Here is a 72089-nt window from a genome sequence, read left to right as displayed (position 1 = left end):
AATGGTTTTAGAAACAAATGTTGTTCCCAAGAAGTCGATAATGTAGAAAAAAAAAAACAAGGACTTGCAGAGTAGAGTAGAGGATGGGTGTGGCTAACCTGAAAGATATGGAACCTTGAGCGGATCAAGAGCTTGGTATTGAATTTGAAGTACCAAATTTCACATGCAGAGTATAAGTGCTACACGTTAAAAAGAGAACAAAATATAAGATGTATCGTGTTTGCTTGTAAGAGGTTGGTATCGAAACTCAAACTTAACAAAAAGCGAAATACAAAATGAAATACTCATCCAATTTTGAGGATCCAAAAGATGTAAGCTGCTTGTAATAATGGAGCAATAGAAGAAACCATGCATAGAGTATTATACTAACTCAACCAATTTTGCTTAGGATGAATTAATTATTAAAATAAGACTTTCAATTGCAAATATATGATTTTAATAAAAACGACCACCAGCCTTATCGAGATTCACATTATTAGGCGTTGACTTCAGATCGCACGTCAACTTATTCGGTGGAGTTGTGGAGGTTGAGCCGTAGAGGTGGCACATCTATTCCGGTTTTACTAGCTATATATCTTTCGCAATAGGTCGAGTCATTTTGATTTCGGGTTAATTTTAAGTGATTTGTTATCGGGTTATTTCAGATTTGGGTCATAGCGGATTGAGTCACTTTGGATCGGATCATTTTGGTATATGAGTTATTCTGTCTCGGTTTACTTTCGGGTTAATGTTGTACATTGTATTTAGTAAGAAACACTATTTTGCAAAATTAATTATTTACTCTTTAATAGGGATTGTTGTATCAAATGAACCTTTATTTTGATGTATATTGTCTCTGTTCCGTTGAGTTCTTTACGTTTACTTTTTGCACAAATGTTAAATAAAGTGCAAATAAGTGGACTATCTAATCTTTTCATACGTTGGATTACCAAATTAAGAACTTGAGTGTCACAATCACGAAAGAGGAATAATAATAGAGAAAATTTAAGTCATTTAGTAGATTAAAGGATGTTCATATAAGGAAAGGTAAACAATGAAATGGAACGACCCAAAACGGAATACAAAAAAAACTCAATTGAACGTATGAAGTATAATATTTATTTTCGCAGTACGATTTTTACTCATTACAATACTTAAGTTAAGGAGTATGGTTTTACTGGCTACAAGCACAAGTCAAGCCTTTGGTTTTCGATTTCCGAGTCCTTTCCTGGTTTTTGATAAAATATTCGCTTGGAACATGTTTTGCAAGTCGTCTCAATGTTTTAACCAATTCTGTTATGGTAGTGTTTCCGTGGCTCTTTGTGAACACAATCGGATTGTCAATGACCATCAACTATGCTTTGATGGTTGGTTTAGACTTTGTTTTCATATTTTGTGCAGAGCAGACCCTCAGTTCCTTCCTTTTTTGAAGCTTATTTGGGGTTTTATCGCCTCGCCTTTAACCAAGTGTGGGTTCGGAACTCGTACATGTGTTCTAACAATCCATCTTACATGTAAATTTGCACATAACCTTATTTGGTTATGCTTGCTTTTTACTTTTATAAAATTAGCATCTTCTGACATATTAAAGTCACTTGTGTATCGCTTTGTCTTAATTAATTTTCATGAATATTGCCTTTTGGAATGTTAGGGGTACCAAAAGAAAGAATTTTGCTGAAGAACTTAATTTCTTTTGCTCGTCAAATGGAATTAAAATCCTAGCAATATGTGACACAAAATCGAGATCTAAGCCCGAACCTTTTCTTTTAGCTAGCCTTGGGTTTAATAATTGCGATTTTATTCCTAGCGCTGGATTATCCGGTGGTATTTGGTTATTTTGGAAAGAGTCTATTTCCATGACTTTTTCTTTCAATGTCACTTTTAAGTCGAAAAGATTTATTACTTGTGAAGTGTGCGACTTAACGAAGAATCTTGTTTTTTGCCTTATTTTTGTTTATGCTCCGGCTCAACCGTCTGAAAAGTCGGAATTTTGGAATGAATTGCAGAATTTTGTCCTTAATCTTGATTTACCTTTTTTATTACTAGGAGATCTTAACGAGATTAAGAGTCCTAGTGAAAAAGAAGGGGGTGCAACGGTAACGAATGCGCGTTGTATGAGATTAAATAATTTTTTTAAGTAATACAAATTGTATAGATCTCCCCTTTTCCGGTAATTTTTTTACTTGGAGAAAAAAGAAAAGTGGTTCTGAAAATATTTTTGAAATACTTGATAGAGCCTTAGCGTCTCCTAATTGGATTAGTAGATATCCAAACTTGCAGTTTGTGCATCATGCTTTCACTAGCTCCGACCATTGTCCTATCTCTGTGAAGTTTCATGACCAAGTTCAGAAGAAAGCCCCTCCTTTTCGATTTGAACTCATGTGGACCCTCCGGAATGATTTGATAAAATGGTCAAAAGTTGTTGGCAATATCGGTTTGGGGATCTTATATGTTCTGTCTCTCCCAAAAATGCAAATTGCTAAAACAAAAGGCTAAGAAATGGAACCGGTCTACTTTTGGAAATGTCTTTAGACAACTTTCAATTGCTGAAAAAAAATTAGAAAATATACAAAATCAACTTGGCACATCTCATATTACCAATTTAGAAGTCGCGCAATTGAGATGGTTGAAAAAGCGCGATGCACTCCTTGACTATAAACGTGTTTTATCGGCAACAAAAAGCTCGTATAAACAAAGCAAATTTTGGAGATAATAATACCAAGTTTTTTCAAACTCATGCCACGATTAGACGTAGTAGAAATGGTATTAAACAGTTTATAAATAAGAATGGTGCTTGTATTATTGATCAAAACCTTATTAAGCAAGAAATATCCGATGAGTTTAAACTTAGGTTTGCGAAAAATCATCTTTGTAATTTCGACAAGAATGAGGATTTTAAGTCTGTTTGTGGATTAATTACGAGGCATTTAAGATATGATTTCTTACAGGTAATATTAGTAGGGAAGAGGTTCAACAAACTGTGTTTAGTTTAGCATGAGATAAATGCCTGTGTCCCGATGGATTTCTGCAGAGTTTTTTCAAAAATACGGGATTTTGTAGGAAATTCCGTCACTAAAGCAGATTTTAGCATTTTTTCATTTCGAGAAATTACTAAAAGAAATAAATCATACTTTCGTAGCTTTGATTCCTAAAATTGAAAATCCTCAAAGCGCAAACCATTTTCGTCCGATTAGTCTTTGTTCAACAATTTATAAAATTATTGCGAAAATCTTGACTAATCGTCTTCGAAGTGTCTTGCATAAGATTATACATCCGTTTCAAGGTGCTTTTACACCTAATCGCTTCATTCAAGATAATATTCTTTTAGCACATGAGATTTTCAACTCGTTTAAACGTAAAAAAGGCAAAGGAGGTTGGATTGCAATCAAACTTGATATGGAGAAAGCATATGACAGACTAGAATGGAATTTTATCGAGGAAACTTTTAAACAAATGGGTTTTAATGCTAAGTGGATTTCATGGATTATGGCATGTATAAACACCGTTTCTTACTCAGTGTTAGTAAATGGAACACCGGGAGATGTTTTTAGACCTACTCGAGGTATTCGACAAGGAGACCCACTTTCGCCATATATTTTTATTATGTGCGCCGAGATTTTAGCAAGATCTCTACAAAAAAATAGTGATGTTAGCTCTAGTGATATTGGTATTAGAATTGGATCCGGAGTGGAGAAAATTCCTTTTCTCACTTTTGCGGATGACACTATCATTTTCGCTAAAGCCTCTAACCAGAGTTGTAGAACTATTAAGTCTATTTTAGATAAATTTTGCACGATTTCCGGACAATTTGTTAATTTTGACAAATCCACTTTTCAATGCACTAGAAATATTGAGCGTTCTCTTCGTGAATCCTTTAGAGGCATTCTTCATATGAACGAGGAAGCTCATTTGGGTAAATATTTAGGATGTCCTATAATTGATAGCAGAGTGACTAAAAATACTTTTGAAAACATTATTCAATCTTCTTGCACTCAATTATCGAAATGGAAAGCGAATTCTCTATCTCAAGCAGGTAGACTAGTTCTTGTCAATGCTAATTTAGCCGCGAAGGGAACTTTTCAGATGCAAAGCTTCCTCCTTCCTTCATCGATCCATAATAGATTAGATAAAATTAATAGAGACTTTCTTTGGAATAAGAATCCTTCCCAGCGTTCTCCTAACTTGGTTGGTTGGCATAAAGTTTGTTTACCAAAGTCGGTTGGTGGTTTAGGAATTAAATCTTCTGAAGCAGCTAATAAAGCTCTTCAAATGAAACTTTTATGGAAAATTCTTATGGATAAGGAAAGTATATGGGTCAAAGTGGTATCGAAAAAATACTTGAGAAATTGTTTACTCTTTGATCATAAGCCTAATGCAGCCTCTTCTTGGCAATGGCGTAAACTAATGAGTCTTCGGACTCTATTTAGAAAAGGACTGAGATGGCAGGTAGGTAATGGTAGCAACATTAAGTTTTGGTCTGATAATTGGGTTTTTTCACACCCACTTACAAGTAGTATGGTTGATGATGATAGTAACCGTGATCTTAATCTTTTGGTTAAAGATTTCATAACCTCAGACAAGCAATGGGATGTTTGTAAATTATCCAGTTTAGTGAATAATGATATTGTTAATCAGATTACCAACATTCATGTGCCACATAATGATATTCCAGATACCCTCGTTTGGGGGTTGTCCGTAGATGGAAATTTCTCTACCAAAACAGCAACTTGGTTAGCGCAAGGTTTGTTCGATCAAGCTCTTGACAAATGCGAATTTCAGTGGATTTGGAAATTGAATATTCCTCCTAAATTGAAATTTTTTCTTTGGAAAGCCTGTGTTGACGGCCTTCCAACAAAAAGTAGACTTCTCAAGAGTCATATTGATGTCCCACCTCATTGCGTTCTGTGCAACAATCCTATTGAAAACAAAGATCATTTCTTTTACGAATGTCCCTTGATTGGGTCTGTCATCCAAGACCTGGACATTATTAGTTTCAACGAGTTTTTGTCAAATTATGGTACTATTACAAGTCAAAGTTTTCTAACGAAACTTAATTATCTCAAGGATTTAATTCCAAAAGATGACTTTATAAAGATTATTTTTATTTGGTGGAATGCATGGTTCCATAGAAATGATATCATCTTTAATAATGTTAATTTATGTATCAACAAACTTATTACTTTATGTATTAATAGCACTAAGACATGGAATGTGACTAGATTTAAGGATCTCAACAATCCCGAGGTAGAAGAGTCAGCTAGAAACAATTCCAGTAAGGAAGAGATTTGGTGGGAAAAACCTACAAACGGTTTTCTAAAGCTAAATTTTGATGGATCGAGAATAGAAGGTAATAAAGCTGCTTTAGGATATTCTATAAGAGATCACAATGGTAAAGTCGTTTTGTTGGGAGCAAAAATGTGCGGATCCAACAGTATCCTTGTTGCGGAAGCACTTGCTTTAAAAGAAGGTATTTTAGCAGCTAAATACTTAGGAATCTCAAAGTTGATTGTGGAGGGTGATAACTTATGTGTTATTAACTCGATTCGAGGTACTTGGCAAATTCCGTGGGAAATTTCTAGTATTATCAAGGATGTGAAATTAGACCTTCATTTTTTCGATGAAGTGATAATTAAACATTGCTTTCGTGAAGCCAACAAGGTTGCTGACTTCATGGCTTCTGTTGGACATTCATGTCCAACTCTTTCGAGGTGGTTTGATAGCCGGTGGCTTCAACTTACCTCCCTCATTCGAAAGGATGAGATAGGTTGGTCCTACCCTAGAGGATCAACCTAGTTTTCTTACCTAATCAAAAAAAAAAAAAAAAAAAATGGTTTGTACGTGGATCAAACTCCAAGTGAACAAAGGAAAAAGCCATAAACAAATTCAAGACCAGGAACAGAAGCTGAAGCTACATACGGAGAACTCATACAACGGAAACTCTATTCTATCTCGGATTCCCTTTTCCAAATTCTATCTACTTCAATAATTTCCCCTATACAAAATCTATCCCAAAACTTCCCAAAGTTAATCCCGTATAATGCCAAGATAAGTATAAATACCCGATTCCTTCGTCAGAAAGCGGGGGGAAGAAGCAAGTATACGCAGAATAAACCCCAAATCCGGCGACGGGAATCGACGATGATGTAATTCAAGATGGAGCAGTCCAACGGGTGGAGCGGCTCCGACCCGGAGGAAGATAGGAGGCCTGACTTGCGGAGGCGTTGCAACCGAAACAAGGGACGGTTTTCTGTACTCAATTTATTAGTTCTCATCTTAATTACTAGTTAATTTCAGTTTGTTGCTGTGGATTTTGGAACCTTGTTGAACTAATCTTTCAGTTATTAATCGTTAATTTCGTCTTAAGCTATATTCGTTTTATGGTATTCTCATTATACTCGTTTTAATCGTGGATGGTACAAACCGATTGCTAGTTGATTAATTTGGCGCGACGTTAGATTAATTAACCGAGTAGCGACTAGTTTATTTTAGGACTGCAATGATGTCACTAGACTAAACTGGGAGTATAATTAGATGTGTTAATTGCTTGAGTATTGACAACACTTAGGTAATTAATATGGTTAATGAGGTCTTTCTAATTCTTAACGCGGCTAGTCAGTTTGCGGAACCTTGAAACTTGCGTGTAATTGGTTAGTTAGTATTGGTAGTCGAGCGGCTCGCTACCGATTAAAAGTAAGGAAAGATAGGGAGTTTTTAGCGGCTAAATTCTCTACAATTAACCTATTGTTAAACTGAATATTTGCTAGACGATCGACATGTAACTGGAATATTATGAGCTTAATTGAGTTGCTTGTTTCACCTACTAGAATAGAATGGTTAGTGTTAGGTTGCTTAAAATCACAAATGAAACCCCCCCTTAATCGTACATAATGTCAATAGCCGTAAATATGTAAATAAATGGTATATATGTAAGTTAGTGAATAAAAGTACTATATAGTTAATTAGTTTTTCCAGTCTCTCCGTGGGATCGACCCTACTTATCCTTTACTACGTTGTTATTTTTGAGGTTAAGATAGGTTTATAAATTACTAATTTGTATACGCTTAACGACACGTATCAACTTGCGACCCCCGAATCCTACCGGGGTGACAACCAGTGGCTCCTGTTCATCGGGACGCGACGGTTCGCCCCCCGGGGTTGAGGTACTAGGCGGAGCATCAGCAGCAGACATGGTGGCAACAAATACTTAACAAATAAAAGTTGGGGAAGAATTTGTTTGTTTACCTTGAAAGAAAGTGTTACGCCAAGTAACGCTTCGAAAATTAGGAAGAGAAAACGCTTCGAAAACTAGAGAGAGGAAAATTTTTTTTTAAGAAAAAGAAGTTTGCAGGTCAAAATGAGGGGCATAATGCTCTATTTATAGAGCAAAGCCCATTCAGTGGACCAATCAGAGCAAAGCTCATGAAGCGTCCAGCAATCAGCACCGGGCCACGTGTCAAGCATGCAGCCACAGAATGTCAATCGACATACAGTGACCAATCTTCTTCGACACGCTCCTTGGTATCTACTTGCCAACGGCCAGCTGATCAACCAAGCTTGGCAGCACCGGCCGAGGGAAATCAAAAGCACACGGCACTCCCAACCTTGGTCCCGGCCAGCGCCATTTTCTTTTCCACATTCGATGTCCATTACACAACAATGTGGAGGGGGGATATGGTACGGCCTGAACAGGACCAAGCCGAGGAAGAAGTTCGACATGCGCAAAATACGCTCAACACGCATCGAAGGTCCATACCACGGCATAGACTACGCTGGGGGCAAATTGATGGGGCATATTCTGCACCCGCTGACCGAGTCAACATATTGACCAAGGTCAAAGCCAAAAGACAACAAGTCAAAGGAAAAACAGCCTAACCGACAAAGCCTGTCGGCCTGTCACTTGGGTCTCGGCTCGGCACCTAGCCGGCCGAGAGGCATATCCGCGTACTCACATCCAGTCCCCTCGGCATGGAGTCAACCAGGCCTGCCGGCCTGTCATGGGTCCCTCGGCCGAGGGTAAGACAGTCTTTCCACCTGCTATGCCACTTGGCCACTTGGCCACTACATGACAAAAGGTGAAAGTCTATAAATACTCCACATCTCTCATTGAGAAACAAACCCGAATAATCTGGTATAAACTCCCTTATCTCTCAACAATATACTTTGCCAAGTTAAACATACAACTTATCCCTCTAAGTTTACTGACTTGAGCGTCGGAGTGAGTACGTTAGGCCCCAAGCCGAGCCCTCAGTTTGTTCATCTTTACAGGAAAGAGTAAAAGGAAGAGACGAGCAACGACATCATTCTACAAGCTCAAGTGGTCACAATCCTGCTCCGGAATTACACCCGGAACAGCTACCATTAAACAAGAACTAGGACTCCTCTATTTTCACAAGTCACTGACAGATGATGATCCGTTATCATATCTGCAATATTATGCCCCGAGAGCTATGCGCGTCTTTAGTCAAATAACATGCACCAGCTTCAACGGAGAAAGTTACATTTCAACGTTGGCGGAGGATATAAAGGATTATATAACTTGGTGCCGGGATATTAGGTATAGCAGACCCCTGAAGCTAATCTTGCATGACCCATGTGGACCCGAGCATGAAACTCTTGTCTGCATCACTGCTGATCTGCATTACCTTCTGTTTAGACTAGTGGATGATCTTCCTTCCCAGATGGTATCGGACATTAAAAGCATTGTAGATAAAATGAATGATATTCAATTTGCACTTGGTTATACATGGATTAAAATATTTGTGGAGAGTGGCTTATCCTATGCCATTGCAAGAGATATATATACCTTGGCTGATGAGGTGAGTCATATAATTTCGGGTCTCAACACACATGATAGTGTACTTAATAATCAACAGAAGATTGCTCATATTAGAGATGTTGCCTGGAAGATATACATGAAATACAATCTAACTCCGCGTTGTATTGACGACTTCGTCAGATATGCCAGGCTAATATTGGCGGAGGTCGTGTTAAGTAATACTCCAGCTACCAGATATGTAAGGGAGCTCAGCGTACTCCACACATTTATCAAGGACACTGGAAATATGTTGCAAGTAAGTATAGAGCTCCGAGATAAGTATAACCAAATTCAATTAATCTTCTGTAATGCTTGGATGCAACTCTGGTCACTCTACTTAAGAAACCAGACGGGTAGAAAGGAATTTATTACTCTTTCTCTTGACATCTTCAAAGATATTACTGCAGTGATGCCACAACCGGGTGACCTATTACTGGACTGGATCGAATATTTTGTCCAGATGCCTAAAGCTAATGAGATTTTGCATGATCTTCGCGGATCTCTTGTCACAGCAGAAGATGACAACCTATTCGTAAAGTTTGTTAACTCCCTTGAGAAAAATCTAGTAAAAACTCTCAGGACCGAGGGAGTGGGTGATGTGGTTGAAGATGTTGAGGTCATTGAAGCAGCACACAATTATATCTTATTTTTGGAACTTAAAAATGATGGTCGCTCTGCTTTGAAGGAAGGAGTCGAGGGCTTCAATGCATCGCTCAGACACGCTTATGAGGAACATTTGCCAAGCATGGAGCAGTCCATGTCTGAGTTAGAGTTCTTTGATATGCTATTGAATCTGACAGAGTGCAAGGAAAGTGATACTTGTAATTCAGATCAAATTGGAGTACTCCATGATGATTTATCTACTTGCTTTTCTTTTCTTCAACCTTATACAATGAGGCACGAAAATCCGGAGGAAGTTAAGCAGCTATGGACTCAGATTATGAAATTGGGTCGTAAAGTTGACAATATGATAGACACATTCGAGGAGCTTCCTTCATGGTATAACAAATTACGAGTTTTTTATGTCTCAGAAGAGGTTAAGCTTATTAAAGAACATTTGTCGAAAATTTCCAGCACGAATATATCCATGACTGAAGTTCAGGGCTCAGATATACATGCTGAAAACCAAATGGGAAAAGGCCACGCGACATATCATTCCCAAGATGAAGTCAATTTCGATGAGGAAGATAGACTAAGGGAGCAACTTACCACAGGGTCACGGAGTTTGGAGAAAATATCGATAGTTGGTATGCCTGGTTTAGGCAAGACAACCTTAGCCATGAGTCTATATAAAGATTGTGCCAAGTCTTTCCATGCTCATGCTTGGTGTTATGTTGGGCAAGACTTTCAAAGAAAAGAGCTTCTCCAAAATATAGTAGGTCAGATTAGTGAACGACCTAGCAGTGAAATCAATGCCATGAAGGACGAAGGTTTAGCTACACTCTTGAAGCAGTGTCTACGTCAAAAAAGGAACTATCTCATAGTCTTAGATGATGTATGGGATGTTGCTGCTTGGGATGCTCTTTGCAAAAGTTTTCCAACCTGCGACAATGGAAGTAAAAATACTGATAACAAGCAGGTCCAACATCGTCGGAGAGAAAATTTGTGGTGATGGAACTGTTATAAAACTCAACCTCCTAAGTGTAGACAAAAGCTGGCATCTATTGCAGAAGAAAGTGTTTGGGGCGAGGATTTATCCTAAAAGATTATGTGACGTCGGAAAAGGAATCGCAGAGAAATGTAGAGGGCTGCCACTTTCAATTGTTATGATAGCTGGAGTTCTTAAAAATAAAAGTGAGACGGAAGATGGTTGGAAGGAAATTGAAAGGAGCCTGGATAATCACCTCTTAAATGCTGGTTCTAGTACCGTAGAACTAAGTTACAGACATCTATCAGTTCGCGTGAAACAATGCTTTCTATATTGCGGAACATTCTCTAAAGGTTCAGAAATCCCTAGGTCTAAACTGATACGACTATGGCTTGCAGAAAGATTTGTAGAGACTTCCTATGAGCAGGAAAGCTTGGAAAGCGCTGCAGAGAAGTACTTGTGCGACCTAGTGGAAAGAAGTTTACTAATGGTTGCAAAAAGAGGGTCTGATCATCGAATTCAAGCCTGCAGGATCCACGATTTGCTGCTAGATTTTTGCGTACAAAAAGCAAAATCGGAGAAGTTTGTGATTACAATGGAGAGGTATGAGCTAGTTATTCTCCTGCTTTCATAACTTTACATAATTTCATGCCTATGGCAAAATGAAAAGAAGTCGTACTACTCACAAAGCATAGCAGCGAAGAATACTTGTGTTAACTCTCTCATACATGTACTTTATACTGTTTATCCTCTTCCACTGCTTATGTGTTTTACATTCCAGGTGGGACGATCCTGCAAGTAGTCAAAAAATTGGCCGCTTATGCGCAACTAGCGATCAGTTAGTGAAATTAGAATTTGAGGGATCAACACATCTAAAACCACGCTCTTTGATTTGCTCTCCAACATTTGGACGATGGAACCCCTCGTTTGTGTTTCAGAATTTCAAATCACTTACTTTACTGGACTTGGAAAGACTTGGTATAGATGATTGCTCTTGTGCGAGTGTAGGAGAACTGACATTGTTAAGGTACTTGTCCATACGAGGTTGGATGAAAAGCCTCCCATCATCAATTAGTCGTCTCTTGAACCTTGAAACGCTCATTGTGAGAGGAGCCCGCGGTGAAGTTGAGGTTCCTCACACGATTTTCAGCCTGAGCAAATTAAGAGATCTCCTGGTGAATAAACGTGCAAGAATTGGTGTGCACCCGAGTAACGACAACTCTTTAAGTAGTCTTCAAAACTTCTCTACCCCAGTTCTTTCAGGGAGTACTGCTGATCAGATAATTGTAAGGTTACCAAATCTTCGAAAGCTAAGATGCATAGTATTAGGAGAGCCATTCGACTGGTCTATTCTTGATCGCCTTTGTTACCTTGTATCTTTGAGAGTTTTTTTATCAAAGCTGGGATCCATTTTATGGACAGCTTCGATTTCCCTCGAACCTGTACAAACTGACACTTTCTGGATTTAAGTTACCCTGGTTGGACATAGAAAAGATTGCTGTTATGCTGCCTCGGCTTGAGATCCTCAAGTTACTGTTGAGAGCCTTTGAAGGGGAACAATGGAAAACAACCGCGACCTTCGAAAACCTGAAATACTTGAGAATGGAGGGTCTTAATATTAAAGAATGGGAAGCATCAGATGATAACTTTCCTAAGCTAGAGCGATTAGTTGTCCGCCGATGCAAGTCGCTTCATAAAATTCCAGAAGAATTCGGAAACATGATATATCTAATGGGAATTGAAGCACACTGGTGTGATACCTTTCTCGTGAAATCAATTCTCAAGATCAAGAGGAAGTAGATTGATGATGGGAACATGAAGTTCGAGGCTATAATATATCTCCCTGTGCTCGACCTTAGCGATGATGAAGAACTCAGTGAGTAGGTAACTCCCTGATACCCGTTTTCTGAAGGAATCATTAATACTAAAGAAACAAACATTACAATCAAACTGATGAGTTGGAGGATTCCAAGCAGAAACTTGGTGCGATTCTGGTTTACGAGTATTTTATATTGCTGTATGTTTCCCATTGCTATCTGTAATTTCCCCCCTTATTATTGTATGACTTCAGTGTTGCGCTTTCACGTGACTGCTTCATGTCAACAGATTTTCAAATTATTTTCGGATTGAATTATGTTTTTATACTGTAAACTTCGACCATTGTTTTACGCAATATACATTAGTGTACTCCACTCCAACGATACTATCTGTCCATCTTGCACCGCCGTTATCACCCAACGAAACCCGCCGCCTGATCATCACACTATCAGGAAGAACTGTCGAACATCCACAAATCTCCAATCGTGAGTTTAAACTGAGGGCGCTCATCCACATTAACAAAGGCAGCTATCAGGCATCCGAGACATGAATGTAATCCATAGTGTATGAATTAGGGGAGTAACAATAGTAGCAATGAGCTAGATATATAGCATCAACACGGACACATACACGACCTAGACAATTACACGTGACACGTTATCCCATGAAATTTAGGACACGGAACACGTTATTTAAATTTAATAAAATATATATTTTGTAATTATAGTTAACGTACCATTTTATTTTTAAAAATGTATTTGATATTAAATTTAAATAATGCGGAGTAGAAGGTAAAATTTGACTATGACTATTACCTATTTTCATTTCCCACTCAAACTCGTCTTCTAATCAATCTCTTTCAGTCTTTTGACATCCCATTCCTCGTTTATACGTATCCCTCACATTTAAGCGTGTCCGCGTGTGTCTGATGAGTGTTGGTGTCCAACATGGTGTCAGGCACGGGACAACTTGTAATACTCCGTATTTATGAGTCTTTGGGTACTCTATCGAGTAGGCCTTACTCTGTCGAGTAAGGGTAAGTTGCGTTTTAGAAAAGTTTCTGACCTGTTGGGTACTCGATCGAGTAACTAGGATACTCGATCGAGTAAGGGGGTACTCGATCGAGTAGCCGGTTTCACGGGGAGTTTTCTCGGGTTTTGTTAATTATGCGATTAAGATATATAACCTTCCGTCATTGTTTCTAAATCACTTTTGCAAAACCTAATTTACTGTTTAAGAGAGAAAGCAAGCAAGTTCACCATCTTAATCGCATTGTTAGCAATTCCTGGAGTTTGGGAGGTCGGTTCTCATCGTTGGTTATACCGTTGAGTTCCTTGCGTCGAGGGTAAGATCTATGTACCCTTTTTATTGTCTTTCCTTTATTTTGGTTAAACCCTAATATAGGGATTTGGGGGTTTTTGAGTAGTATGTGATTTGGTAGCATTTATGTGTTGTATGATAGGAGGAGGGTTCATAGAGGAAGCTTTTTGATACAGCAGTAGAGACCGTCTGACAGTGTGCTTTCCAGGTAGGATTTCCTACTCAGTATTAGTCCCATAATGGGATGGTTGTTGATGTGTTGAGATTGATTGTTTGATATAGTAATTGTATTGTGATTGTGATTGTTATCGTTGTCTATGGTTCTCGAGGCGTGTCCTCGGCTGAGTGGGGTCACTTGCGGGAGTGGCTTCACGCCCTAGTTTCGCCTTCTGTGGAACCCGCCACAGAAGGGATGTGCACATTAATGGACAGGGTTATCGCTCACTATGTGGAGCGGGGATTTGGTGGGTACGGCTGCGGTCCCCCTGGCAGGGCTCGGGTCCATGGACGATCGGTGATTGAGATGATTGAGGCGGCGCGATGTGTGTGTGTGTGATGATTAAGTGTCTGTTTATCTTATTGTTAATATATATTGAGTTGTGTGATTAGTACTGACCCCGGTGTTGTTTTGTAAACCTGCGGTGATTCATTCGGGGATGGTGAGCAGATATTGAGCAGGTATGAGATGAGTACTGGGATAGCTGGGATTGCCACGATATGATGATAGGAGTCTTCCGCTGTAGCTTATTAGTTTATTTACATTTCAGTTAGAACAGTCAGTTTGAGAACATGTATTACACTTTTGGTTTGGTTTTGAGAATTGTAACTCTTCGCTAAGTATTTATATTTAAACGTTGTTTCTTCATTGTTTATTTGATTATCATTGCCTCGGGTAACCGAGATGGTAATGTCTTCATACCTGAGTGGTCCTGGTAAGGCACTTGGAGTATGGGGGTGTTACAAATGGTATCAGAGCGACAATCCTGAAACCTGTAACCAATGAACCTAATGAACATAGGGAGTCAATTAAAATGAACCCAGGGTAAAAGTTGTAGGAGCTAATGCAAAGGCTTGGGAGATGTCCTAAAGTCGCGAACTTGCCGTACAATTTTGAACCGGTCACATGGGGGGTGTATGTCATGGTCGTATGTGTTGTTTGGTTAGCTTGTGTAAGAATGTGATGAAGTGTGTGTAATTGTTGGATGTTTGAAGTAGAAAGTTGAGAATGTGAAAGGAAGGTTAATGATATATGTAGACTTGTTGTTGGAGTGATAACATGTTGGATGTTTACAAGGTGGCATTTAATAACATGATATAATGATCTCGTAGATCGTACGAAAAGATGCATAGCATTATATGCTTAGTTATGACATAATATGTGGTTTTATAAAGTTTTTAGCATGTTAGCATATGATATAGCATGCGGGTAGCGTTTCTGAGTTAGCATGACTCGATCGAGTGGGACTGACTTGATCGGGTGGATTTTTGACGATTTTGAGTCCAGAATCGTGTTTTTGGGCACTCGATCGAGTACCTCGGGCACTCGATCGAGTAGGGGGTAGCTACTCGGTCGAGTATGTTAGAGATCAGAAGGTCTGTTAGGGGTCTGATGTTGGGGCACTCGATCGAGTATGGTGGGCACTCGATCGAGTAGCCCGTTACTCGATCGAGTATGTTTGGGAACTCGATTGAGTAGGGGTCTGGGCAGCGTGTTTTCTTGTTTTGAGGTTTTGGCGCGTATGTTTATATCCACCCCTTTTTCTATGATAGTTTCAAGATGTCGCCCAAGAAGACTGCTTTGTATGCGAGAGCTGAGCTTATGAACATATATGACATCGTTAAGATGTTGGAGCATCAGGATGCTCTCACTGAGGCTTTAAAGACTGTGGGGAAAGATAAAGATAAGGATAAGGAGAAGGAGGTTGATCATTCTAAAATCAGCCTCTATATAGCGAGGTTTAACCCGAAAGAGTATAAGGGAGTTAGGGAGCCTAACCTTCTTGATAGTTGGCTTAGAGAGATGGAGAACATATTAGATTTGGTTCACTGTCCTGATGAGATGAGGGTGGAATAGGCTGCGTTCTATCTGAGGGAGGCAGCTGGCAAGTGGTGGGATACAGTGAAAGTGAGTGCTAAGGAGATATATACAAACCAAGGTTTACCTGTTATACCTTGGGAGGAGTTTCGTAGGGCTGTGAGAAAGGAGTTCGTACCGGAGCATGTGAGGAGTAAGTTGAGAGAGGAGTTTGACAGTTTTAAGATGACCGCTGAGATGTCTATGGCCGAGTACTACAGGCAGTTCAATGAGAAGTCTAGGTATGCTGAGGATATGGGTTTGAGTGAGGAGAATCTGGCATCGAGGTTTGAGAGGGGGTTGACCCCTAAGATTATGGATAAGTTACCCGTGGGGATCCTTACTGATGTTAAGGAAGCTTATGAGAGGGCCAGGGGAGAGCCGAGAGGTTGGTGGAGATGGCTCGGGAGAGGTCGGGTGGTGAGAAAAGGAAGTCGAGAGCGAGGGTGGTGGCCGGTCTAATCACAAGAAAGGCAACCACAATCGTCTAAGGGGTTTTCTTCGGGTCGGGTTCGATCTTTGGGGCTTCCTTTGGGCGTGGCCGTGGAAGTGTTAGTGGTAGTTAGGGAGTGACCTGCTATAGCTGTGGTGGTGTAGGCCACAAGAGACATGAGTGCACAAGTGCACCGGGATCTTTCCAGAGACCTGCGCAGAGCTACGCGAGCAACAGACCGGTGTAGACACCTCGTTTCTGCACCCCTCGCAAACCACCCAGTGATGATTGGGCCGCATGTTTGATTCGCGGAACGATTAGTGACAGTTCGTAAGATTATCGTCAAGTGATTGCTCAAATATAAATGTCAACCTCTTAGTTGTCATCTACGTGCCGATACGGTCGTTTTGGCAGTAATTAGAGTACATTCGGAGTCCGGGTCAAAAACCGTCTCCATTTTCTGGATACTGTTAAATCCCGAGTCGGAATGTTCTGGAATGTTCCGGATATTTCTATTCCATATTCATCAAATTTTATCTTTTGGCAAATAATATCCCGTAATATTTAAAAGATAATCGAATAAATCCGTCCTACCATAACTTAAACGCGGAGATTCTTTCTTAGCGGAGGAAACCTCCCGGGAACAGACGCAAACAGTGTCTGCGCCTCTTCCAAGAGACGCAGTGGGCGCCGCGCCTCTTCCCAGGCCCTTCTTTGCATGATTTACGTATCTCTTTTTATATCTTTCCGAGATTCACTTCCAAAGAGTCTCCGAAACCCTATTCCTTCACGTGATTAGTATAAATAGGAGCCTTCGTTCCTCATATTTCTCACGCGAGTGTCCGCCCTTCTCTTCTCCCTTTGCATTCTAGACTTCGTTCTTACTAATTGGCGCCTACGTGCTTGGACTTCCGACCACGTAAGCTCGGATCTTCCGGGTACCAGCCTCTCCGTTGCATGACCGACCAATTTGACCAACTACACTTAATCAACTTTAATTAATCAATCGTTTTCCTCTTACGAGGGCACTCTTTCCTTGCATTCGCGTCGAGCATTCACTAATCGATCTTCTTAGTTCTTCTCGTTCCGTCAACATGTAAGTCTGAGGGTGTATAATTCCTTTTGTTTATTGCATTTAATTACTGTATAACAATTGTAAGGTTTATGTCGAAAGCACCTCATTAAAACCGATTTCTAAAAACCGTCCTTAAAACCTGTTTTGCGGATTTCGATGAGACAGACGATCGAGAAAAGACGCAAAGAATCGCTGCGCCTCTTCAAAGGAGCGCAGCACTGCTGCGCCTCTTTGTGAGGTTGCCGCATTCTCGCTTCTTTTCTTCTTCCTCCGTCCTCTCGCAATTCGTATCAAATTTATTTGTTTTGTTTGTTAAATCTGTTAATTCTCCGTCATAAAATCATAATAATTAGCATGTATATTGTATCATATATTTCATCATTCATTCACATGTTTAATTCATCTAATCTGACTTAAATCCCAAGTAATTCATATTTGCGGGTTTTCGTCACTAATATTCAATTCGAGTTCTAGGGATTCAATTCGTTCATGTTGAGTTTTTCGGGATTCATTGTTGATATATTTTTCATCATGTTCATTGTTAATCCGCCATCAATTCATCATGTTTAGTTAATTATTCGCTTGTTTGGTTCGTTCATTAACATCGACCCTTCACATGTTTAATCTGTCTTTGTCTCCGTTTCATCCATGTTTATTGTTTTTATGACTCAATCATATGTTAAATAATCTGTAAATCACTTTCATCCGAATAAATAATTAAATCAATCCATTAAATTCACCAATTAACGTTAACAATTGCAGTTCCGCTTCACGATCGAGTTCGTCCTTGGGAATGACGCAAAGAATCGCTGCGCCTCTTCCAAAGGGCGCGATGCTCATTGCGCTGTTCCAGACGACTTCGTCGTCCCCGAACTCCTTTTTCGCCTTGACCTAGATTAATTAGTTTACGTATCAATTAAGTAATATTCGTAATATCGCTAATTCCTGTTCGTTAATTTGTTATTTTATTCTTTTGTTCCTTTTTATCAAATTATCCGTTTTAAAGGTATTTTCGACATAAACCGCCTAATCCAATGTAATTAATGTAATTTCCATTATTGTAATTTATTTTATTTATTTCATTGTTTTGTATGCTTCCACATGTAATTCAATATTAAATCCTACTTCGACCCTAATTGTTTGCTAATTAATTGTTAACCGACTTAGCTAATTTCACATGTTAGGGTTAATCTATTGGATGTTGCATTGCATGCATATAGCCGACGATATATCAAGTACGAATAATTTCCCTAATCATTAGTAGAGGCCGCTATCGAGGCGGGCGGGATTAGGTGTTCGATCAAAAGAGCTTCCTAATACGTACCCTCACCCCTTACTCCAGATCTCGGTGAGCACCCGTGTTCATTGGCATCCGCGAGAGTCATTCTAGACATAGAATGCTAAGGGTAACGATTGCTTAGTGTTCATGTCACTACTTTGTGTCTTGACATGACACGAGGTACTCGAACGGTTCCAATTTCCCATAAAAATTGGTGGCGACTCCATACAAAATGCAAACGCTTGTTTTCGAGCCCCTTCACTCCCAAGCGCCCCCGTGGGCGGCCCGCTGTCCACAGTTTGGCGACTCATTGGGATTATACACTTACGTGTAGCTAGGGTGAAACTTGAACAAGGTTAGGGAATAAATTTGTGCAAGACAATTGTCGGTTTTCATAACTCGGTCTTCCTAGACCGTTTAATTCGGCCTTCCTAGGCCCAACCCAACCTATTCGACCAATCGTCCCGTCTAAACGGTCCTAATTCTTATTTGGGCCTAAGGATGGATAGCGGTTGACGTCATCCATACCATGGTGCTTACTCTTGTTTGTATCAAGGGCCTTCACTACTTGAGGAAATGGACTAGGAATCGGCCTTACTCTTGTTTGGCACGAGCCTCTCCACGGACTTCGGGTTTGATGGTTCGGTATGGCAACCCACCCTTTAAACCAAAACCCTTCTAAAAGCACTCAAAGATCCCGTTATAATGCTTGTATAAATGTGTAAAACTCTACATGATCACCATCTCTAAACAAAACTATGACAAATTTTCAAAAATCAAAACCCAATTTCAAATCAAGAATTTCGAAATAAAGGCCTTCAATTAGCGCAAAATCCGGTCAAAACTCTGTCCGTTTGTCGTGTCAAAATTCGGGCCACAAGCCCATTTCAAAACCTCACTTCGAGTCCACTCCTACAACTACACTACAGTTGGCTAGGACACACATTTTCAAAGACCTTGTCTTTCTTCAAAACTCACTCAACACAAGTGGCACACACCCACTTCACGAGTCAAAACTTTTCCTCTTTTAGCAAGTGTGATAGAATGGTCGATTGTGTTTTGATTCGTCGCCGATCTCTTACTCAGTTTTCAAGATGCCTGGGTCAAGTGATGATACGAACCTCCAGCAAATTCAAGAAAGTAATGATCGAATCCTAGCCGCGCTAGCCCAAATGCAAGTTACCCAAAACCAAACCTATGACCGCCTCGAGCTCATCGAAGGCCGTATCTTTGACGTAGAGGGAAGGTTGCCTCCCATTAAAGGTGAAGTACTACAATTTTCCGATGACGAGTCTAAGGATGAGAATCCTCTCATGGGGACGACCGCCTTGGTGAGAAAAGGCTCCAATACCTAGAGGAGCAATTGATGTACCTTAAAGGAGATGACATTTACAGGGAGAACAATCGTAAGTATGAAGCCGTCAATTCCAAATTGCCCACTAACTTTAGCATGACGGATATCCCTAAATTCAAGGGACATGAGAACCCTTTGAACCATATCCGTGCCTTCAAGGATTACATGTCTATCAAAGGCATCAAACCCGAGATGTTCTTAAGGATCTTTCCTTCATCTCTCGACACCATCCCAAAGCAATGGTTCTACACTTTAGATCACAAAAAGGTCGCTACTTGGGAGGACGCCGCGATCGAATTCTCAAAACAATACGCGGATAATGCCGAGATCCAAGTCAATATGCGCACTCTAGAGGTTCTTACCCAGAATGACAAAGAAGGATTCACCGACTTTCTAAGTAGGTGGAGGAAGACTAGTACTCAACTAGTAGAACGCCCGGATGAGGCCACTCTTGTGGAGAAATTCGTGGACAATCTCAAGCCCATATATGCCAACCATTTGAGATATCAAAACATCAAGACTTTCAAAGACTTAACCGTGTTAGGGACACGAATTGAAGATGACATCCGCAAAGGACTCTTGTCCAAAACGGTAGGTCGAGGATATCAAGGGTCCACAAGTCGTTCATACGGCTCTACTAGCAAGACCGACGAAGTTAACCTTCTCGAACCATCCAAGAAAACTAGCCCACCAAGGAAGTTCACAAACCTTGGGGATACATACTCCAATGCTCTAAAAAGGCTAGTGAAGCAAGGCAAACTCCAACCCATTGGACCTACTCCCGAGCCCGAAAGGAAGTCCAAATTCTGGGACGAAAATTCCTACTGTGAATACCATAGGGGTAAGGGGCACGACACCGAAAAATGATACAAGTTGAAACACGTGCTTCAAGATATGATCGAAGATGGTCGACTTCCAATTCCACCAGGAGGTAAGCCTAATAACACTCAGAATCCTCTTGGAGTTCTAGTGATTACAAGTGATGAATCTACCTTAGATTGCTCACATCTCATTTCTCCCGCCGAGGATGAAATCCATGCAATTGAGAAAGAAAGACCCTACTCTACCATCTCCCCTACCATTTCCGACTTCATCGCCTGGGCAAGGAGTGTAGATAGACAAGTGTGGGAATTAGAAAGCATGGTAATGATCTTGCGCGATCCCAATGCAACACCTAAAGAACGCGTACCATTGATCTTCTCTCAAAATGCTACTATGCAAGAAGTCATCACCATGGTCGATAAACTAGTCGATCAAATCATACAACTAGAAAGTGACATCATGAGGATGAGGGAACTAGCCGCGATCAATGGAGTTTGGGCCGATGACGATGAAGACGAATATCTCATTGAAAACTCTTTAGTCAAAGAAATAGTCCAAAATGGCGAAAACCAAGATGTGGATCACCTAACTCGCTCGGGTCGTCCATACCAAAGCACTACTCAAAACGGCCCCACCAATGTCATCACACCAAATGACAACGAAGATGACCCTACTGATCATTTGCTCAAGCAATTACAAAAAACCAAGGCTGATCTTTCGGTCTGGCAACTAGTGGCAAGCTCATTTCCACACCGCCAAGCTTTACTGCAAGCTTTGGCCAAATTGAATGGGGCACATAACTCTACTCCTGAAGATGTAGTCAACTTGGTCTTCCAAGAATCCCCGAAACTAAGTAATCCCATTACTTTTTCGGATGAAGACTTGCCACCTTTTGGCGCCAAATCACACAACCTTGCTCTATACATCACCGTCATCTGTCTAAAGAAGAATGTGCCAATGACCTTGGTAGATGATGGCTCGCCATAAACGTCATACCCCTCAAAACGGCACACAAACTAGGCATGAGAGAGTCGGACTGGACTCCTACAAATCAAGGTGTACGTGCATATGACGGTACACGACGAAAAGTGGTAGGACTTGCTAACCTGACCATAGCAACGGGACCAATCGAACGAAAGGTTAACTTCCAAATAGTGGACATCGAAGCTTCATTCAACATACTTCTGGGAAGGCCTTGGATTCATGCTTCTAAAGCAGTAACATCCACCCTTCATCAAAAGATCAAGATCCCACTAAATGGCAAAGTTGTGACAATCACTTCGTCACCCATTAAGGCCATAATCGAGAAGCAATCAAATAATCAAGTCCTTGCGGATCCCATATACGAACATGGGGGCTTCCAAAGTGTAAATGTCATAGAAAGTGAGTTGGCACCCTTATACTATAATCCCTACTCCAACTTGGTGGTCAACCACATTCTCAAAAACCAGGGATACTTCCCTGGAATGCCTTTGAACCCAGTTCGGAAAAACACCTTCGCGCCATACAAGAAAAGCAACTCATCGAGAATACCACTTGGACTAGGATACAAACCCACAACAGAAGAAGTTCTCGAAATGCTCGCCCAAGTCCAAAACCGCAAGTATGTAGGAGTCCAAATGAGGCCATATCTCCCTACCTTGAATGGATACTTCGTTCAAGAAGGAAGTTCGGAACTCTTTCATGGATTTCCCGAACCTTGGCATTACCTCGAGAAGAAGTTAGCCGGAATCGAGATCTTTCACGATTGCTACTTCATCCCTCCAGAAACGGTTCCTACCGTCAAAACCCGTCAAGCACCTTGCTTAGACGAACAAGTCGTTAGCCTCCTGTTTGGAGAGGACCGATTTGTTAGGGCCGCGCAGGATGAGATCATTACTACGATACTTCAAGACGATCGCTTCAACCCCACCGCATTGATCACAGAAATCGACACCAAGCAGCAGAAAGGGTGGAGAAAATCAATCAAATGGACCAACAGTCAAGGAAGACTCTTCAAGCTCACCACTGGAGAAGGAGAGATGTTCAAAGAAGAACCAGAAGACGACGAATTCGAATCAGAGTCGGAGTCGGAGTCAGAGTCAGAGTCTAGAGGAGTCATTAGAGAGTCTACTCCCCGTCGTCATCCCCACTCCCCTCGTTTCTCCTAGCTTATTTTCGAGTAGTCACGGTAGTTCGGGAAATGCCCCACAATTCGTCCCTTTGCCGCCACTATCCTTGGATCAGTTGGCTTCTTTGTTTCAACTTTACTCAAATCTTAATATGAATAAATCAGGTTCTGCTTACTCTTTGCGTTATCTTGAGTGCAATTCTGTTTATGATGATACTGAGGATGACCAAGACCCAGACTTGACCGAAATACCTCCCTACGTAGCCAAAGAAATACTACAGGAAGGGGAAGGGGGACCTGTAATTGAGGACACCGAACCCATCAACGTGGGAACTGAACTAGAACCCAAAGAACTTAGGATAGGGACTACCTTGAGCTCAACCGAAAGAACCGATTTCATAGATCTCCTAAATGAATTCAAAGACGTTTTCGCTTGGTCCTACAAAGACATGCCAGGGATCGACAGGGATATCGCCGAACATAGAATTCCGATTAAGCCAGGTTTCAAACCTATGAAATGAAGCTTGACGAATGAGAACAGAGTGGGCTCTAAAGATTAAGGAAGAAGTTGACAAACAATTCAAAGCCGGGTTCATCAAAGTTTCCGAGTATTCTGACCGGGTAGCTAACATAGTACCCGTACCCAAAAAGGATGGGAGAATCCGAGTTTGTGTTGACTTTAAGGATTTGAACAAAGCAAGCCCAAAAGACGACTTCCCTCTACCTCACATCGACATATTGGTAGACAATACTGCAGACCATGCATTACTATCCTTCATGGATGGATATGCGGGTTACAACCAAATCAAAATGGCCATGGAAGACATGCATAAAACCGCGTTCGTCACCCAATGGGGAACCTATTGCTATACAGTAATGCCGTTCGGATTGATCAACGCCGGAGCTACATACCAACGCACCGCGACTACACTTCTACATGACATGATGCATAAAGAAGTCGAGGTATATGTAGACGACATGATTGTCAAATCCAAGGAAAGAGAGGGACATATTGCGAACCTTCGCAAGTTCTTCGCAAGGCTACGGAAGTACAATATGAGACTCAACCCTCAAAAGTGCACATTCGGGGTGACATCTGGCAAACTCCTAGGGTACGTCGTTAGCCAACGAGGCATAGAAATAGATCCTTCCAAAATCAAAGCTCTGATCGAAATGCCACAACCTCAAACAGAAAAAGAAGTCAGAGGATTCCTGGGAAAAGTGCAATACATAAGTCGATTCATATCGAAACTTACGATGATTTGCGAGCCTATCTTCAAGAAGCTCAAGAAAACAGATCACACCATGTGGGACGACGACTGTCAAAAGGCATTCGACAGAATCAAGGAGATATTGGCTAAACCACCGGTGCTCATGCCACCACAACGAGATCAACCTCTTGGTTTATATCTCAAGAATCGAAATCGCCATGGGTGCTATGCTAGCTCAAATCGTAGGAAGTGAAGAAAGAGCTATTTACTATCTAAGTAAGAAGTTCTTGGAATATGAGTGCAAATATTCACAACTCGAAAAGACATGCCTCGCTCTTGTGTGGGCAACAAAGAAGCTACGTCATTACATGCTTAGCTACTCTGTCAAGATATTCTCCAAAATGGATCCAGTCAAATACCTCTTCGAGAAAACCGTTCTCAACGGACGTCTGGCAAGATGGACCATGATGCTCTCCGAATTTGACCTCAAATACGTGCCACTGAAAGTAATAAAGGGTCGCGCCGTCGCCGAATTCTTCGCAGAAAATCCCATCAACGACGCACAAACCATAGATACTTGGTCATTTCCCGACGAGGATATACTTCAAACTGATGTAGACTCTTGGGATCTATACTTTGATGGAGCATCAAACCTAAGAGGATTTGGGATAGGAGTGTTGCTCATTTCTCCTGAAGGTGAGCATACACCGATTCTTTGTCATCAAACTCGACTTCGAGGTGACAAACAACGCTGCAGAGTATGAAGCTTGTCTCATTGGACTACAAGCGGCGATTAGCTTAGGTATCAAAAACCTACGAGTGCATGGGGATTCGTCACTGATCATCAACCAAATTACGGGATCCTGGAAAATCCGAAGTGAAAGCCTTGCACCCTATCAGGCCAGGATAGACCAAGTGGCTCAATTCTTTGATCATGTAACCTACTTACACCTACCTCGAGAGGAAAATCAATTTGCAGACGCTCTTGCGAAACTTGCATCTTTGATAAACATGCCAGATTACATGATGGAAATGCCTTTGTGTATTGAACGACGGTCGGAGCCGGCGTATGTCCATCGGGATTACCGATGAAGAAGAAATCGCACAAGAACCCCGGTTCCAAGCAATCCTAAACTTCAAGCTTAACGGTACCTATCCGCCAGAAATGGACAAAAGGGGACAACGAGCTATACGCCTACTAGCTTCCCAATACATCCTAATGCAAGGAGAATTGTACAAAAGAACACCTCTTGGTGTAGTCCTACGTTGCCTTGATCATTCACAGGCACGAAAAGTAATGGAAGAAGTCCACGACGGAGAATGCGGTCCTCACATGAGTGGACCTATGATGGCAAAGAAAATCACACGTCTAGGGTACTATTGGACCACAATGGAATCCGATTGCATCAAATATGTGAGGCATTGCCACAACTGTCAAATCTTCGGGAACGTACAACACGTCCCTCCTTCGTTGCTCTATACAATGACATCTCCTTGGCCATTCTCCGCATGGGGAATTGATATAATTGGGAAAATAACCCCACCGAACAGGAGGTCACTGTTTTATCCTAGTAGCAATTGACTACTTCACCAAGTGGGTAGAAGCGGCTTCTTACACCGCTCTTACAGCTAAAAATGTGGCAAAGTTCATACAAAACAACATCATCTGTCGGTATGGTTGCCCGCATGAGATCATCAGCGATAATGGGTCCCACTTCCAAGCCGAAACCGAACAATTGCTAGCCAAGTACAAGATCAAGCATCATCACTCCTCGCCCTATCGACCGCAGACTAACGGCGCGGTAGAGGCGGCTAACAAAAATGTCGTCACGATCCTCAAGAAAATGACCGACAATTATAGAGATTGGCCAAGCAAAATACCCTTCGCTTTGTGGGGGTATCGTACATCATCGGCCAGACGCCCACCGGGGCTACTCCTTTCTATTTGACCTACGGCATGGAAGCCGTACAACCAATTGAGCTAGAAATACCATCCTTGCGTATTCTACTAGAAAGTCAAATCCCTAAGCCGATTGGAAAAGGGATAGATACGAAGAACTCATCCTCTTGGATGAACGTAGGCTACGTGCCTTACATAATGTCCAAACATATCAAGCACGTATCAAACGAGCTTTCAACAAAAGAGTTAGGCCAAGAAACATCAAAGAAGGAGATTTAGTTCTCAAATCGGTTAGAGCTCTTTTACCCGTCGACCCGAGGGGGAAATTCAAACCTAATTGGGCCGGACCATATCTAGTCAAATCCATACTCCTGTGGGGTGCGGTTAGAATCACGGACTGGATGGAAATGAGTTTTCAAACCCCACAAATCTCGACCAACTGAAACGGTACTATGCCTAGGATAGAACGTAAACGCGCCTCGCGTAAACCCACGTGTCGCTCTTGTGGCACTAAATAAACGGCCCCTGGCCTATTTGAATGTCACTATGCTCTTGCATCTTGGCAAACTTGTCATCCTCATATCATCAAACAAACTGAATTCGCACCTCCAGAGTAAGCAAAGCTCATGCTTGTTTTCTATGTTCATTACAAGCTCTTGCTTCGAACAATTATTCTTTTACATTTACTCGAACTACGCGCAAGGGTTTGATTTCGCTTTCTTTAAGTGAATACGTAGGCAATCCTTCACCGGATTCAACCCGCCATTATATATAAAATAAATGTAAATAGAAGGACATTTGCATCGCATCTGAAATTCGACAAGAATAATTAAAGAAAATGCCAACGGTTTCATAACCATTTAACCTCTTTTATTTCATTCAATTTCTAAATATAATAGTACGACAAATAATAAAAATAGATAGGCTAGGATTCTAAAAATCCCTCCTTTTTATTACAACAATAATAATAATAATCAAATAATAATAACTAAGACTTGGGCTATTCCTCCATCTTTCCCTTGCCCTTGTCGTTCTTGTCATATTTCTTGTCACGACCTCGAGCCGGACGCTCTTGCACCACTTCGGACCTAATCACCAACGGTCTTTCTCGAGGCCCCGACTCTCCCGTTCTTGTCAACCACCATCTCTCGGCGGGAGTAGTCTTTGATTTCTTGAAGGATGAATGACTTGAAAGCGGCTTCTTCTTCTCCTTCGGTCGATGTTTCTCTTTCTCTTTCTCTCCTCGCGCACCTTGTAATCAACGGGCTCGCGCTTCCTCAGTCTTTCGCGCTCTTCCGAAGTTGCAGCCTTCCTCCACCTCAGATAAGAGTCCGACACCCACAAGGCATTGGCGGAGAAACTCAGGAACCACATGTTTCTCTGGGCCCATTTCATAGCCCACTCTCTTCGGCTCTCGGTAGTCAACGCCATAGCAGTCTGCGGGACGGTGTCAAGCCTAGGGATCATCTGCTTCAACCCAACTTGCCTCATCAATCTCTCAGGAAGATGCACACCATAAACTCCAATCCAGGGATGCGCACGGACCTAGTGGGATCTAAAGAAGACACCCCAAAGGATGACGGACTTGAGGTGCCACCACGGTACAACCCACCCGATCAAAGGGCCGTCATCGGTCTTTAGCTTGTTCTTCCAATAGTCGCAGACCGGGTGAAGTCCACCATGTACAAACCGTGTCCTCATCGAAATCATACGGGCATGATAGGAAAGTGCATGAACTGGGGGCTCAAGCAATCGGAGCCGTTCCATGAGCCAAACCTACCAAGACAGGTATTAGACACCAAAAAAAAAAAAAAAAAAAAAAAAAAAAAAAAAAAAAAAAAAAAAAAAAAAAAAAAAAAAAAAAAAAAAAAAAAAAAAAAAAAAAAAAAAAAAAAAAAAAAAAAAAAAAAAAAGGTGTCTTTTACCTGTAGGATAACGGGACTTCCCAAGAACGGCAGATCGCGGTTGGATTTCCTATTATCCAAACCCAAAATGATCTCCCCTAAGCACATGCACAAGCCGGGCTCTCGCGCCTCCATTTGCTCAATAAGGCTCAAAAGGCGAGGATCACCTCTCAAGTCCTCATCAACATGTCCCGGAAAGACATACACATGCAACAAAATGAAGCCAAATGCTCTCCTTCTAGCAACATAAGAGACAGTAGGGTCGGCCCTGTTGATGAATCGGTCTATAAAATCCAACATCCGCACGCCTTTCGGGGTAACAAGACGATCTACCTCGAGTCTAGTCAGTCCAAGCAAATCTCTGAACTTACTCTTATACCCTTGAGCAGTAGAAGGGATGGCGGGTAAGTGTTCGGGGTCCCACCCGCCAATAGCGACAATTTCCTCCAGGAAAAGGACAAATATCACCTCCTGGAAAGGCGAATACATGATGATTTGGATCCCAATAATCAAGGCAAGCATCTAAGAACGGTTTCACTACCTTGATGAGTTTCAAACTCAATAAAGACCCAAGATTATAAGCACCCATGTCGTGCTTTTCCGTGTTCGAAAACTCATTAGTCCATTCCTTCAAGCGAACCTCCAAAGTATTCATGATGATAATTTTCTCTTGAAAATTTATTTTAGGAGTTTTAGGAGAAGCGACGAAGAAAAGACGGAAGAATTATATGATTCAAAGCTTCGGCGACGCTTCTATTTATACTAATTTGCTGTTTCCAAAATACGTCAGAACAAACCCATCTGGGAACAGCGCGGCGCTCGCGCCTCTTCAAAGGGACGCGGCTCATGCCGCGCCTCTTCCCCATGCTCACTAATGTGATTTCGCGTTTGGATCTTTCCTAATTCTATAACACGCGTGATTTCCTATTCCTATGGGATTTTATTTTGGTAAACTACGGAAGTTTACCATGTTTTGGAATTTCCTAATTTCGCGGGCACGCATTTCGAGGCGACATTGACATTTTCGCCATTTTATCACATTTGTGTATTTAATTGTCCATTTAATTCTTTTTATTATTCAAACATTTATATATTTATTTCATTTTCTTAATTTCTTTTTCTACATTTTCTAACTTATAAATTTCTATTTTTCTTTTTTTTTCGGGGGTAACCCTCCCTACCGTCCGGTCATTTCCGGTCATTTCCGGCAAAATTTTTGCATTTTTGCGTTTCTTTTGAGTCTCATTGTGCGCTAATTAAAGGCCTTATGTGTATATAAAATGTATGAATCGCGTGATTTTCCATGTAAATTTCGGCAACGTAACGGCATAAACCGTTATCTACCAAAACCTGTTCAAAGAACTAACCTGCAGGTACAAACAAACAACCCAGCAGCAAAGGCACTCAGGCCATCATATGTACAACAAAAAGCAAATATACAAGCAAACTGGGGGCTCGCGCCCCGAACAAGTCCAGATGCACAAGCAAACTGGGGGCTTGCGCCCCGACCAAATCAAAAATCCAAGAAAGCTGGGGGCTCGCGCCCCGAACCAAGTCCGAAAATGTTTCAAAATCAAAATGTACAAATCTACAAAACTACACAAGCTACTGCTGGACACCCTCCAACTCAGCAACTCTCGCCATCAGAGCGGCGATCTCGGCATCCCGAAACTCGAGCTCCCTCGACAAGCGAGCCGTCTCCTCCCGAGCCTGGGCCAACTCTCGTCCTGACTCGCTGTCACCCTGCAAACAGCAACGAATTGGCTCATGTCAATCAACTCAATTGGAAAACCAAAAAAATCAAAAGAAGAAGATCGAAAAATGGGTATAAAGGTTCATACCTGACGACCTCGACCGCCGACGAGTGCCTCAATGGCCGTAGCTCGTAGCCGGTTGGCCACCCTCCATAGTGCCACGAACCGAGATGGCGCGACCTGCATTTCAAAAGGAAACTCTCAGCAAATTAAACAAATTCAGTCAAACGTGTTCTTACACGAAAACCATGCAAAATGGGAGCTCACCCTCCGAATCGATGTCGCGATCATCTAGGCCAAGATCCGTCACGCGCCTACGTCAAAATCACGCAGCTCGGAGATCGTCGTCCTCCCAGTAGCGTCAGTGTACTCGAGGGTCTCGGGGTACTCTGGGGGCTCGATGCCCGCCGCCTCAACCTCCTGAAAAGACAAATAGCTCTCATCAATCGACGATCTTTCGTCGCAAGTCTCGAAAATCAAATCAACAAGAAAACAAACGATACTCACCACTACCGGCCAATAGGCCAACCTCCCGTAAAGGAACGCTGAGTAATCCTCCTCAGGGAGAAGAAGGTCGTCGCCACCGACACCGGCCAAGTCCGCCTCCCTCTCAGCCTCGGAGGGCTCCCTGAACATCGTCCTAGGAGGATCGACGGGAACCGTCAACGCACCCCGAAAGCACTGACGAGCTAACCGCTCGCCCAGATACCATACAGGACCCATCGACGTCCACAACAGCAGCCGACTCGAGCTCCTAGGACGAAGGGTCTCAGCAACAAAGGGAGGCGCTCCAGCGTACTCCGCCCAAGGTCTGGGCACCCACTGTGACAATATGAAGGCAAAGGTCATTCCTATGCTCAATTGAAAACAAAATATGAGAAGATGTGAATGAATACAAATGGGATACTCACGCTGCTCAGCTGAAGGGCGTTCACGTCCCGCCGGTAGACGTTGTGAGAAGAACGCTTGCTCTTCGTCCGGCACATGACCCAATCCCTCACCACGGGATAGGCCCTCTCCAACGGCTCCGTCCTCTTGGGCGCGAGGCCCGGAAAGTAGGAGTACACCCACGCCTGTAAAGCAAAATGGTCAATGACGATCTTTGATAAAAGAAAGGAATTTACGTTGATCCAAAGGAAGGTTCATACCTCCAACAGTAGCCCAGGTCCGACAGCGCCAGGAGAAGTCCCCTTCTCCATCAACTCCGGACGAACCATGGCCCTCATAAAGCGGAGGAGGACCGCAAAACCAGCAGTGACCCAATCCCAACTCCCTAAGGAACTCAGGTCAGAAAGAAAGGGGAGAAGCTTCGTCGTGACCTCTCACCCTTGTCTCCGAGGTAAATCGAAGACAAGAACCACCAAAGCCACGACGAGCCCTCCGCTCGGCTGTACAAGGAGGAGGGGCCGTCTCCCTCCCATCGATCACCACCGATACCGGGGTCTTCCCCGCAAAGTAATCTCGAACATAGGTACTGGGTACCAAACCCGCACGCAACAGACCTTCGGCGACAAGTTCCCGGCCGATCAACCTCCTCGCCTCGGCCGAGTCCGCCCTCATGCCGCCGGTCCGGCCACACCATCTCCTCGGTCCCGCACGGCGGACGTAAATCATGCCGTATTCCTCCAAGGTGACTCCCACCTCACCAAAAGGCAGGTGAAATGTGGAAGTCGTATCCCATAATCGATCCAAGAAAGCGCGGACCAGGCTAAGGTTGGCCCGCAACTTCCTCTTCACGATATCCCTCCAAACTCGAACCGGAGGACCAAACGCTCCGCGCTCGATCATGGCCCTCTCCTCCTCCGATGACCGCTCGTAATGCTCCATCGCCGTCGTATACCCCGAGAACGACCGGATGTTCCCGGCCTCCTATTAAAATTTGAAACAAAGCTATCTTTAGTTTTGGAATAAGTTTGGAAGAGATTTGAACAAAAATGGAAAAGGATAGGTAATGAGTTAGGGAATTCCTATTTACCAAGCTCTTCACCGTCCTGTAGGACAAGTGACCCTCTGCAGCCCACACAAGGTGCCTACTCTCCCAGGTCTCAGCCCACGCAGAGCACCTCTCAAGCTGGCGACCCCCTCGTCCGAGGTGGGCCCGTCTCGGAATCTCCTCCGTCGTCCAGCCTCCTCCTCGGGGACCTCCTCTGCAGCAGACCATCACCGCGGCGGTGAAGGCCTCGCTCTAAAGCCTCCTCAACAACAGCGGCGTCTACGTCCATAGGATCTCTCCCGGAAGTAGAAGCATCGTCACCGTGAAGAAGGCAAATCCGGCCGCGTCACATGACGACAAGCCCTTGTTAAGTAGTTTTCGAGCCTTCAAGGCCCGGAAATCGCCCCTTTCTGCCATCCTTGGCCATATTCCCACCAAATCAATCACTCATGTGATGGATAGGGTCAAGTCAAGTCAAAGTCAAAACCTAGTTCCGAGTTCGGGTCGAAAATTCGGCAGCATTTCGCTATAATGGCGATTATGCCCTAAAAGGTGTCCTGCAAAAGTTGTCACAAACCAAACTTCCGAGATGACAGGAAGTTTACCCATCATCCAAGGGTCCCTACTATCAAATTTCATCACAAATGGGCAATCCTAAGGCCATTTTCGAAGCAATTTTCGATCTAGCTGTGAAACCGTCTCAAAATTCGCTCAAGGGCTCAAAACTTGATGAAAATTCGAAGTAAATACATGGTTATGTTCCTAACATTGCCTACTACTCGTTTCTAGTATCAATTTGGCATGAAAAATTCATTTGGGGGAAAAGCCCCAAATTTTCGATCAATTGGGTCGAAAACCCTAATGTTCGCGGCTCAAAATTCGACAAATATGGAAGATTAATGCAAGATTAAAGCACATACCTCGATTAGTCATATTTTAAGCAAGCTTTTGAATCCAACCTTGATAGAAATGGTGAAGATTTGAGAGAGAAATTGAAGGATTTGTGTTTCGAAATAATGAAATAAAACCTTTTCGATTTCGCGTTTTTACGCGGAATTTGAATTGGGAAGAACGACGCGGCAGCGCCGCGCTCTTCCAAGAGACGCAGCTCTTGCTGCGCCTCTTCCTTTGTTTCCCTCCTGATGGATTTTCAAAAATCCGTTATGAGTTCGTTACTCGTGGGCCCATCTTTGGTGCGCCTCTTCCTCGATGACATGTTATCACTTTGGTCCGTTTCGACGATTTCCTTTCGTTCCGGCCCGCATTTTATCCAAAGGCGACAATATTTCGCAGATTGTCCGAGTTCATTTTATCCCGCACAAGCAAAGATTTCGCAAGATATTGCTCAACCATTTTGGCGCAAAGTAGTATTTTGCGATCGCTCGCTCGAGACTTTCTTTCATGACGATTCAGATGTTCCTAGTCGTCAAATCATTTTATCCGGCGCAGTAGTATTTTGCAGTACTGCTCATTCGAAGTTTCCCCTACGACGATCAAGATGTTCCTCGTCGTCGATATGTCCCCAACAAGAGTTCGCTTGAGACCGACGCAAGCAGATTCAACTTCCAAATTTCGCCAGAATTCGCTCGAGACCGACGCAAGCGGATTCCCCCAGCAGTTTCTACCGACGTCCTGCTGTTTTCAATATCTCTTATTTCCCGCGAAGTTCGATTAAGTCTCAGGTATGGTCTCTTCTTATGGCTGGCGAGCCTCCTTACGTAGTCTAATGGACTTTAAACGACCCTCCCCGATAGTCGACAGACTCTAAAATGTTCCCGACGACAGGTCCTTGGCTCAGACCCCTTGAGCCGCCTCGCGTCGCCATAGTCGTCAGGTTGTAATCTTCGATTGACCTGATGGCTATACTTTGACTTTCGCCTTGTCCAAGCCTCAGTCAAAGTGGGGGCTCTGTAGACACCTCGTTTCGCACCCTCGCAAACCACCCAAAGTGATGATTGGGCCGCATGTTTGATTCGCGGAACGATTAGTGACAGTTCGTAAGATTATCGTCAAGTGATTGCTCAAATATAAATGTCAACCTCTTAGTTGTCATCTACGTGCCGATACGGTCGTTTTGGCAGTAATTAGAGTACATTCGGAGTCCGGGTCAAAAACCGTCTCCATTTTCTGATAGCTGTTAAATCCCGAGTCGGAATGTTCTGGAATGTTCCGGATATTTCTATTCCATATTCATCAAATTTTATCTTTTGGCAAATAATATCCCGTAATATTTAAAAGATAATCGAATAAATCCGTCCTACCATAACTTAAACGCGGAGATTCTTTCTTAGCGGGAGGAAACCTCTCGGGGAAACGACGCAGCAGTGCTGCGCGCCTCTTCCAAGAGACGCAGTGGCTGCTGCGCCTCTTCCCAGGCCCTTCTTTGCATGATTTACGTATCTCTTTTTATATCTTTCCGAGATTCACTTCCAAAGAGTCTCCGAAACCCTATTCCTTCACGTGATTAGTATAAATAGGAGCCTTCGTTCCTCATATTTCTCACGCGAGTGTCCGCCCTTCTCTTCTCCCTTTGCATTCTAGACTTCGTTCTTACTAATTGGCGCCTACGTGCTTGGACTTCCGACCACGTAAGCTCGGATCTTTCCGGGTACCAGCCTCTCCGTTGCATGACCGACCAATTTGACCAACTACACTTAATCAACTTTAATTAATCAATCGTTTTCCTCTTACGAGGGCACTCTTTCCTTGCATTCGCGTCGAGCATTCACTAATCGATCTTCTTAGTTCTTCTCGTTCCGTCAACATGTAAGTCTGAGGGTGTATAATTCCTTTTGTTTATTGCATTTAATTCTCGTATAACAATTGTAAGGTTTATGTCGAAAGCACCTCATTAAAACCGATTTCTAAAAACCGTCCTTAAAACCTGTTTTGCGGATTTCAGTGAGACAGACGATCGAGAAAAGACGCAGCAAGAATCGCTGCGCCTCTTCAAAGGAGCGCAGCACACTGCGCCTCTTTGTGAGGTTGCCGCAGATTCTCGCTTCTTTTCTTCTTCCTCCGTCCTCTGCAATTCGTATCAAATTTATTTGTTTTGTTTGTTCGTCTGTTAATTCTCCGTCATAAAATCATAATAATTAGCATGTATATTGTATCATATATTTCATCATTCATTCACATGTTTAATTCATCTAATCGGACTTAAATCCCAAGTAATTCATATTTGCGGGTTTTCGTCACTAATATTCAATTCGAGTTCTAGGGATTCAATTCGTTCATGTTGAGTTTCTGGGATTCATTGTTGATATATTTTTCATCATGTTCATTGTTAATCCGCCATCAATTCATCATGTTTAGTTAATTATTCGCTTGTTTGGTTCGTTCATTAACATCGACCCTTCACATGTTTAATCTGTCTTTGTCTCCGTTTCATCCATGTTTATTGTTTTTATGACTCAATCATATGTTAAATAATCTGTAAATCACTTTCATCCGAATAAATAATTAAATCAATCCATTAAATTCACCAATTAACGTTAACAATTGCGATTCCGCTTCACGATCGAGTTCGTCCTTGGAGAAGACGCAAAGAATCGCCGCGCCTCTTCCAAAGGGCGCGATTACTCGCTGCGCTGTTCGGACGACTTCGTCCCCGAACTCCTTTTCGCCTTGACCTAGATTAATTAGTTTACGTATCAATTAACTAATATTCGTAATATCGCTAATTCTTGTTCGTTAATTTGTTATTTTATTCTTTTGTTCCTTTTTATCAAATTATCCGTTTTAAAGGTATTTTCGACATAAACCGCCTAATCCAATGTAATTAATGTAATTTCCATTATTGTAATTTATTTTATTTATTTCATTGTTTTGTATGCTTCCACATGTAATTCAATATTAAATCCTACTTCGACCCTAATTGTTTGCTAATTAATTGTTAACCGACTTAGCTAATTTCACATGTTAGGGTTAATCTATTGGATGTTGCATTGCATGCATATAGCCGACGATATATCAAGTACGAATAATTTCCCTAATCATTAGTAGAGGCCGCTATCGAGGCGGGCGGGATTAGGTGTTCGATCAAAAGAGCTTCCTAATACGTACCCTCACCCCTTACTCCAGATCTCCGTGAGCACCCGTGTTCATTGGCATCCGCGAGAGTCATTCTAGACATAGAATGCTAAGGGTAACGATTGCTTAGTGTTCATGTCACTACTTTGTGTCTTGACATGACACGAGGTACTCGAACGGTTCCAATTTCCCATAAAAATTGGTGGCGACTCCATACAAAATGCAAACGCTTGTTTTCGAGCCCCTTCACTCCCAAGCGCCCCCGTGGGCGGCCCGCTGTCCACAACCGGCAGGGTCATGGCCAAACCGGGGAAGTCAGAGTTACCAGAGTGGAGGCAACCGCAACGGCGGTAATTCTTATCAGAAACCACCAACGAACAACAACAACAATCAAGGGTCGGGTGCTAAGCCGACCACATCAGCTAGTACTGTCCAGGGAGGTGGACAGAAGACCAGTGGAAAGTTATTCATGATGGAGAAGAAAGCAGCAGAGGAGTATGCTCACGTTATCACCGGTACTTTCCTTGTTAATGGTATTCCTACCTTTGTTTTGTTTGATTCGGGGGCTTCTCAGTCGTTTGTGTCTTCAAGTCATGTTAAGCGGTTGGGTTTGAGGGTATATGAGTCTGTTAGTGAGCAAGTTTTTATACCTTCGGGTGAGTCTGTATCATGTGGAAGGTTGTTTAGAGATGTATCTATGATACTTGGGCAAGTTGATCTACCTGTAGACTTGCTAGAGTTTCCTTTTGACGGTTTTGAGATGATAGTCGGGATGGATTGGTTAGGAAAGTATAAAGCTAAGATAGACTGTCATCAAAAGAAAGTGTCTTTAAGAGGTCCTAAGGGTGTTAGTGTGTCTTATCGTGGGTTTCTAGTCAAACCCAAAGTTAAGTTGATTGCAGTTGTCACCTTGAAGTCTTATCTGAGGAAGGGATGTCCTTTGATCTTGTGCCATGTAAGAGATGACCGGATAGAGAGTCCGACAGTTGATGAGATACCGGTGGTGGGAGAGTTTGTAGATGTTTTTCCAGAGGAGATTCTGGGGTTGCCACCGAAGAGGGAGATAGATTTCACCGTTGAGTTGAAACCAGGGACGGGGCCAATCTCTAAGGCACCGTATCGTATGGATGCTAAGGAGATGGAGGAGCTTAGGAAGCAGTTGGATGATTTGATAGAGAAGGGATACATTAGACCTAGTGTATCGCCGTGGGGAGCACCAGTTCTTTTTGTGAAGAAGAAAGATGGGAGTCTGAGGTTGTGCATAGATTACAGGGAGCTGAACCGAGTGACGGTGAAGAACAAGTATCCTTTGCCAAGGATAGATGACCTATTTGATCAGTTGAGTGGTGCATCAGTCTTTTCTAAGATTGATTTGAGGTCGGGGTACCATCAGGTGAAGATTAGAGAGGTGGACATACCAAAGACAGCTTTCACGTCGAGGTATGGCCATTATGAGTATGTGGTGATGCCATTTGGGTTGTCTAATGCGCCGGCAGTGTTTATGGATTTGATGAATAGAATCTTCAGACAATTCTTGGACCAGTTTGTAGTGGTATTTATCGACGATATCTTAGTCTATTTTAAGACTAAGGAGGAGCATGAGGAGCATCTGAGAATCGTGTTGCAAACGTTGAGGGAGCATGAGTTGTATGCTAAGCTGTCCAAGTGTGAGTTCTGGTTAGAGAAAGTTGCTTTTGGGGCATGTGATCTCTAAGGAGGGAGTGGTGTGGATCCGCGAAGATTGAGGCGGTGACAAAGTGGGAAGCACCAAAGAATGTTCTTTGAGATCGGGAGTTTTCGGGTCTATTTGGATACTACGGACGGTTCGTGAAAGATTTCTCCAAGATTGCTAGACCTATGACAGCGTTGATGAGGAAAGAGAACAGGTTTCGTTGGGATGAGAGTTGTGAGACGGCGTTCCAAACATTAAAGGAGCGTTTGACCACGACTCCTGTCTTAGCATTACTCGAAGGGAGCGAGAACTTTGAGGTTTATACGAGATGCCTCAAAGAATGGGTTGGGATGTGTGTTGATGCAGAACGGTAAAGTGATTGCCTATGCTTCTAGGCAATTGAAGCCTTATGAGGAGAACTACCCTACTCATGATCCGGAGTTGGGTGCGGTGGTGTTTACTCTCAAGATTTGGAGACATTACCTTTATGGAGCAATCTTTAAGGTATTTTCCGATCACAAGAGTCTCAAGTACATTTTCACTCAAAAGGAGTTGAACATGAGACGGAGGAGGTGGATGAAACGATTGGCGATTATGACATGGAAATCATCTACCATGAAGGGAAGGCCAATGTAGTTATCGATGCTTTGAGTAGGAAGAGTGTACATTCTCGTGTACAGCTCTATCTTTGATGAGGCTGAGAGATGAGGTAGCGAGGTTTGGGATACATATGATGCAGAAAGGAGATGCCATGGGTGATATGACATTGCAGCTTGAGTTTTATGATGACATTCGAGGTAAACAGGCGTTGGATCCTAAGATAGTTGAGTGGAGAGCTGGAGTGGAGAAAGGGACAGTGTCCCGATTTTCTATTCATACAGATGGTAGTTTGAGGTTCGATGGTAGGTGGTGTGTTCCTAATGATGAGGAGTTGAAAAAGACAATCATGACATAGGCGCATTGTACACCATACTCAGTACATCCGGGTGGTGACAAACTATACAAGGATTTGAAGAAAACGTTTTGGTGGCCTGGGATGAAGAAAGAGACAGCTGAGTTTGTGTCCCGTTGTTTGACATGCCAAAGAGTTAAAGGGGAACAGCGACGACCACAAGGTAAGATTCAGCCTTTAGAGGTACCTGAGTGGAAGTGGGAATCTATTTACATGGATTTCATTGTGGGTTTGCCAAAGACTCAACAAGGTAACAACATGATTTGGGTAATAGTGGATCGACTGACCAAGTCAGCTCACTTTGTTCCAATGAAAGATACATGGACTAAGGCACAATTGGCTATGTCCTATCGAAAAAACGTGCTTAAGTTACATGGAGTCCCTAAGGACATCGTGTCTGACAGAGATGCGAGATTTATATCAAGGTTTTGGAAGGAGTTGCAGGAATCGTTGGGAACAACTTTGAAGATGAGTACAGCATTTCATCCTGCGACAGACGGACAGACTGAGAGAACAATCAAGACTCTTGAGGATATGTTGCGAGCTTGTGTGATGGACTTTGGTGGTAGCTGGGAACAGAGGTTGGACTTGATAGAATTTTCTTATAATAACAGCTATTACACTAGTATTGGTATGGCACCGTTTGAGGCTTTGTATGGGAGGAGATGTAGGAGTCCAATCTGTTGGGACGATAGTGCTGAGGCAGTGGTTTTAGGACCAGAGATGGTGCATGAGATGGTGGAACAGATTAAGATGATCAGGGAACGGATGAGAGCAGCTCAAGATAGGCAAAAGAGTTATGCAGATCTACATCGCAGGGACATAGAGTTTCAAGTGGGGGACAAGGTTCTTTTGAAAGTGTCTCCTATGCGTGGGGTTATGAGATTTGGGAAGAAAGGCAAGCTAAGTCAGAAGTTTATCGGGCCTTATGAGATCTTAGAGCGAGTTGGGGAAGTTGCATATCGTCTAGCTTTACCAGCTGCGCTAGAGAGAGTGCATAATGTGTTTCATGTATCGCAGCTGCGGAAGTACGTGAGTGACCCGTCACATGTGTTAGAGGCAGAGAACTTAGAGCTAGATGAGTCCTTATCATATCTTGAGGTGCCTAAGCAGATTCTTGGTCGAAAGGTTAGGAAGACTAGGAGTGGTGAGACAGTTTTGCTTAAGATCCTTTGGTCTAACCACGAGACCGAGGAAGCTACATGGGAGCCAGAGGAAGCTATGAAAGAGCGTTACCCTTTCCTTTTTGATCAGGTATGTATGGTTACGGGGACGTAACCTAGTTTCTTTTAGGGGGGTAGGAGATGATCGCGAGAAGTTTTTAAGAGTTTTATACCCCTTTTTGTATGTTGTGTCGGCATGTTTGTCGGGATGAGTTGGGTTAGTAACATATTTTATGTTGAATTTTGTTTTGGTTGTTGAGTCGGGAGTGTTATGGGAATACCTTTGTTTAGTAGTGGTTTGAACTTCGGGGACGAAGTTCTTTTTAAGGAGGGAAGACTGTAATACTCCGTATTTATGAGTCTTCGGGTACTCTATCGAGTAGGCCTTACTCTGTCGAGTAAGGGTAAGTTGCGTTTTAGAAAAGTTTCTGACCTGTTGGGTACTCGATCGAGTAACTAGGATACTCGATCGAGTAAGGGGGTACTCGATCGAGTAGCCGGTTTCACGGGGAGTTTTCTCGGGTTTTGTTAATTATGCGATTAAGATATATAACCTTCCGTCATTTTTTCTAAATCACTTTTGCAAAACCTAATTTACTGTTTAAGAGAGAAAGCAAGCAAGTTCACCATCTTAATCGCATTGTTAGCAATTCCTGGAGTTTGGGAGGTCGGTTCTCATCGTTGGTTATACCGTTGAGTTCCTTGCGTCGAGGGTAAGATCTCTGTACCCTTTTTATTGTCTTTCCTTTATTTTGGTTAAACCCTAATATAGGGATTTGGGGGTTTTTGAGTAGTATGTGATTTGGTAGCATTTATGTGTTGTATGATAGGAGGAGGGTTCATAGAGGAAGCTTTTGATACGGTGAGCAGAGAGACCGTCGACAAAGTGTGCTTTCCAGGTAGGATTTCCTACTCAGTATTAGTCCCATAATGGGATGGTTGTTGATGTGTTGAGATTGATTGTTTGATATAGTAATTGTATTGTGATTGTGATTGTGATCGTTGTCTATGGTTCTCGAGGCGTGTCCTCGGCTGAGTGGGGTCACTTGCGGGAGTGGCTTCACGCCCTAGTTTCGCCTTCTGTGGAACCCGCCACAGAAGGGATGTGCACATTAATGAACAGGGTTATCGCTCACTATGTGGAGCGGGGATTTGGTGGGTACGGTGCGGTCCCCCATCGCGTAATGGTCCGGTGGACGGTCGGTGATTGAGATGATTGAACCGGCGTGTGTGTGTGTGATAGTTAAGTCATGTCTGTTTATCTTATTGTTAATATATATTGAGTTGTGTGATTAGTACTGACCCCGATGTTGTTTTGTAAACCTGCGGTGATCCATTCGGGGATGGTGAGCAGATATTGAGCAGGTATGAGATGAGTACTGGGATAGCTGGGATTGCCACGACATGATGATAGGAGTCTTCCGCTGTAGCTTATTAGTTTATTTACATTTCAGTTAGAACAGTCAGTTTGAGAACATGTATTACACTTTTGGTTTGGTTTTGAGAATTGTAACTCTTCGCTAAGTATTTATATTTAAACGTTGTTTCTTCATTGTTTATTTGATTATCATTGCCTCGGGTAACCGAGATGGTAATGTCTTCATACCTGAGTGGTCCTGGTAAGGCACTTGGAGTATGGGGGTGTTACACAACTGGTTAAGAGAATTGTCCGTGCTACCTAGACAATGAGTTAGAGTGTTGAATGTGTCTTATAATTTGATAGATTTTATCTTAATCATAATTTTAAGAATGACATACAAAATGTATTATAATTAGACAACTCAATTCAACTCCAATTAGTCTTGCTGAAGACGGGTCGGGGCAAGTGACGGATAATGCCACTCACAAAACGGATAGGGGGGACAAGGTTGGGGCACCCCCATGTGCTTCCCACTCTCCTCTATTTGGGTCATTTGTGAGGGAAAATGGTATCCGTCACTCCAAAGTGACGGATACGTGCCGTCACAAATGAGATTTTGTGATTCAACTCTATGTTATACAAAAACAATTCTATATTATACAGAAAAAAAAATCAAAAGGTAAACTTAGATAGTCCGGTGGGGCGGGATACCAAAACTATTTCATAGTATTTGTGTACTAGTCTAGATCTAGCGCAATGAATTCACAGTAAAGGTTCATTTGATACAACAATCCCTCTTAATAAGTCGTAAATAATTAATTTTGTAAAATAGTGTTTCTTAGTTAAAATAGTACTAAATAAAGTAATCCTAAAAGTAAATTGGGACAAAATGACTCCTAGTAAAACAGTAGGTCTCATGAGAGACCGTCTCTCACTAATTTAGTGGGAGACATAATAAGAAAAAAACAAAATTCAGTGGGTCTCTCACCCTGTCATGTGAGAGGTCTCTCAATAACGCTATTAAGAGCAGAGGCGTAGCTACCTAGTAGCATGGGGTAGCACCCGCTACCCCAAATCCCGAAAATTTGACTAAGAAGATGAAATTTTGCTACCCCGTATATATCGCTGATATGTGTCAAAGGATAAATAAATAATACGTTTCTAAGGTAACATCAAATTGTACATGGTCTAGTGATAAAGTATAAGTACATCTCTCAGGAGAGTTGGGTTCGACTCCTACAATAAGTAATTTTTTTACAGGTGTTGAGTTGTATATGTACCCACATTATCTTTTCACCTAAATAATATCTCTCCTAATATCCTATATATTCTCTAATTCCGAACTCCATTTTCCTCGAAAGCTCGTTTGGGCTCGTTTATAGTTTTTTTTTTGTATAATCTTTATATTGTAATATTATTATTATTTCAAATTATATTTTATTTAGATATTTATATAAGTGTTATAATATAATAATTTTTAATATTTTATAATTTTATTTGTTTTTCAAAAATACTTATATTTAATTAGATTTAAAAGGTGAGAAAGTGAAAATATATAATGATAAAACGAGCTCGAGCTTTTCCCGGGCCGAGTTCGAGTTTCAATTTTTTAGGCTCGACGAGCCCAAGCTTGAGCCAAAAAATGCTTAATGAAAGGTCTTAACTATCTAGGATTTGAGGCACTGTCATTTCCGTCAACAACCATATCAATTATCGCGAAAACATTTTTTTCGGATTTACAAATTGAAAGTGTAGTTCTTAATGACAAAAAAAAAACAAATTGTTTATAAAAAAAATCTATGTTGCTATTGTGCTCACGGCTTCACGCTACTTTCGCTACCCCAAATTTTCAATCCTGGCTTCGCCCCTGATTAAGAGACCGTCTCTCCAAAATTTTTGTGAAAAAAAATAACCCGATCTAATGTAATGCAATAAATACCGTAAACCGGAATAGATGAGAGTCATACATACCTACCAAAATCATGTGCGATGTAATGTTATAACGTGGGATCTGAAGTCAACACCTAATAATAATGTGAATCTCGAGTAAGGCAGGTCGTAATTGTTAAATCCCATATATTTGCAATTGAAAGTCTTATTTTAATTAATAATTAATTAATCCTCAGCAAATTAAAAGTTGGATGACTATAATACTCCTAAATGGGTTACTCCTATTGCTCCATTATTACAAGCAGCTTACATCTTTTGGATCCTCATTCCTCAAGGTTAGTCTTCTGGTATTTCATTCATTCATATTGTATTTCACTTTTACAAACATTGATACATTATCTCATATTTTGTTCTATTTTTAATGTGTAGGACTTATTGTACTCTGCAGGTGAAATTTGGTACTTCAAATTGGATACCAAACTCTTGATCAGCTCAAGGCTCCGATTCTTTCTCAGGTTAGCCTCATCCATCCTCTACTCTCTAGTCTCTACAAATTCTTGTTTCATCCACCAAAAGTTAGTATAATGTTTCTAAGTTAAGCAAGTGACTAAACTAATCTATCTTCCCGACCATCAAATTTCAATTGTGTGTTTTATCATAGTTTCCTTCTACCAATAATGGATGGGGTTTTGATGGGAGGTCGCCGGTAACAAGTTAGAGAGCTTAGGGGGTACATAGATCTATTTAATGGGTCAGGCGAGCGGGTTATGAGTTGACTAGTTTCGGGTTCCTCAGATCAAATACTCATTTTACTTTCCGTATGCAGTGTCTTAATATTTAAACGTGAAAATTGCAACTTACCACCTAGTATATACCGTATTTTACAAACTACCACCTAATATTTCGTTTATTATAAATAACCACCTACATTACACGGTATACATCCGAAGTCCCACCATATATCATTCTCGACCATCATTTAATTTAATTCCCGACTCATTAAGTGAATAAATTATGGAATGACCAAAACACACTTACTTTTATTATTCACTCTAAAAGACTCCCTGCAAACAAAATCAAACTCTTCACCCAAAAAATACAATCAAAATCAATTTGTATTTGAAGAATCAATATCAAACAATTATTCATCAATCTTAAACAAATCTCAAAGATAAACTAGTATCCAATTTACTTAGAATTGTTCCTCCACCACTAGGAAACTCCCACCTATCTTCAAAACCACTATATCAAACAATCCAATTTACTTAGAATTGGACTAAAGTTATACAAAAATGAACCAAAGTTATACAAAAATAGACCAAAGTTATACAAAAAAAGACTAAAGTTATACAAAAATTGGACTAAAGTTATACAAAAAATTGGACTAAAGTTATACAAAAAATGAACCAAAGTTATACAAAAATGAACCAAAGTTATACAAAAATGGACCAGAGTTATACAAAAATGCACCAGAGTTATACAAAAATGTACCAGAGTTATACAAAAATGAACCAAAGTTATACAAAAATGAACCAAAGTTATACAAAAATAGACCAAAGTTATACAAAAAAAGACTTAAGTTATACAAAAAATTGGACTAAAGTTATACAAAAAATGAACCAAAGTTATACAAAAATGAACCAAAGTTATACAAAAATGAACCAAAGTTATACAAAAATCGACCAGAGTTATACAAAAATGCACCAAAGTTATACAAAAATTGGACTAAAGTTATACAAAAAATTGGATAACTTTGGTGCATTTTTGTATAACTCTGGTGCATTTTTGTATAACTCTGGTCGATTTTTGTATAACTTTGGTTCATTTTTGTATAACTTTGGTTCATTTTTGTATAACTTTGGTTCATTTTTTGTATAACTTTAGTCTATTTTTGTATAACTTTGGTTCATTTTTGTATAACTTTGGTTCATTTTTGTATAACTCTGGTCGATTTTTGTATAACTTTGGTCCATATTTGTATAATTAACTTTGGTTCATTTTTGTATAACTTTAGTCCATTATTGTATGACTTTAGTCCAATTTTTGTATAACTTTAGTCTTTTTTTGTATAACTTTGGTCTATTTTTGTATAACTTCAGTCCTTTTTTGTATAACTGTAGTCCATATTTGAATAACTTTTGTCCTTATTTGTATAACTTCAATCATTTTTTGTATAATTGTAGTCCAAATTTGTATAACTTTAGTCCAAATTTGTATAACTTTAGTCCAAAATTGTATAACTTTAGTCCAAAATTGTATAACTTTAGTCCTTATTTGTATAACTTCAGTCCAAATAAATATGAAAAATAAAAAACGACAATTCTAAAACCAATAGGTATTTAAAATAATATGAAAAATTTAAAACAAATCTAAAAATCTAAAAACTAGATCTAAATAAATAACAACATAATAAGTAAATAACAAAAAAAAAAAAAAAAAAAAAAAACCAACAACCCAACCCAACCCGAAATCTGAAATAAACCAAATAACAATAAAAAAAAAACCAAATAACAAAACCAAATTTAAATATCGTGTGTATAACTCTAATGCACGCAGTGTATAACTTTAATAGACAAGATGTATAACTTTAGTTCAAAATTTGTGTAACTTCAATTTATACAATGTATAACTTTTAGACATTAACAGTATAACTCTATTTTCATTATTGTATAACTTTAGCCCAAAATTTGAAATTTAAAAAAAAAAACTTGAAAAATAACAAATAAGAAATTCAAAACAACAAAGACCAAAAATTAAGGAAATACAATACAATACAATAACAATAATTGAAATAAAAAAACGTCAGTGAACAATAACAACCAAATAACAATAACCAAATATCTAAAAATTTAAATATCGAGTGTATAACTTTAAGGCACGCAGTGTATAACTTTAATAGACAAGATGTATAACTTTAGTCCAAAAAATCAAATAACAATAACAAAACCAAATAACAATAACAAAATAAAAAAAATAACAAAAACAAAGATATGAAGAATGAAGCTATACAAAAATAACAATAACAACCAAAATTACAAAAATAACCAAATAAAAAAATGAAGAACAAAAAAATGAAGAACAAAAAAGAAAAAAGAAAAAGTGAATCTGAAAAAGTGAATGGTGAGGCGTGATGGTAAGCAAAAACCAAATAACAACAAACAAATAACAAAAACAAATAAGAACAAAGAACAAATAACAAAAAAAAAAAGTGAATCTGAAAAATGAAGAACAAGAAAATGAAGAACAGTGGTGGTGGCGGAATGAGGGTGAGGCGTGAATGGTGAGGCGTGATGGTGGCTGCGGGGTTTTTGTCGTGGGTTTTAGTGGTGGTGGCGGAATGAGGGTGAGGCGTGAATGGTGGCGGCGGGGTTGTTGTCGTGGGTTTTTGTCGTGGTTTTGTCGTGGGATGGTGGTGGTGTGATGCGGTGGAGGTAGGCGGCAGTGGTGGTGGCGGAATAATGAGGGAATAAGGACGGGGGAGTAGGAGGGTGGCGGTTGTGGTTCGTGGTAAAGGAGGGTGGCAGGTGTGGTCGGGTGGAGGTAGGCGGCAGTGTGGTGGCGGTTGTGGTTCGTGGCAGGTGTGGTCGGGGTGTGGTGGTGGTAAGGGAGGGTGTGGTCGGGTGTGGTGGTTCGTGGAGGTAGGCGGCAGTGTGGTTTTTCATGGTTTTTTTTTTTGTTTTTGTTTGTTTGATTTTGTTTGGTTTTGTTTTGTGAGGGAAAAAAAGAGAGATAATAAGGGAATGAGAGAAGTGAGAGAGAAGAATAATGAGGAAGTGAGTAGGGAGATTAGAAAGTGGAAGGAGTTATACAAAATTAGGCGGAGTTATACACAATTAGGGAAGGAGATTAGGGAGGGAGAATTGTGACCCTTCAATGAGATGTAATCTCATCCCTCCATCCCTTCCATCCAAGGGCTCTTATAAGGACTTAGGGACTCAATAGATGTAAGGACCTTAGAAGAACCACTCTCTCTCTCTCTCTCTCTATATATATATATATATATATATATATATATATAGAGAGAGAGAGAGAGTAAAGATCAAGTAAGTCCATGCTCTAAGTGTGAGTCCATAAGTCCTCATCCAAGCCATTGGATGAGGAAGATGGGTGGTGGAGATCAAAGCACAAAAAGGTGATTAATTAGCTAAATAAACACTCTCTCTCACTACCTTAACTAATCCACCCTAATTATCACTAATTCCACTATATATAATTTATCATCACACCCATTTATCTCTCATCTCACACAATTCAGTCACCTTCTCTATCAAAAACCCAATAAAATTAAAAACCCAATAAATTCAAAACCTACAAATTCAAAAAAAATTCCTCCTCTTTTCCTCACCAACCCACCTCCTCCACCAACCACCACCACCGACACTCCCTCCTGCCGCCTACCGTCCTCCGTCCGTCCCTCCTTTTGTCCCTCATTTCTCTTTTTTTTTTTCAGATTGCACTCACGACCCACGCCCCCACCTCACACCAAAACCACCGCACACCCACCATCCACCACACGACTGCCTCCCTCCTCTTCAACCCGACACCACTGTCACATCTCCTCTCCAACTCCACACCTTCGCCATAACCGACTGCCTCCCTCCTCTCTAACCCGACACCAACTCGGAACCACTGCCACATCTCCTCTCCAACTCGACACCACCGCCGCACCACTCTCGACCGTGCATTTAAGCTGCCACATCTCGTTTATTCTTTTTATTTTATTTTTATTTTTCAGATTTGTTGTTTGTGTGTCTTTTTGTATTTTGTTTTTTGTTTTGGGTTTTGTTTTTTTGCTTCTTTTGCATATTTTTTTTTAAAGTTTTGATGATGGTGATGTAAAATGGTCTGTTGTGTTTTGTATTGTTTTTTTTTTCTTTTCCTTTTTTTCTTTTTTTTTTTTAAAAAAGTTTTGATGGTGATGATGTAAAATGGTCCATAATGTTGTGTTTTGTATTGCTTTATTATTGTTTTGTCGATAAATTGTAAATTTTTTGTTTTTAGTTTTTTTTTTTAAGTTTTAGATCTGATTGTTGTGTTTTTTTATCTCTATTAAAGTTACATTTTTCTTAATTAAAGTTATAATTTTCTCGATTAAAGTTACATTTTCCCCTATTTATTAAAGTTACACTTTATCTTGTTAAAGTTACATGTTTCTCTATTAAAGTTACACTTATTAAAATTACAGTTTTCTCTATTAAAATTACACTTTTTTCCATTAAAATTACACTTTTTTCTGTTAAAATTACACTTTTCTCCATTAAAATTACACTTTTTTCTGTTAAAATTACACTTTTTTTTAGTTAAAATTACAGTTTTCTCCATTAAAATTATACTTTTTTCTGTTAAAATTACACTTTTTTCTGTTAAAATTACACTTTTTTTCTGTTAAAATTACATTTTTTTCTATTATAATTATACTTTTTTCTGTTAAAATTACACTTTTTTCTGTTAAAGTTACACTTATCTCTATTAAGGATACTCTCTCAAGGACTAAAGTTATACTCCCAATGGACTAAAGCTAGACTATCAAAGGACTAAAGTTATACCCTCAATGGATTAAAGTTACACAATGAATATGGACTAGAGATTTATACTCTCAATGGACTAAAATTACCATTTAATGACCTAAAATTACACTTTAGTTGACTAAAGTTACACTTCAAATTACAAATTAATAGACTAAAGTTACACTTCTGGACTAATATTACAATTTAATGGACTAAAATTGCACTTTAATGGACTAAAGTTACACTTTTAAAAGACTAAAGTTACACTTATAAATCACTCAATTTAAAATGAGTTGTGTTAAAATTTGAAAAAAAAAATGTCTCAAAAAATTGACGTAAATATGCTTCAAAATTTCAAATTTGTCGTAAAACACAAAATTTGTCGTAAAGTTGCTTCAAAATTTGAAATTTCAAAATAATATCCGTCAAAACCGCTTTCTTTTGTTAAAATTACACTTTTTTTTTGTTAGAATTACACTTTTAAAATAGTAAAAGTGTCATAAATTTTGTATAAACTTTCTCTCAAAAAATTTTTTTTGTAAAAACTTGAAAATATAAGAAGGCCAAAATAATGTTAATTGGGTAGAATAATCAATTAGTGAATGTATAATTAAAGCTGGAGAGAGAAAGTTGATTAATTAGTGTATAGGAAACTAATTAGTGTTAAGTGTTTTGTTGCTTTCAATCTCAACCATCCTTAGTGGAAGATCTAAGGGATGTAGAGAGGACTTAGGGACTCAAATATTTAGGTGGACTTATAAAAACTTGACCCTCTCTCTCTCTCTCTCTCTCTCTCTCTCTCTCTCTCTCTCTCTATATATATATATATATATATATATATATATATATATATATATATATATATATATATATATATATATATATATAATTATGATCAAATGAGTCCACCTTCTTTAGGTGAGTCCATGAGCCCTAATTCTAGCCATTAGATTATAACAAAATCAAGGGGTAAGATTAAATCTCAAAATAGGAGGCCTATATAAAACACAACAAAACCCTAAATTTTTCATTTCATTGCCTCACAAACACATTTCTCACTTCTCTCTCTTTATCCCCACTTTCTCTCTCCAACTCCACAGCCACCAACCTACACCATTTCTGCCGCCACCCTCCACCACTACACCCCCGCACCTCCTCTCCCGTCCGTTAATTTTTTTTGCTTCAGATCTCCTGCCTTCCTCCGCTGCCGCCTCCGTCGTCCTCTTCTCTGCCACCGTCCGTTAATTTTTTTTTTGCTTCACTTTTTCTGCCGCCTCTATCGTCCTCTTCTCTTCCCTTTCTTCTTCTTATTTTCCTTGCTTCACCCTTCGTCTTTTTCTGCCGCCTTCTTCTCCTTATATATTTTTTTTTAAAGATTTGGTTGGCGTTTGGTGGTGATTGTTGATGGTGTCGTAGTGAGTATGTGGTTGGGGGCGGTTGGTGGCTGCCGCCTCTCTCCTTTCTCCTTTTCTTTTTCTTTTTTCTTTTTCAGATCTATGGTGGTTGTTGTTGGTGGTGGGTCATTTGTGGGATGGTGGTGGTGATGTCGTTGCCTTCACACTTTTTTTTTTTTTTTTTTTTTTTTTTTTTTTTTTTAGATCTGGTGGTTTTTTTTTTTCCCGATCTGGTGGGGCGTGGTGGTGGTCGTGCAGGGGGACGTCGTGGTGGTTGGTGGTGGAGATGGTTTTTGTTATTAGTTGGCGGCGGCTTAAGACTAAAGTTACACCGATACGGATTAAAGTTGCACCTTTAAAGTATTAAAGTTACGGTGACATCGATTAAAATTTCACTCAAATTTATATATCAAAAATCACTATATTAAAATAAAGTTACATCGTCAAGAGATAAAGTTACACTCGTAAGGACATAAAGTTTCATAAACTAGGACTAAAGTTGAAGTAACCATTAAAATTACATTATCAGATAAATGCAAATTCTTATATAAAATGGCCTAAAAAATTAAAGTTGTAATTTTTAACATTAAAGTTTCACTTTTAAAACATTAAAGTTACGTTTTATAAATTAGCGAAATTAAATAAATATTAGATAAATTCAAATTATTATATCAAAATGGTATAAAAAAAATTAAAGTTTCAATTTTAGCATTAAAGTTTTACTCGTAATACATTAAAGTTATAATTATAAATCAGTAAAATTAAATAAATATTAGTCACAATTATATTATTACATAAATTTAAGTTTTTATATTAAAATTGGTTTAAAAAAATTAAAATTTCACTTTAAAGCATTAAAGTTTTACTCGTATATCATTAAAGTTACAACAAAGATCAGCTAAATTAACTAAATATTTGTCACAATTTACATTATTTCATAAATTCAATTTTTTATATTAAAAATAGCCTAAAATAAATTAAAGTTATACTTTTAAGCATTAAAGTTTTACTTGTAAAACATTAAAGTTTTATTCAAAAATACATAAATTCAAATTTTTACTTAAAAAATGACTTTAAAAAATTAAAGTTACAATCATAGAGAATTAAAGTTACATTCACATATTAAAGTTTCTCTTATAAAACATTAAAGTTTCAATCTAAAAATTACTTAGAAGTTGCAAATCTCAACCATCCATCTAAGAAGATCTAATGGCTTAGAATAGGACTTAGGGACTCACCATTTTAGGTGGACTCATTTGAACTTGACTCTATATATATATATATATATATATATATATATATATATATATATATATATATATATATATATATAGAATTAGGATCAAATGAGTCCACCTCCTTTAGGTGAGTCCATGAGTCCTAATCTTAGCCTTTAGATTAAAACAAAATCTATGGTCAAGATTAAATCTGAAAATAAAAATTCCATATAAAAGCTAACAAACCCTACTTTCATTCATTTTCGCCTCCCTCACTCCCACTTCTCTCTCTAAATCTCTAAATCCCTCTTCTCTCCTCTTCCTCCTCCCACCCCGACACCACTCTCGCCGCCACCCTTCCCGTTGCCGCCACCACGGTAAGCCCGAAATCGTGCAGACCCTCATCCCTCTGCCGCCACCATCTCCTTCCTCCCACTCCCACCACAAGACCACCACCACAACACCACCAATACCAGCCGCCCTTCTCGGGTCCTACTGCCGCCCTCGGCCACCCCCGACGACCACCTGTTACTCCCCTTCTCTCTGTTTCTCCCTCCTCGGCCAACCCGTCGCCGCCTCTCCCTTCTCATTTTTTTTTCTTTTTTTGTTTTTCAGATCTGAGCATATGGAGTGGTGGTTCGTGTGGGGGGTTAGTGTTGGTGATGTCGTGGGGCGGTGGGTCATGGGTAAGGGTTATGGTGGTGGATAAAGTTGGTGGTAAGGGTTATGGTGGTGGAATTTGTCATGGGTAAGGGTTTTTTTAAGATTATAACCCGACGCCGCCTCTCCCTTCTACCACCTATTCGTTTTTTTTTTTTTTTTTTTTCAGATTTGTCATGGGTAAGGGTTATGGTGGTGGATAAAGTTGGTGGGTCGTTGGTGGCGGTTGGTGAGGTGCCGCCTCCTCTCCTTTATTATTCTTTTTTTTTTTTTTTTTTTGTGCTCATTTGTTTTCAGATCCAACATGGGTGGTGTTGTTGGGGAGATTGGTTGTCGTGGTGGGTTAGGACGGTAGTGAGTGTTGGTGGTGGTCAGTTGTAGGTGAAGCAGTTGTTGGCTAAAGTTTTAATTGATACACACTAAAATTTATTAACGTTTCAAAAATGACTCGCATTAAAGTGACTTGCATTAAAGTTTCGTCTCACAAGCATTAAAGTTTCGTCTCACAAGCATTAAAGTTTCAATCGTGTACCAGTAAAGTTTCAATCGTGTACCAGTAAAGTTTAATTCGTATATCATTAAAGTTTCATTTATATGGACTAAAGTTACGTTTTTATGGACTAAAGTTGCGCTCCTATGGACTAAAAGTTACGCTGATATGGGACTATTATATTTGTTAAGGACTTCAATTTCATAAATTCAAATTATTATAAAGTTATAATCTTAAAAACAAATAAAGTTTCAAAAACTATGACTAAAGTTGCCAGTGTAAAACATTAAAGTTTTATCCATAAAATTAGAATATTTTTAAAGAATTTAAAATTAGAAATTGTTTAAAAATATTAAAGTTTCAACTTTTTAGCATTAAAGTTTTACTCGTAAAACATTAAAGTTACATTTATAAATCTGTAAAATTAAATAAATTTAAATTTTTATATAAAAAATTGACTAAATAAATTAAAGTTTCAATTTTTAGCATTAAAGTTTCACTCTTAAAACATTAAAGTTACATTTATAAATCTGTAAAATTAAATAAATTTAAATTTCTATATAAAAAATTGGCTAAAAAAATTAAAGTTTCAATTTTTAGTATTAAAGTTTTACTCGTAAAACATTAAAGTTATTTTTATAAATCAGTAAAATTAAATAATTTCAATTTTTTATATTAAAAATTGTTTAAAAAAATTAAAGTTTAAATTTTTAGCATTAAAGTTTCATTCATAAAACAATAAAATTATACTCAAAAATCAATTTTATAAATTTAAAATAAAAAATGGTAACATAAATTTTAATTTTTATATATAAAATGACCTTAAATATTAAAGTTATAATTTTAAAGAAATAAAGTTACACTCATACATTAAAGTTTCATTTTTAAAACATTAAAGTTTTCATCTTAAAATTTTAAAATCTCAACCATCAATTTTAGAGATCAATGGTTAGGATTAGGACTTAGTGGACTCACCATTTTTTGTGGACTCATTAGAACTTGCCTCTATATATATATATATATATATATATATATATATATATATATATATATATATATATATATATATATATATATATATATATATATATATATATATATATATATATATATATATATATATATATATATATATATAAGCTGAAATTTTTTATCGCAAATAACCTACGGAATCTACATAGTATAAAAGTTGGGTTTTTTTAAGCAACTAGTTTTAATCCCGTGCAAAAATTGCACGATATAGGTGGCGGTTAGAGTATAATGTCGAGTTATTAATTTTCTTACAAAACTTAGATGTGTATATGAGTTTACTTTTGCGTTTTATTAGAAATGGGGGAAATATTATTCCTGCCAAAATATGACTTTACGTGATAGCGTGACCCAACCCATTTTTGTAAATGGCAAGACCATAAAAATTTGATTTACCCGCTGGACCCGAATCTGAATTAACTTGTTAATTTATGGGTGAACTTGATCCGAGCCGTTGAACTCGATGGTTTAAAGATAAACCGTCTTACTCAAAATTTGTGTTTTATAAAACTGTCTTACTAACACAATTTAATCTAATGATTTTACCTTACCATCCTAGAATGACCAAAATAAAACGACTAAAGGAAAGGGCCCAATATTAAAGTAGTAAATAGTCTATGATGATTTTTTAGAATAACTTGGCAAACGCAAAATCATAAATTAGGCTTCACTTTACTCCCTTGACAATCTCCTTTTTTTTTCCCACATATTTAAAGCAAAAGTAACGGAAATCGTTATCACAGAAAAGATATTTTCGAGTAATATAGAAATTCGACTTTGTAGCTATATTCAATTAAGTATTTTTATACTTTATTATATATTTCTTATTCTTACTTGCTTACATACTTGTTAATTGTGATAATTTGATGATGTTCAATGTTTTTTTTTTTGAGTTTGATTGTTTTTTTTAATTAAATTTATTAAGTGATGAAAGTTTATAGCATAAATTATTCTTAAAATAAGTTGCTTTTATATATGCATCACATTAAAGGCGTAGCGGGGTAAAAGTTGTATTTTGACTGTTGAATTTTAGAAAGAAAAGATTACAAATTGGGCTCACATAATCCTAAAATTGAGCGATCAATAAGAATGTTTTAAAAAAACCTAGCTTTTATATATAGTAGATTCTGGAATACACATGAGTTTGATTAGGAATTTGTAATTTGATGTTTTGAAATGATTATTTGTAACATTTTGTAATTTTTGTATGTGCATAATCAATACTGTATATTAATTCCAGAAACCAAGGGACTTCAATGTAATTAAAGAAAGTTATACAAATTAAATATACTATATAGTTTTAAATCACTAGCACCGTGTGATGGACCTGATTAAGGGATTTCAATCCAAATATTATATAGTTTGGGTTAAAATTAAATTATATAGAAGCTTGGTAACTTTCCTAAACATGGTCAATTTTCTTAAAATAAAATAATTAATTAAGATGGTCAATTTCCTTAAAATAAATAGTATAAACATGCACACTTATGATATTAATTATTATCATCATAAAACTATATTATTATATTTAAAATATATGCAATTTTATTAAACTTTATAGTTTATTAGATGTATAGAGATGTTAATTATTTAACATACAAAATATAATAAGTAGGTTATAAATAATTCAACTTAGATTCCATAATATATAATATTGCATAATTCTTTCGATTTGATTTAATGCATATAATGTAATATATTTATATAAATATATAATCCTCTTAAAATTGCATGCTTAAGTAGTAAAAATAATTTCGTCAGTAAAGAAAAGAATTGTAGTAACATTCGATATAGTTATATGATAGTAATCACTCATTTGAATAGTAAAAGTAACAATATTATCAGCGATATTAGTGAAAGTGGTAGAAAAAACAACGGGAGTTGTGAAATAATCAATATTAATGCGGCAATAGTGAAAGTAACAATAATTACAGCGGGAGTAGTGAAATTATCAATATTAATGCGGCAGTAGTGACAATAACAATAATTACGGCGGGAGTAGTGAAAGTAACAATGATTATAGGCAAATAGTGAAATGTTATTACTATTCCAATCATAATCCTTTAAAAAACCTAACTTTTATACTAGGTAGATATGATTGGCTCCTTGATTCCAGGAAACAAAAAAAGACTTTTCCTCCCACAACTCCAACGTGTTGTTCCTTAATTTTAGGAGCTTTAATTTCTACCACTCTACAATCTACAATTTCCACAATTCCACATTCAGGTATACAAAATCTCTACACTTTTTATCAATCATTCATGTAACATTGAAAATTTACAACAAAATGTAAAATAAAAAAATTACAAACTAAATTTGAAAATTTACAACAAAATGTTAAATAAAAAAATTACAAACTAAATTTGACTGTGGTAACCCCCCCCCCCCCCCCCCCCCCGTTTTTTAGGGGGATCTGGTCGAAATACCGAAAGAAAAAAATACATTACAATATCAAATATCGGTAGAATACAATAATTTCAACCAAAATCAATATAGTACATAAGAAATTAAAGTAATTTTTATAAATTGGATCGACCAAACTAGATTTATATGCCAAAAAGTCATAAAAAAAATTTAAAGACATAAATATCAAAAGAAAACTATTTTCACAATAAAGAAAACAATCTAAAAAATAATAAGGTAGCATTTTACAAATAGAAAAATGGAAGAATCTAAATCTAAAAGATTAGTTGAGGTTGAATAAGATCAAGGAAAAGGAAGGTAAAGAAGTAGCCCGGTTGTGAATGATAACAGGAGCATTTTAGTTGAAGTTTGTATAGCAAATGACTTAAGGGACTATGATGAAGTCAATGATTGAATTAGTTTAGAGAGAGGGTATGAGAGACTAGGTTGTATTTTATAGTTAGGGTTATCAAATTTATTTGATATGATATATATGGGCTGATTTTTTGGAGTAAAAATTAACCCAATTCGTGATTATATTCTTGGAATGATGAATTTTTATGTTTTGTAAATAATTATGGTGATGATTATGAATCATATATATTCTTGGAATGATGCATTTTTAATTAATTTTTTTTGTCATTTATTTAGGTTTTGCAAATAAAATACTAAATGAGTGACCCCGTGCAATTTTGTTGCACGAGTATAAAACTAGTATAAGCTAAACTTTTATAAATGTTTACTCATTATGATAATGGATGGTTTGAGGATTTAGGTATTACACGTTAGTTTATTAGATAAAATAAAGTTGGGATTGCCTCACTGATCGCTTGGATCTAGGTATTCATCCCGTCCACCTTCGACTCAAGTTCACCAACTGTCTTTTCCATCTCCTCGAGGCTCTCCCCCATTCGGATAACGATGGCCTCGAGTAAGGGAAGTTTCTTATCGAACGACTCCTCCACTCCGTCCTCTATACTTTCACCCATTTTCTTGATCTTGGGAAGTTTCTTATCGAACGACTCCTCTAAGGCGTCCACTCGGTCCTCTATACTTTCGCCCATTTTCTCGATCTCGATTAACAAATGCGGGTTGCAGAAACCTGTCCGAAAACCTAGGCTTTGATACCAAATGTCACATGTCACGCTTCGGTACTTTTGCCGGATCGTGGTGCGCACCCTTGCCAACTCTAGGGCAAGAATGCAAGCAACAAGGGTCTAGTGAAGGATCGCCCACTAGCACGTTTCTCGGGACTTGGGGTGTGTGACGGAAATCCTAGTCACGGTTATCAATGTCCGGCACACGAAGGCAATAAAAGTAAGCAATACTATTATTGTAAGCAAGAAACAAGCAATATCAAGTTTAAAGATGAGAAGCGGTTTTTATTGACTAGCACCTCTCATAGAGGTAAATTTGATATTTTGGTCCTGGTAGCAGGATACATTGTACATTGAAAGTGCAAAATAGCAATATGAAATCTAAACGCCTAAAAACGTAACTCAAACTAAGAATCTAGCTCCAAGATTAGACACGCAGGAAGGAAGTAATCATCTTGGAGTACTACTTGACTATGAAAATGGAAATGAAAATACATAAGTGAAAATATAAAATCTAAGGGCTGGAAGTGAAAGGACCGCCTGCTCAATTTTCAGGGATTATGCGGCTTAATGTGCGGCTCCTTACACATAGCTATTCCCTTCTTTGACTTAGTTACCATACTTCGCTCCAAGGAAGGTGGGAGCTAAGCTAGTGTAGTAGGAGTTGAATAGTTTAACACACCCTCTGAACGATTACTCTCATATTAGAGCTAGTCGAGAAATCATACCAAGATGCATTTGGAATTTCTCAAAGACCTTTGGTAAAGATATCTGCCACTTGATCATCGGCTTAATATAGTCCAAATGAATCTCGCCTCTTAGAATCTTCGCTCGTACAAAATGGTAATGTATTTCGGCATGTTTTGTCCTAGCATGAAAAACTAGATTTGCTGAAGACATGTTACAACAATATACCTTCACTCCAAGTGGTTGGTATAGATCCTTCAAGAGTTTGTGTTAACCTCGCACACTCTTTATTGCAAATACAAGTGACGTGACGGTCTGACGGACTATGATTGTTGTCTGGACTAAAAGAGAGTCGGTGACAACGCTATCCAACCGTTCCAACAGCTACTCAAGGCAACCTCAGATACACCTTTCATACCTTTCATGTCACTAACTGCTCACCATTTGCCGACAATAACAAATGGATCACCGCAGACACGATAAAGAAGAAATAGACCACAAACACCCACAAGGTAGGTTTAGTAACAGTCAAAACATCACAAGTTCAAGTACGAAGAATACAATTACATACAATAACCACACAAACAATTCCTACACAATCCTCTATCTCCACGACTCCATAGTAACCTATGTCCGAACCACATCGCGGAACACGAATGGCTCTCATCGTAGCGAGTAAGCCTTGTACTCATCGCAACGTGCAACCAACCCTTGCCGATGTCCGACCGCAATACTGAACATCAAAATTCCCACTCACCGCAACGAGTCGCAGCGAGTGTACCTCTTTAACACCCATCGGGAAAATAAGAGGCTTGTGTTATGTTTATAAGGGATTCCACCCACCGATTAGTAACAAGGCCTTATGCTTTAGGGCTTAAGTGAGGACAAATAACGAGCCCAAAGGTACACATCCCATCTTATTTTATTGGATTTGTGTTACGACGATGGTGGCCGAGTTGTTATAAATGGTATCAGAGCAACCCTGCTACCGTGTGGTGAACATGTGGTCAGGAGTACTCGATTCACCCACCTTGCGGGGGCGGTCAGTTCCGAGGCACAACGAGGACGTTGTGTTCTTTAAGTGGGGAACTCCCCAAGATATTGAGAGGAAAGTTGTCCCACATCAGGAAAATAAGAGGAGGCTTCTGATATGTTTATAAGGGATTCCACCAATTAGTAACAAGGTCTTGTGCTTTTGGGTTTAAGTTAGGACAAATAACGGGCCCAACATCCCATCTTATTGGGGGTGGTGTTACGACAGTGGTGGGCCGAATTTTTATAACCTCAGATCCTTAATGTGCACATTCTTCAGGTGACGGGAGTCAGCGATACCGACATTACTTCACAAACACCACCACTACTACCATCACCATGATCACAACCACAACCACAATAATAAGAATCAACCAATCACATAAACACAATATCACATCAACCTCGTAATCAATAATATATAACTGACTAGGGAAACCCTACCTTTTAGCAGTTGATTATGATCTTTCACAAATCCATCACCTACATAACATAATTATGTATAATTATTACATGCTCAATCAATTAACCATGGACATAACATAGACTCATCATGACTTAATAGTAATCTCAACTTAAAGACCAAACTCGACTTTTCTTGACTTTCTAGCATAGACTCTGTATAAAATGCTAACTAATTCCAGAAAAATCTAATCGATGCAGGCCAACTCTGTTGAAACCCCATGACTCTTAACTACAATTCTTATCCCAAGTATTTTTCCCAAATTCGAAATTTATCACCGGTTTCATTTCTAAAAGCTGACATAATTCGTCTCATAAAAAGTAACGATTCATAAAACGAGTTTAAAACATCATTTTTGGGAAATAATTCTGTAGTCATAAATGAATCACCTAGAACAAAACACAAGGAATTTGGCTACGAAAGCTATATGCATACACTAGACTTGAATAAACATGAGTCTCTTCCCAAACTTTTCGAAACCAAAGACTTTAAGACAGTGAAAATAATCGAACAAGGCAACCAAACAAATTTGTAATCTGTAAATTGTTGTAACAATCCTAATCATACTCACCCTAATTGATGATGATGATGATGCACGACTCTCTAACATAACTATATGATAAGTTGAAGACATAATGATGAACAATTAACCCTTAAAAAATAAGGAACCAACTTACAACAACAGGAATCGATCTAGGTCGAGATAGGTGAGAAATCCCCCAAATTGATTTGAAGAATAAGGCCAACCTCTTTTCTTTCTCTCTCTAGGTTTAGCAAATGTTTAGAAGGCAAATGATATTCTAAACTGTTTATGGAGTTATTAGTAAAACCCTTGGTTAACATAACATAAGAAATCGTCAAACTTGCTGAACCGACTTACTCGGTCAAATGGTCTCCGAGTGTCACCCACTCGATCGAATTACCATCCTCAGAAATACGAAGTATTATAATCTTCCCTCCTTAAAATGAAGTTCGCACGTACACTACCCTTCCAAAACTGCCACCGACACCAAGTGCTCATCATGCCACTAACATAACCACTCATTAACTCCACACCCAATATAATTCACCATGCAAGGACAACTATTAAAATGTATTATTACATCAGTACTCTCATTTTTTCTAGCTTTTTAATTTTGCACGGTAAGCTTGTAAATGCTTTTTATATATTTTAGAAAATTATTAGTTTCTTTTATGTCAAAAGAGAAAAAAAAAAAATCAACCTGATACCTGATATTACCTAATAATAAAAAAAATATGTTTTTTTTTTTTTTTTTGCAAGAAGAGTACATCCTAATTCCTATGTGTATTCATCCACAAAGGGGTAGAAAATAGAAATAGTTTCTTACAAAGTAGTAACAAAATTAAGCACAACTAGCATTGAGGTGATTAATCACCTCTTCACTAGCCTGATTTTTCCTATCAAGCAATCTAACACATATGCTAAGTTGAAGGTGCCTAACTAGAGCTTTGGGAGTAGATTTCTTACCAGCAGACAAACGAGTATTTCGCTCTTGCCAGACAGCATAAGACAACATAAGTAGTAGTTGCATGGCAACAACGAAACCAGCTCATTTTCGAATCTTTTCTCCTATATCTAGAAGTGCACCAGCACAGTTCTTGCCATATATCATAGATCAATATTTCGTCCAGAGACTCTCATCCATGCCAACATGTTACGCCATAATTCCCCAGAAAAGGCACATTTGAAGAATAAATGTTTGTGGGTTTTGCTATCAGCTTTACAGAGAACACACCAGTTAACCCAGCTTAGACCTCTTTTAGTAATGCAGTCCACAGTAGGAGGTAGCTTCTGTTGAACAGTAATGGCACTTATGAAGCTATGCCTGGGAATAACTACGGTATAAGATTGGTAAATGTAGTGTATTTCTTAATGAATGATAATTACAGTGAATGCTAATCTATTTATACAAAAACCTAGCATCCAATTTAGGCTAATATAGGTGTCTTGTGTAAGAATACATCCTATAGTTACAATATATGCAATTCTCTAAAATATATGTTGCTGTTTATGTTGAGATATCTTTGGAGGTGGAAGATATGGAGGATATCGAAGATATTCTGTTAATACGCCCCCGCAAGATGGACGTTGCAGACAGGAGTCCAATCTTGTCTCGTAGTTCATTGAAGCGATGCTTGGGAAGTGGTTTGGTTAGAGCATCGGCCAGTTGGTCTTTGCTAGCGATATGTTGTATACTCGTATGAAAGCATTTTTTTAAGTCTGGAATGACATATGGCGAATGCATAATGACCCAGTTTATTGACAGCTTCATCTTTAACCAATATTTATTCATAATATATACACTTTAAACTACACTTTTGTACAAATAAAATACGAAACTATATATTTCAACAAATTAAACATGACAAAACTTGACACATTTATCCGTATGATAGATAATACTCCGTATTTGCTAGAGGTAACTATATTTTCTTATCCATACGCAGGTGATGTAATCTCTGATGTTGCCTGACATATGGGATAAGGAAAAATGAGCTTATACAAGAGAATATTGCAGGACTTAGACTTAATAGAAGCAGATGTCGAAAGATTTTGTGGATCCTCAACGTACAATCTCGAAAATAATATTGAGGCGCTCAGGTATATGTTTATGTTCGTCGCACCATATCTGGATTCACGTCTTGGGAAGACATACTCTCTTAGACAATTAGAGGATTTTAAGGATGGGAATGAATTCATTGATTTTTGGTTGCAAAAAGTGGAGTGCAGCACCGGGTCCTCGTGTGATGGAGATGACTGTCTCTGGCACACGGCTAATTACTTTTATGAATCTAGCCACCTTTTAGAATGGGAAAATGATTGGGTAAAATGTGTAGAGGGAGTCGTGGAAACTCTGGATTCTGTTCAGCATATTGAGGAAGCAACTTTTTTAAATGAGTTTAGAACCATTAAACAAGGACTTGGACTCTTGCTATGTTTTCACAAGTCGGTGGCGAATTGGAACTTAGAGAAGGGGGAAGAAATTAGGCCAATGACAGATGATATGTCTAGGCATATGAAAGATTATGCCCAGAGAGTTATGCTCATCTTTAAGCTACTGCCATTGACCGACGTAGATAGAAAGGAGGACATTTCTACATTGGTGGAGGAGATACTAAATTACGCAAGTTACTGGAGGAAGATTAGGAAGAGCAGACCCCTGAATCAAACCTTGGAAGACCCATGTGGACCCGACTATGAAACTCTTGTTTGCGTCACTGATGATCTGGGATACCTTCTGAGCACACTACTGGATGATCTTCCTTCCCAGATGGTACCGGACATTAATGACATTGCAGCTCAAATGGACGGTTTTCAATGTGCACTTAGTCCTACGTGGACTAAAATATTTGTGGAGAGTGGCATATCCTATGCCATTGCAAGAGATATATATACCTCGGCTGATAAGGCAAGTCATATAATTTCGGATCTTAACACACATGATAGAGTACTTCATACCCAACAGAAAATTGCTCACATTAGAGATGTTGCCTGGAAGATATACATGAAATACAATCTAACTCCCACTTGTATTGACGATTTCTTCACATGTGCGAGGCTTATATTGGAGGAGGTTGTGTTAACTAATACTCCAGCCGCCAGATATGTGAGGGAGCTCAGCTTACTCCACACATTTATCAAGGATACCGAAAATATGTTGCCAGTAAGTATAAAGCTCCAGGAAAAGTATCACCAAATCCAAATAATCTTCTGTGACGCTTGGATGCAAATCTGGTCACTCTGTTTAAGAGAACCAAAGTGTAGAAAGGAATTTCTTACCCTATCTCTTGACATCTTCAAAGATATTGCAGCAAACATTCTGAAACCGGGTGATCTATTAGTCGACTTGATCGAAGATTTAGTCCAGATGCCTAAAGCTAATGAGCTTTTGCATGAGCTTCACAGATCTCTTGTCAAAGCGGAGGATGACAACCTATTTGTAAAGTTAGTTTACTCCCTCGTGAAAAATCTAGTGAGAACTCTCACGATAGAGGGAGTAGGTGATGAGGTTGAAGATGTTGAGGTTGAGGTCATTGAAGCAGCACACAATTATATCTTATTTTTCAGGGAATTTAAAAATGACGCTCCCTCTGGTCTGAAGGAAGGAGTCGAGGGCTTCAAAGCATCGCTCAGACACGCTTATGATGAATATATCAAGTTGCCAAGCATGGAGCTGTCCATGTCTGAGTTAGAGTTCTTTGATATGCTAGTGAATCTGACCGAGTTCAAGAAAAAAGATACTTATAATGCAGAACTAGTTGGAGTACTCCATGATGATTTATCTAATTGCTTTACTTTTCTTCAACCTTATACAATGAGGCGCGATAAACCAGAGGAAGTCAAGCAGTTATGGACTCAGATTATGAAACTCGGTCCCAAAGTGGACAATATGATAGACACATTTGAGGAGTTGCCTACCTGGTATAGCGAATTACGAGTTTTTTATGTCTCGGAAGAGGTTAATCTTATCAAAGAACATTTGTCGAATATTTCCGGCAGGGATATATCCACAACTGAAGTTGAGGGCTCAGATATACATGCTGAAAACCAAATTGGGAAAGGCCACGCGACAGATCATTCCAAAGATGAAGTCAGTTTTGAGGAGGAAGATAGACTGAGAGTGCAACTTACCACAGGGTCACGGAGTTTAGAGAAAATATCGATAGTTGGTATGCCTGGTTTAGGCAAGACAACCCTAGCCATGCGTCTATACAAAGATTGTGCCAAGTCGTTCACTGCTCATGCTTGGTGTTATGTTGGGCAAGAGTTTCAAAGGAAAGAGCTCCTCCAACACATCATCGGTCAAATTAGTGAGCGGCCTAGAAGCGAAATCAATGTCATGGGGAATGAAGATTTAGCTAAACTTTTGAAGCAGTGTCTACTTCAAAAAAAGAACTATCTCATTGTTTTAGATGATATATGGGATGTTGATGCTTGGGATGCTCTTTGGAAATGTTTTCCAACCAGCGACAATGGAAGTAAAATACTAATAACAAGCAGGTACAACAACGTCGGAGAGAAAATTTGTCGTGATGGAATTGTTATAAAACTCAACCTCCTAACTGCAGACAAAAGCTGGCATCTATTGCAGAAGAAAGTATTTGGGGCAAGGATTTATCCTAAAAGATTATGTGAAGTCGGCAAAGGAATTGCACAGAAATGTGGAGGGCTGCCACTTTCAATAGTTATGATAGCTGGAGTTCTTAAAAATAAAAGTGAGACGGAAGATGGTTGGAAGGAAATTGAAAGGAGCCTGGATGATCACCTCTTAAATGCTGGTTCTAGTACCGTAGAACTAAGTTACAGACATCTATCAGTTCGCATGAAACAATGCTTTCTATATTGCGGAACATTCTCTAAAGGTACAGAAATCCCTAGGTCGAAACTGATACGGCTATGGCTTGCAGAAAGATTTGTAGAGACTTCCTATGAGCGGGAAAGCTTGGAAAGCGCTGCAGAGAAGTACTTGTGCGACCTAGTGGACAGAAGTTTACTAATGGTTGCAAAAAGAGGGTCTGATCATCGAATTCAAGCCTGCAGGATCCACGATTTGCTGCTAGATTTTTGCGTACAAAAAGCAAAAGCGGAGAAGTTTCTGATTACAGTGGAGAGGTATGAGCTAGTTATTCACCTTACAATATGATCCGAAGATGTAAAAAGATAAATAAACAGGAAAAGAAAAATAGGAAACACGGAGTACATAAAATCTGGAGAACCTTCTAAATAAAGTTAACTAAGATTGGTCCATCATCCATGGCTATGTCAAAAATGAAAAGAAGCAGTAATGCTCACAAATCACAGCAGTAATACTCGTGTTAAATCTTTCATACATGCCTTCTAAATAAATCTTTCATACATGTACTTTATACTGTGTATACTCGTGTTTTACATTCCAGGTGGTACAATCATGCAAGTCCTAAGAAACATGGCCGCCTATGCGCAACTAGCGATCAGTTAATGAAATTCAATTTACAGGGATCAACACATCTAAAACCGCGCTCTTTGATTTACTCTCCGTCGTTATTTGAACCATGGAAACCCTCGTTGTTTGTGTTTGAGAATTTCAAGTCACTTACTTTGCTGGACTTGGAAAGACTTAGTATGGATGAGTGCTTTTCTGAAAGTGTAGGAAAACTGACATTGTTGAGGTACTTGTCTATACGAGGTTGGATGAAAAGCATCCCATCCTCAATTAGTCATCTCTTGAACCTAGAAACGCTCATTGTGAGAGGAACCCGCGGTGAAGTTGAGGTTCCTTTCACAATTTTCAGTCTGACCAAATTAAGAGATCTCCTGGTTGATAAACGTGCAAGAATCCGTGTGCATCCGAGTAACAATTTTCACACAATTTTCAGTCTGACCAAATTAAGTTGTCTTCAAAACTTCTCTACCCCAGTTCTTTCAGGGAGTATTGAAGATCAGATAATTGTAAGGTTACCAAATCTTCGAAAACTAAGATGCATAATATTGGAGCCATTCGATTGGTCTATTCTTGATCGTCTTTGTCACCTTGAATGTTTGAGAGTTTTCTATCAAAGTTGGAGTCCATTTTGCGGCAACCTTATATTTCCTACGAACGTGTACAAACTGACACTTTCTGGATTTCGGTTACGCTGGTTGGACATAGAAAAGATCGCTGATATGCTGCCTCGGCTTGAGATCCTCAAGTTACTGTTGAGAGCCTTTGAAGGGGAACAATGGAGGACAACTGCGACTTTCAAAAATCTGAAGTACTTGAGAATGGAGGGGCTTAATATTAAATCATGGGAAGCATCAGATGATAACTTCCCCACGCTAGAGCGATTAGTTGTGCGCAGATGCAAGTCGCTTAATAAAATTCCGGAAGATTTTGGAAACATGGGAGAGTTAATGGGTATTGAAGCACACTGGTGTGATACGTCTCTTGTGAAGTCGGTTCTCAAGATCAAGAGGAAGCAGATTGATGAAGGAAACATGAAGTTCGAGGCCATAATATATCCCCCTGTGCTCGACATTAGCGATGATGAAGAACTGAGTGAGTAGGTGATAGATCGCACATGGGACTGGGTCGCACCCGTCGAGGAGGCGAGAGTGTCCACTTTATAAGTCCAAGAAGGATTCCAAGCAGAAACTTGGTGCGATTCTGATTTACGAGTATTTTATATTGCTGTAACCCTGTAAGTCTCCCATTGCTATCTGTAATTTTTCCCCTTATTATTGTATGACTGCTTCATGTCAACAGATTTTCAAATTATTTTCGGATTGAATTATGTTTTGGTATTTAAACATCGACCATTGTTTTATCACAATATAAAATAGTCAATTCCAGTTTACGGAAACTGTTGAACAAACAACCGCAGCACAACGGAAGCCTAGTCTTCCTCCTATAAAATAGCTACTTGTTTTAGTTAGTATTATTTAGCACATGTACATTATCTCTTCCCCTAACTTCTAGTTGTTAGTTCCATGATTATAGTAACCTAGCTTTAGTCAATTGTATATATAAAAACATGTATCCTGTACATTAGAATTATTCATTAATCACAAAACAAATATTCACAACCTCTCTTATTCTTTACATGGTATCACGCCTTCATCGATCCTAACCATCATCGTCTCCGTTGTCCTTCACGCAACCATTATGTCGACCCAAACCAACTCCCTTATTCCCAACCACGATGAACCAACAAAACCACTCATCTCTATCTCCTTTCCCAATTGCATTTAAGCTCACCCCTTCGACCTACCGATCTTGGCAATACCAAATCACGAAACTCCTTCGAGGCTATGGCTTATTTTCCTACCTCGATGGAACCAACCCACCACCACCCACCACTATCACCCCACCCGCAACCGAAGCCAAACCCAACCCTGAACCGGTTCCCAACCCAGCCTACACTACTTGGTTTAAACAAGACAACCTCATCCTAGGAGCCCTAGCCGGAACACTCCACGAATCCGTCTCACCCATTCTTCTTGATGCCAATACTTCCCATGAAGCATGGCAAACCCTAGCCATTACTTATGCTAACCCTTTCCGTGGCCATATACTTCAAATTAAGGATCGTCTTCGTCATATTACTCTTGGCGATGGCACGATTTCCGAGTATATGCTTGCCATCAAATCCTGCACCAATCAACTCGTCGCATCTCGTGGTTATCAACCCCATACTTCTCGCTACAACCACCATAACACCTACTCCTCGAACAACAACCGTACCTATCACCCACACACCAACTCCAACCGCCAACAAAACACGACCCAACCTGCCCACAACCAAAACCCGAGACCCGTTAAAAGGCATTGTCAATATTGCCGCGAAACAGGCCATGTCATTAGTGACTGCCCCGACTTCAAACGTGACTACCCAATGGTCTCGTTTCCCCCACCCAAACAGGCCCGACCTCAAGCCCACACCGCTACCGCTGCAACCCCTTCCACCTCTGCCTATATCGTTGATAGCGGTGCCTCGCACCACATTACCAACGATCTCGAAAACCTCGCTCTTCATGGTCCCTATGAAGGACCGGATGACCTAATTATAGGTGACGGGTCGGCTCTTCCAATCACCCACCACGGTTCATTCACTACCCCCTCTTCCTCTCGCTCTCTTTTGTTTAATAATGTTCTTGTCGTTCCAACCGTAGCTCGAAACCTTTTGTCTGTCTCTCAATTCTGTTTTGACAATAATGCTAATGCTTGTTTCTCATCCTTTTCTTTTTTGTTTTAAGGACCGCTTGACGGGTGAAATTCTCATCCAAGGACCGTTTTAAGATGGCGTCTATCAATGGCAACCACCCACCACCAAGCCCTGCGCCTACTCCAACCTTAGTTCGTCTCCCAGCGGTTTGTGGCATGCTCGACTGGGACACCCTTCCAATGCTATACTAAAACAATTAAACTCTATTTTTGATTTCCGTATTTCAAGTTATTCGCACTGTAATTCATGTTTAGTCAATAAAAGCCACAAGTTACCCTTTTCGATTTCCACATTAAAGTCCACTGCACCGTTTGATCTCATTTTTTCCGATGTTTGGACCTCACCTATTTTATCCATCGACTCCTTCAAATATTATATAATTTTTGTCGACCATTATTCACACTATTTTTGGCTTTATCCCATAAAAAATAAATCCGACACAACAACCACTTTCACTCGATTTAAGAACATTATTGAAAATTATTTTCAAAAACCAATTAAACAATTCTATTCTGACAATGGGGGAGAATACAAAAAATTAAACCCGACCCTCCTTGATGCCGGAATAAACCACCTCACCTCACACCCGAGCACAATGGTTTTGCCGAACGACGCCATCGCCATGTGGTTGAAACAGGTCTTGCTCTCCTTACTCATGCTCAAATGCCGACTAAATTTTGGCCCTATGCTTTCTCAACTGCAACCTATCTCATTAATCGTCTTCCTACATCCACTTTACATAACAAAACCCCTTACCAAATCCTTTTTGGTCGTGACCCGAATTACAAAAAATTTAAACCATTCGGTTGTCTCTGTTACCCGTGGCTCAAACCCTACACGGCTCACAAGCTAGACCCAAAATCGACCCCCTGTGTGTTTGTAGGCTACTCGAATACTCAGAGTGCTTACTTGTGCTATGATCCCGTCGCCACTAAGCTATACACATCTCGCCATGTTCGATTTATCGAACACATTTTCCCTTACACCTCACTCCTCAACTCCACCCCGTCACCCATTGCCACTGCTGAACGATGGTGTGAGCTCACCATTCCCCTCCTTGCTCCGGCCCTGCCCATCCAACAACAACCCCCTCCTGACCAACCCCCTCCCGAGTCCGACAACAATCCCGAACCCCCCTCACCAAACCAACCCGACACTCCCTCTCCTCCCACCACTCCATCCTCTGGTCCTACCACCACGACCAGCCCATCTCCACCCTCCCCCCCTCACCACCTCCACCCTCCTCCCGTGTTACCACTCGTTTATCTAACAACATTATAAAACCAAACCCGAAGTATGCTAAGTCGATCTCCACCTCCGCTGCCCACACCTCGAAACACGCCAAAACCGCCACTATCCCAACCCCTCATGCCACTCCCACAACCACCAAACAAGCCCTGATGGACCCACGATGGAGAACCGCCATGCTTGACGAGCATCAAGCTCTCCTTCGCAATAAAACCTGGACCCTCGTCCCTCGATCTAGTGCTCAAAACGTTGTTGGTTGCAAATGGGTATACCGCGTGAAGTACAACCCAGACGGTTCTATTAAACAACATAAAGCTAGACTTGTCGCCAAGGGCTTTCATCAACGCCCCGGTGTTGATTATTCGGAAACCTTTAGCCCCGTCATCAAACCAGCCACAATTCGCCTTGTATTGTCTATCGTTGTGACTCGTCGATGGCCCCTCCATCAACTCGATGTGAATAATGCGTTTTTGCAAGGTAAGCTAACCGATTCTGTTTTTATGGACCAACCACCCGGGTTCGCAGATATAGACAAACCCGACTATGTTTGTCACTTACAAAAGGCCATTTACGGTCTCAAACAAGCCCCACGGGCTTGGTACACCGAGCTCAAAAATTACCTATTACAATTACAATTTAAAAATTCGGTCTCTGACCCGTCTCTCTTTATTCTAAATGATAAGACCAATATCCTATTTGTACTAGTCTATGTCGATGACATAGTCATCACCGGACCAAACCCGACACGCATCCGAGTCTTTATTGATGAACTCTCCCGTAAGTTCTCCTTAAAGGACCTAGGTCCACTGTCATTCTTTCTCGGCGTTGAGGTAACCCCGACCAAACACGGTCTTCACCTTAACCAAACCAAATACATTTCCGACTTCACAAATTTAATATGCATGAGTCTAAATCCGCCACCACACCCATGCTAGCACACCCACCTCTTACAAAAGAACCACATAATCCTGTTGAAAATATAAACGACTACAGGGCAATAGTTGGAAGTCTCCAATACTTGTCTCTTACTCGACCCGATATTGCATTTCCTGTCAATAAACTTGCTCAATTTTTAACCCACCCGACCACCACGCACTGGCTCGCTCTTAAACGTGTCCTACGATACCTTAATGGTACACTTCACCTCGGCATTCATCTTCATCACTCAACTCCTCTTCACCTCCATGCGTATTGTGACGCGGACTTCGCTGGAGACTCCACGGATTACTTGTCTACAACCGGGTTTATAGTTTATCTTGGCAAAAATCCCATATCCTGGTCTTCGAAAAAACAGCGAGCATTGTCTTGCTCGACCACTGAGTCCGAATTTAGAGCCGTTGCCACTGTCTCCACTGAACTTTTATGGCTTGTCTCTATGTTACAAGAACTTGGTATTTCACATTCTTCGTCGCCGACAATTTATTGTGATAATCTATCGGCAACTCATTATTCGGCTAACCCAGTCTTCCATTCGAGAATGAAGCACTTGGCTATTTCTTTTCATTTTGTCAAAGAACAAGTTCGGAAAGGTTTAATTCGTATTTAACATATTAATGGTTCCGATCAGTTAGCCGACACATTGACCAAGCCGCTGCACAAGTCCAGATTTCTTGATCTTTCTTCCAAGATTGGTCTCCATCTCCGACCGTCCATCTTGCAGGGGAGTGTTGAACAAACAACCTCAGCACAACGGAAGCCTAGTCTTCCTCCTATAAAATAGCTACTTGTTTTAGTTAGTATTATTTAGCCCATGTACATTATCTCTTCCCCTAACTTCTAGCTGTTAGTTCCATGATTATAGTAACCTAGCTTTAGTCAATTGTATATATAAAAACATGTATCCTGTACATTAGAATTATTCATTAATCACAAAACAAATATTCACAACCTCTCTTATTCTTTACAGAAACATACAAAGAATTTGAAGCATAGATCGCCTTAAAGTTTTTTGTTAGCATAGATCAGGACTGGGAGCCTGCAACTTTTGGTGTCCAAACAAGGGTCTTTGATACATCGTATATCTTGAGTTTGTACATCTTATGTAATGTTGAATAATCTTGATAAATGCAGTGCCTGTTTACGTTTGTGCTCTACTATAGTTTATCAATCTATATATAAAGTTGAAACTCAAATATCAATCAACACTAGAGCTTCTGACTGTATCTTCATTAGTTGGTGGTTTCGGGTGTGGTTTATGTGTAATATGGCGGTGCTCACCCATTGTTGTAGACTTGTAGGTACATACTGGGAAACTTCTGTTTAATTGTTAAATCAATTTTTACTCCTTTTATTTATTTATTCCCGTTAACGTGTTGCTTTCTAACCGAGAGGTCACGGGTTCAGGTCCTTGGAGTGGCCTCTTGCCAAAAATGGCAAGGGAAGGCTTGCCCCTATTACATCCTTGTGGTGGGACTCTTTTCCGGACTCTCGCCTAATTAAGACGTCACCGGGCTATCTTTTTTTAGATCAAAAGTCAGAACCATAATGTCTTCTGTTAACAAAGAGTTTTGATATATGATCCTGACCATGGTAACAATGGGCTAGAGTGTTAAATGTGTTTCATAATTAGGCAACTAACAATAGTAACAATGGGCTAGAGTGTTAAATGTGTTTCATAATTTGGTGGATAGATTTTATCTTAATCATAATTTTAAGAAATTTCATTAAAAAAAGAGAAAATTGTTGATTACAGTCTTTTAAAAACGACTTTTTGTAAATTACAGCCTTATATAATTTTTTTTGTAAATTACATCCAAAATATAACTTCTGATGAGAAATTACAGCCATAACATTTATTCCGATGGAAAGTTGATGCAAATTTGAATTTTCTTCACTTAAGTTCATTTTTTATGACGAAAACGCCCTTACCTTCATCTTTTATGTTCATCCTATTTCACAACTCCATCATCTCTCCTAATTCTCAATTTCTTCCACATTCTCACCTAACTCAATTCACCCCACATTTCTTTCAAATTCTATTCTAATCAATTTAATTGAATTCTATTATTTTCATTTTATCAAAAAAACAATTATTGTTATTTATCATCTCTCTTTTATTCTTTGTAGATCAATTTTCCCCCAAATTGAAAAAAATTAGGGTTCTTCAATTTGACGCCACCAATATCCAACAAATTGAAGATAAAATTATGAGAAAATTGGGTGTATGAATACTTACCTAGCATTAGGGTTAATTATTAATGGGTTTTTTCTGGATTATTGATTTTTTTTCCATTAATTTTCTGGGTTTTTGTTTTCACCTTGTTTAATGGAAATTTAATGAAATTTACTGCTTGATGATGACACCACTTTGTCACTCATGATTTGGAGCTCTAATTTGACAATGGAGAATGAGATTTATGTAGAAATTAGGGGAAATTAAAAGAGAGATGGAAAGATGAGAGTGTTGAGGAAGATGATTATTTGAGAGAAGCACTAAGGTATATGGAGAGGTAAGAAATCTGGGTAAGTAGTCTTTAAAATAATGCAATGGTATATCGGTCATATTTTTAAAAAATTTGCCGGAATCCTTAACTTGGCGCAATTTTAGAAGAAAAGTGATATTCTGGATGTAATTTACAAAAAAAATTATATAAGGCTGTAATTTACAAAAAGTGGTTTTTAAAAGGCTGTAAACAACAATTTTCTCTTGAAAAAAATGTATTATAAATGGTAATGTTTGAATTAGATAAGTCAACACAATTCTATTTTATACAAAATCAAA

General features: G+C 39.4%; 2 protein-coding genes across 3 annotated transcripts; both read left to right on the top strand.

Annotated features, from left to right (window-relative positions):
* The first annotated feature begins 8426 nt into the window (after window positions 1-8426).
* Window positions 8427-12182, top strand: LOC141613068 (putative late blight resistance protein homolog R1A-10). Its single transcript, XM_074431805.1, has 4 exons — window positions 8427-10373; window positions 10465-10985; window positions 11164-11673; window positions 11783-12182. Exons 1-4 carry the CDS (start codon window positions 8427-8429, stop codon window positions 12180-12182), a joined length of 3378 nt encoding a protein of 1125 aa, XP_074287906.1.
* Window positions 12183-42529: 30347 nt separating this feature from the next.
* Window positions 42530-65699, top strand: LOC141611332 (putative late blight resistance protein homolog R1B-23). 2 transcript variants are annotated; one of them, XM_074429853.1, is made up of 4 exons: window positions 42530-42773; window positions 42887-42953; window positions 60887-64052; window positions 64337-65699. In XM_074429853.1, the coding sequence occupies exons 3-4, from the start codon at window positions 60931-60933 to the stop codon at window positions 65460-65462; spliced, it is 4248 nt and encodes a 1415-aa protein (XP_074285954.1). In that variant the 5' UTR covers window positions 42530-42773; window positions 42887-42953; window positions 60887-60930; the 3' UTR covers window positions 65463-65699. The 2 variants fall into 2 exon arrangements, with proteins under 2 accessions (XP_074285954.1, XP_074285953.1); XM_074429852.1 differs by having other exon boundaries at window positions 42868-42953.
* The last annotated feature ends 6390 nt before the right edge of the window (window positions 65700-72089 follow it).

This window comes from Silene latifolia, chromosome 11 (genome assembly GCF_048544455.1).
Source record: "Silene latifolia isolate original U9 population chromosome 11, ASM4854445v1, whole genome shotgun sequence".
Classification (NCBI taxonomy): domain Eukaryota; kingdom Viridiplantae; phylum Streptophyta; class Magnoliopsida; order Caryophyllales; family Caryophyllaceae; genus Silene; species Silene latifolia.
The sequence above is the reverse complement of the archived record's forward strand: the minus strand, read 5'-3'. Positions and strand labels throughout refer to the sequence as shown.

Bases quoted from the DNA above. Each gene is read 5' to 3' on its own strand.
- LOC141613068 (XM_074431805.1), top strand. From the start codon at position 8,427: ATGCGCGTCTTTAGTCAAATAACATGCACCAGCTTCAACGGAGAAAGT. The intron at 10,374-10,464 runs GTCCAACATCGT...CATCTATTGCAG, and splicing joins AAAATACTGATAACAAGCAG to AAGAAAGTGTTTGGGGCGAG. The intron at 10,986-11,163 runs GTATGAGCTAGT...TTTACATTCCAG, and splicing joins TTTGTGATTACAATGGAGAG to GTGGGACGATCCTGCAAGTA.
- LOC141611332 (XM_074429853.1), top strand. From the start codon at position 60,931: ATGAGCTTATACAAGAGAATATTGCAGGACTTAGACTTAATAGAAGCA. The intron at 64,053-64,336 runs GTATGAGCTAGT...TTTACATTCCAG, and splicing joins TTTCTGATTACAGTGGAGAG to GTGGTACAATCATGCAAGTC.